The sequence below is a fragment of the Rhinolophus ferrumequinum genome, chromosome 2 (genome assembly GCF_004115265.2).
Source record: "Rhinolophus ferrumequinum isolate MPI-CBG mRhiFer1 chromosome 2, mRhiFer1_v1.p, whole genome shotgun sequence".
Lineage (NCBI taxonomy): Eukaryota > Metazoa > Chordata > Mammalia > Chiroptera > Rhinolophidae > Rhinolophus > Rhinolophus ferrumequinum.
This window is the reverse complement of record NC_046285.1, coordinates 55160566-55232654: the sequence shown is the minus strand read 5'-3', so window position 1 is coordinate 55232654 and position 72089 is coordinate 55160566. Positions and strand designations below refer to the sequence as shown.

The window sequence follows — 72089 nt, the reverse complement described above, 5'->3', positions numbered from 1 at the left end:
CCTTCCTGGATCTTATCTTTAATAATACTTTATACCAGTAATATATATGCATTTCATTATGCTTCAGGCACAGTGGAATATTTACCATATTAAAACCTTTCACATTTTTGTTACAATAGTTTTTTTTTAAGAGTTGTATCAGTCTGCATGGCCCATCGCTGGGCTGAGACGGAAAACTTTCATAGATGTACAATATAGTAGACCTGTTCTCTGCTGTATTTTTGAGGGACTCCTGAGAACTGCTTCATCTGTCAGAACCTCTGCCATCAGAACATCTTCATAAATATCACACAGCCCAGCCCTATTTTAACTTCCAAATACTTCTGAGACAGATCAACCTTTAATTTCTCTGCACTTTCCAATGTGCAAATTATCTGAGAGGGAAAGAACAATTTGCTCACGGTTCAAGACAATATCTACACTTTATTGATATATGGTTTGGAGCCCGCCACTTAACTTCACTTTGTCTCACGTCCTCAACTGAAAAATGATAATGATAATCACCTCAAAATGTTGCTATCTATTTTATAAAATTCAATTGAATGTGAACCCATGATGATAGTATTGAACACATATCAAGCATTTATATTTGTTTACATATATTACTAAATTTAATTATCCCTACAGCATTACAGAATAAGTATTGGAATCCACTTTCTACAGAAAATTTGCCCAAAAACGTGTGTGTGTGTGTGTGTTAAGGAGAATGTATCTAGTATAGTAATCTGGTCAGAGTTAATTGAAATATGACAAGTGAACAACTGGAATAGGGAGATAAGACAACTCAGTTAAAATGGATTTTTATCAAATGTAATAAAAAGGTTGTTAAGACAATAAACCAGCAATGAGCTTTCAAATAGTAGCTGATATTTTTAACAAAATAATTTTAAAAATCTAAGAATATTTTAGCAGATAACTAAAAAGGGCTCATGAAATGAAACTTCAGAAGAGACCAGATAATCCTGGCAAAGCTAAAACCAATTGTTGGCTCAGTTAAGGGAAAAATTACCATTACCTAACACAAGGCAGGTGTCAAGCTAGACTTGGTGACGGAAACAAAGATGGTTAGATGTTGCTTTTACTGTGAAGAATGTTATAATCAAGTGGAAGAATCAGAGATGTAATAGAAGTTTTAAGTTAATAATGACAAGAAATAAAAGTACTGGTATTATAGTATGTCAGAGAAAGAAAGAACGAATCAAACTGGAAAGTTTAGGAAAGAATTCACAGAAGAGATGACATTTATGTGGTCTTTGGGAACTGAGTAATAGTTGATAGTTGGAAAATAAGGGATATTAAACATAAGGTTATAATTTATTATTTTGAGATATCACCTGAGAATCTAGTCTATTTGGAAAATATTGAGATTGTTATACTCTAGTTAATGGGTATCAAAAAGACATGTCCCAAAAATGGAATCTAAATTCTAGGCAAACTTGAGTTTTTGTTATCATGTAGCCAAAACATATTAATCATCAGAATTTATGCAATAAGATAAAATACCATTTGATAGTTTATCTAAAAACTATATCCCTGGACAGCACTGAAATCTGTAAAGATATAAATTTAGCTCATGTTTTGCATTTTTTTCTGAAATTCAACCAAACTTGGAATGTAAAACAACCATAGCTAGTTTATTTTTCAGTAGGATCTATGCAATAGGAAATGAGAATAGTGTCTTTGAAGATAAAGTAATTATGGAATTAAATAAAATTCCATAATTCTGATGACTAAATTACTAATTCTAATTTGATATTTAGTTAATAAACTAGGTTTCTAATACCAAATTTATGGATACTTCTCCATCCAACCACCTCCCTCTACTTTTCCCACGTATCTTACTCCATCTTGGTAAAGGGTAATAATAATAATTCCTATGACCTTGTCAGATGGAGTACGAAGAGTAAAAGGCGATTCTAGTTAGAATATTTTTCATAGGGCTGAAATAGAGCTCAGGAGTGAGAACATTTTACTTTGATAACTTGAAAATGGAGAACAAATGCCAGGAGCCATATACCAAAGATTAAAATCCAATGGCAATTAAAAAAATCAAACAGTCAAATCAAATAGTGAAGTGACCAACTGTTGATTTGAGAAACCAGAAAAACTAAGGATAAACAGTTGTGAAATGGGCAAAAAGGAAGTGATCTGAAAAATGTTCTCAAAATGGAATAGCAGTATAGGTGGCTCCAGTAGCCACATGCAAGACAGGTAAGGATTTTATAGGTCAGAAGTATTTGAAGAGCCTGAGAAGAACGGAAAGAGTACTCATCCCTTTATACCAGAAGCTATGAACAGTGTATGCCATAAATGAAGCCACCTTTTTATTTTTAGTTTCCATGTATTAGTTTAAGTCCACCTGGTCTGTCTACAGGGTCCCTACAAGCAAATATCTTCTTGTGATAGATACAAACATTTGGAGAATCTGAGTTTCCTCTGTGACTCAATAAAGGTGAGTTAATATAGAAGAGGAAACAAGGCTTTTGAGAAAGTAAAATCTAATTCTGGTCTAAATCAGATGAGGTAATAACAAAAGAAGTGCACTACTTTTTAAACTCTCTTTTAATGCTCTGAAATTTAAGCATAACATGTTATATTTTACACCCAGAATCAATATTTTTAAATCAACGAAAACAACAACAACAACAACAAAAAAAAAAAAAACTACTGAATTAAATCAATTTTTGCTTGTGTTTATAAATAGATAAAACTTTAATTTTAAGAAGTTAAATGTAGAACATTTCCAGCAGACCCTTATTTCAGAGTAGTTGGATATGTTAGTAGCCCTTGTATTCTAAATTCTCAGTTCTATAGACAGCTTTCTCCATGGGATCTTAAATTCTTTAGTCTAACGGGACAGATACAGAGCCAGATTCTATAGCCCTACCTCCCATTTTTTTCTTCCTTAACCTGGCCAGGCCCGCTTCTAAAAGGAGATATTTTTATATTTATGTATGTGGTCAGAATATCTTTTTTCATAGGCTTTCTTTGAATTATTTTTAAATACTTTCTTCAAACTTACAGAAGTTTTCTGTAAAAAAAATAAAATATAGGTGTGTAATTCTTGATAACTTGTTATCATTAAAAAGAATAAGTAGAAACTACTTATACGAGTATTTAGGAGGCTTACAATATGTAGTTAGAAATGTGGGCAGTGAGTACATGAGGTTAGAATCTCACCTCCACCACCTCTACCACTGGGTGACCTCTGATAAGTCATCTAAGCACTTCACACCGAAGTTACTTCTTTTCACACTTATGGCTAATAGTAATACCCACCCTTAGAATTCCTTTGGGGATTCAACTACAAAATGAATATAACACTATTAGCACAGTACTGGCTCTGAGTCAGCACTGAATAAATGTTAACAGTTATTGTTATTGTTACTGAACTTCGTGTTTTGGTAATATGGAAATTAGTCAGTCATTCTTTGTTTCAGTTTCCTTTACCTTAACCTAAGTGTCACCCTTTCTTCAAAGGAACAGAGGCTCATAAAGTTGTTTAGATCAGATCATCATAATCAAATAATTCAATAGATAATTTTTCCTCGATGAGACAAAGGTCAATAAATCATGGATATTTAATTTTGTTGTACCAAAGGATTCATGGATAAAACAGATAAGGGGAACATTTTATCAGGAGTTTTGCTGCTAAATGAACTCAGATTCTTTGAAAAGTGTTTTAAAACTTTAAAAAAATGGAAAACTAGCTGGATCCATTTTTTTAAATTGTTAGTTCGATAATTTTTAATATAGTTGTACTTAAACTTCAGTGCTTATCATTTTGAGTGATTTTTCGTTCATTCTGCTTGTTTTATATCAACAATGAAATTAATTTTTCTTCCAATAAATTAACTTATTTTGTTGTTATTTCATGCTAGACTTTAAGCATGAGTGAAAAATAAAAACAAGATGAATAGCACTCCAGTGCTGATCAGACAGGACTGGATGACACTGGAAAGTGTTGTGGGACAGACTGGGAAGAAGAGAGTTTTGCCGACATGCACATGTGTTCATTTATCAACTCTGCACAAAGTTAAACTCTAGGTTTACATTCAACATCATATTACCATATCCACATTTATAATTAGATTTATGACTAACATATACATTTTCATGAGAGGTATGTAGTTTTGCTTCACTTTGGCAGGTCAGTGATTTCTAGTAACATGGCAGAGGAGTGAGAGGTTATTGCTGGTAACGAGCAAGATAAGTACAAATGCTGAAACGAAGGCCCAATGTGAAGAGTAAGAAACAGTATTCTTTTATATACTAAGAAACAGAGAGAATATGATTAAGCACGTGTGATTTCTATTCAGGGAAATAATTCATGGTGATAATTGTAGACAAGATAATTTTAAGCTTGGACTTTGATTTATAGCTTCATTCTTTTTTTTTTTTTTTTTTTTAATTTACATCTCTGGAAACTGAAAGAGAATGTGAATCTTGGATGTGGAAAAAAAAAGTTACTTTTGTTCATTTATGGTTTCAATAGTGTGTACCTTCGAGGCTTCTTCTAGTCTTGGTCTGTGGTTAGTAAGATACACCCTTATTCATAAAACATGCACAGATACTTAATGTTAGGGTAAGATCTGTCAGCCACTCTTTAGGCACCCTGGCAAATAAAATACTAGGACAGAAGGTAAATCTCTCAAATTATGTTTAAATATGCTTCTATAAAACTCTTTTTAAGCTACTTGTTTATTGAAATGTCATTTTGCTATTTGTATATTGAAATGTCAAATTAACCGGCTCCTCTGTAAGACCTTAAATTACTTCAGATGACAAGCTATCACTTGCAGACTATCCTATTCCTTAACTTTCTCAGGACCTGGGGAACAAAAGACTCTAAGGATGGCCACGGGGTTTGAAAATTAATCTGGGGAACGTAATTTGGTGGTTACCAGAGCGTAAGGGGGTTGGGGGGTGGGGGATGAGGGTGAGGGGGATCAAATGCACGGTGATGGAAGGGGAGCTGACTCTGGGTGGTGAACACACAGTGTGATTTATGGATGATGTGATTCAGAATTGCACAACTGAAATCTATGTAATTCTACTAACAATTGTCACCCCAATAAATTTAAAAAAAAAAAAAAAAAGAAAATGACAGCAGGACTTGGAGTTGAGCTGTGCCCTCCACAACTAGACTGAAGGACAACGACTTGGAGCTGATGGGCCCTGGAGAGGCATACTGTTCCCCAATATTCCCCAATAAAAAAATAAAATAAATAAAAAATAAAAAAATTTCTTAAAAAAAAAAAAAAAAAAGACTCTAAGGAAATGAAACACACAATAGTACAGTCAATGTAGACACATTCTCAAATAAGCCGTTACCCAAATTAGTAAGTCAAAGATATTTGAACACTAGGAAAGGCCTTAGGGGCCGCCTGAATAAGCACCTTATTTCACAGATAAAGAATCAGAAGCCCAGAAAATGTAAGCACAGGACGGGAGCTCCAGCCTCACTTCTGGATCCCAGGTACTCTAGTTCATGGAGGAGCAAATGACGCCAGGAGGGGTCATCGTTTCAATGAGTATCTGACTTCTAAACTGAAAGGGGAAAACTGTGGGATATTTCTCCATTAAATCATGGATGGCAGCCAGAAGTCAAGTTTAGCAAAAGGCTGTGGGATGTGAGGATTTTTCATAAAGGCAAATCACTTGCCTCTGTTAAACATCTCTTCACTTCTAGTGCACAGAGAGATAAAAACATTAAACATGCTAGTGTGTGTTTGTGTACTTGGAAGAGAGAGGGAGAGAGAGAGAGAGAGAGAGAGAGAGAGAGAGAGAGAGAGAGAGAGAGAGAGAGAGAGAGAGAGGGAGAGGAAGGGAAAGGAGAGAGAATGCAAGAAAAGAAGTTTTGGATAAGAAAATATTCCCAAGGAAATTATATTAATTATATGAAAGTATAAAAATAAATATAACATTTAGATATAAATATTGACTTTAACAAATAGAAAGGAAAATATTACCTTTACTAATTCCTGACTATTTTTATGACTCAAACCTGTTGCTATTCCAGCTAAAATTGACACTTGTCACTGCCTTTGAACAATGTACTTTATCAATAAAGAAAGAGTAATAGGCATTTGGCCACTGAATCTGTTGACTAACCTCTGTATATCTCAGTTTCCCTATTTTGAAAATAAATATAATAAAAGAACTCACCTCACAGGATTATTGTGGTGATTAAGTAAACTGGCACATATAAAATACCTTAGAGCAAGCAGCGTGTGGTTCATAGTGAATGCTCAATAAATGTTAAATATTTATTTAAAAATGTATTTCAATTCCTGAATATTGAGTTATGAATCCTGTAATATGCCTTCTAACCTGAAATTTGGAAGGAAATTCAAAGTCTAAAGAGCTTCCAAATCATGTGTAAGTTATTTCCTCCTTCCTTCACCAATTAAAATTCACTATTAAAACAGAGACAGGCAAAAAACTAAGTTTAAACGCTTTCTTTTGAGTGTCAAACACTTTGCTTGAGAAAACAATGAATTATAATGCAAAAAGCTTGTAACTATTGAACTGTTTGCCTGTGGTTCAAGTAAATTACTATTATTTAATATATGGAGATAAAAATCAGAGAGTGAAATCTTATGAGGGATATCGCTGACCAGGACTTTCGTTTATACGTAACCTACATACCCCTATTTGGAATGAGAATATATATAACTTTGGGAGCAAGTGCAGTATAATAAAATAACTAATTCTGAAGAGAAAAAAGATTAATGATACTATCACATATTACATGTATGTTTTATTCAACCAGTGTATTTGTTTAGGTAACAGGATGTAAACTGACTATATAGAAAAGATGAGCATTATCAAATGAAAACTTATTTTGATTTGCCCAACGTGTTTGACTATCACACTAGGACATACGTTTTATATTTTAAATTTTTCCTATGATAATATATAGAGAATTGTTTAAATAAACAATTATATTTGAATATAAGTATATATCTACTTTTCATTTTTGTTTGTAGAATCACAAAGCTTAGAAACACCTTACAATTCCCTAATCAAACTTCCCTCTTGATGTGAAAATCCCTTCTTCAGTACCCCTAACAGATTCACTTTTTTGTAAGTACCTTTTGATGTAGAGGCTAACTGTTATTTGCACTTAATCTTAGCCAAAAAGCCGAGAGGCGATACGCTAACTGTTCTTTGAAAGAAAGAATTCTATTATCAAAATGTACTAAATAAAAATGTTGTTGATGAAGTCTTTTTGTTCCTATTGAATTCTCTCTTCCTGTACTTTATAACCCAAGATAATTATTAAAATTCTCTATAATTTTTTTTTCTTTAAATTAAACATGCCCATACTTCTACATGGTCCTTAGATTAACAACCTTCCAGACTCTATCCTATCCTGGGCCTCCATTTTGGGACATTCTAGTTTGTATTTCTTTTAAAGTGTGATATAATCTGACCAGCACAGAGTAAGACTATTACCTTCAAGCTTTGCATATCATGTCTTTGTTAAAAAGTTCCGTTATTAATTTAGGCATCCATGTTACAGTTGGTTTGTTCTGGTTATATTTACTTAGGGTAAAGCCTTGTTTCACTAGATGGCTAAAGAATTTCATAATGTTGTTCGTGGCATTTCGTACTTACTTGAGAGGTTCCTGTTTACTTACCTTAGTTACAATGGCATATTTATTTACTTTTGTTTATTTTGTGATGCCTAAGGATCCTTCCCAGTGTGAATTCATAGAAATGAATTTAAGGGATGTATAATTCACAGAGATATTACTTCTCCACAATGATGGAAGTTGATGATCTGAATGGGTGCATATCAGGAATGTTAGGGATACCCAGAGCTGTCACAGTGCTTTCTCAGTGTCACTGGTGTAGCAGTGGAAAGCGGTGGTCAGGAAGGTTTAGAGAAAAGGTTTTGGGTAGTCTTTTATGCACATAAATCCCAGCTCTTGCGTTTATATCCGCTTGACCTTGAACATATCCCAAACCTACTTTCCATGAGTTGATTTTGGAAACTACCTACATTGTAAGAGGTTTCTAGGATTAGTTAGAGAGACAATAGAGTGTTGTTAAAAATATCAACTTTAAGATAAAAAAAATTGATTGAAATCTTGACTTTACCACTAACTGGTTTATAAGTTTTGATTTCTGCTTCTGTAAAATGAGGATAGTAACTATAATTTCTCCTTTACTTTATAGAAATGAGGATTTAATAATAAGGCTATCACATGGTAAATTCTCAATGAATTATGTTGATTATTACAATGACTGTCAAAAAACATAATATAGTATCTGTCTCTAGAAGATAATCAATAAATGATTATTCTTTTTATCTAGTGTCCACCCCTATAAAGTTCTATAACTTTAACTTAAAACAAATAGTTCCTGATTCAACATGAGAGAAAACCATACTTGATACAGTAATTTGTAGAGAAGTTTCCAGAGTATCAGGTGATCCATTAGGAAAAGAAACCCTATAAAAAATCATGCAAATAAGAGCAAAAAAAAAAAAAAAAGTGTTGAATTCCTTACAGGATAATGTAGTTATTTGCATTTCAATTTTGCCTTCCCTGTTGGAATATAAGTTCCTAGCAAACAGAACCATGACTCCACAGACCCAGCGAAATTCCTTGTACACCAAATGAGACGGGTAAATATAATTCTTTAAACATCAGTTTTTTTCATCTGCATAATGGTGTTCATAATAATCACCTATGAGTCTTGTATCAATAAGAGAACAGTAACTATAGCAGTACTATGAATTATAAAGAGATTTGTAAATTCTGAAGTAGTATATGTCGATAGATTATTGTTATTATGTTAGTACCTCATGGTAGGCAAGTAATAATTAATTTTGATGTCCTTAAACTGAGTCAGTAATTTAAGCTGTTATAATTTAGCAGATAGATTCTGTAGTCAATGTAACCCGTAGGGCTGATCTCAGCGGGGGAAGGGTTTAAAGTGTGGAGGTATCAAATGGCAAAGGCATTCTATCAGGGTTAGTAAATAGTGTGGCTGTAAAAACAGTTCTTGAAATAAGTCCAACAAGACTCATTTAAGCTCTAGCCCTATAAAATAAAGATGAAAGCTTTGGCTCACCGGTGATCTGGAAACCACCAACCTGTTGTAAAAGACCCCCACCACAGCAACTACCTAGGCTGTGTGCCCTAAACATTGAACACATCAAAAACAAACGCAAAGCCAAAGCAACATGCGGAGTTTACTATAGAGTCCAGAGGTAGAAATCGGTCTTCTGACCAGGAAGATCATGAAAATGAGAATGTGGTCTCCTGGAGTTCATTTCCGGATAAATACAAGGAGATACATGAAAAGGCTTATGAATGCAGTTCTCACATCTCCTAATTCCATTATTAGGGGTGTAATTTGCTCAGATGAGAAATGCAATGGGAATGTAGGACTTAGCTAAAAGACGTGCTTGACATCTTATTTCTACAATATGCGTGCTTTTAAATCTGTTTTCACATCTACAAAATTTAAATGATAATTAAAAACAACATATTCAGAAAACAATACATGGAAAGGGATTATTGAAATATTTTTATTCTACAAGACAAGCATAAAAACATAAGATTTGTGTTTCCATGTAGCATATAGGAAGGTGCAAGACAATGTCAGTTTCACAAAGGCATGTAAAACCATAGCTTATCTTTGAGCCAGCAGGGAGTTGAGTCAGTAGATAACCAGGAATAGTAAATTTCAAATGGTTACAGCAATTCTTAGGGGATAGAGGGCACACAAATTGTTTCACCTTTAGTATTAGTTTGCTGGAAAGGTAATTGCGTTTAAAAGGTTAATAATTGCAAAAAAACAGCAATTATTAGGCTGGTGCAAAAGTAATTGCGGTTTTTCAATACTTTCTAACCTTTTAAACCGCAATTACTTTTGCACCAACCTAATAGACTATTTAAGGAAGCAGAGGCCACCATAATAGTGATTAAGAAAAGAAAAGGTTGACATTTTAATAAATTTCTAAAGTAAATATGTAAACTGTATGGGAGTTTAGAATTCCTGGAAGCTCCGGGCATAAGTAAAATCCACATTCATTAGCCTGGCCCATAATATGCTAAAAATAAAAGTAAAATAAAATAAATACACAATATCAGTGACTGGGTTCAACATAGGAAACAGTAAATGAATTTGAATCTAGGTCAATAGAAACTATTCTAACTAAAATACAGAGAGGATAAAGAGTGTAAAGAAAATCAGAACTTCCAAGAGGTGTGGGACAATATCCAATGATCTAACACATATGTAGTTGGAGTAACAGAAAGAAAAAAAGGGAGAGAATGGGACAAAAAAAAAATGAAGAGATAATGGCCAATTCCGCACACCCAAAAGCAATGAAAAAAAAATAGCCAAGAAACTCGGAGACCCTCAGAATAAATGTAAAGAAAACTACAACTAAGCACATCACAGAGAAACAGATGATAGTTGACTTCTCATTAGATACTCTGCAATACAAAAGAAAATAGAGCATTAACTTTAAAATACTTAAAGAAGAAAAGCTGGCATCTCAGAATTTTATCATAAGGAAAAATAACATTCAGAAATAAAGGTTAATTAAACACTTGTTTAGACAAAACACTAAAAGAAATATAAAAGGAAGTTTTTTTATGCAAAAGGACAATGGTACTACATAGAAATATAAATCTAAACACATACACACAAGGAGCAGCATTCGCAATGGTAAATGTAGGTAACTATACATTTTTCAAACATTTATATCATTGAAAATAAATCACTAAATCAAAAATAGAAAAAAATAGTGGGGTTTATAACAGGTAAAATTTAAATGTATTACAATAATAGATAAAGGATGAGAGGGGTACAACGAAATTATGCTGCTGAAACATTGTTACATTATATGTGAAGTGGGAAAATATGGTTTGAAAGAAGATTGGCAACAAAACGATGCATACTGTAAACCTGTAGAAACATCTTAAAAAAATAAAACAGAGGTATAAATAATAATCCAAAATAAGGCAGAATGAGAGGAAACGGAACAGAGAACAGATGAAGCAAAAAGAAAATAATGCTTAAGATGGTAATTTTGAATATATCAATAATTGCATTAAATGCAAAAAGAATACACCACTTGAAATTTAGAGATTGTTAGATTGGAAATGAAAAAAGCAAGAACCAATTCTATGTTCTCTATAGTTACCCATTTTAATATAATGGCATCGATTGATTAAACTGTGGGGAAAAGATATACTATGCCAACAATATTCAAAAGAAAGCTATGGTAAACATATTAATATTAGACAAAGTAAACTTCAAAACAAAGAGTTTTATTAGAGATAAAAATATGAATTATTTAGTGATAAAGAGATGTGAACTTTAAATGAAAAGTTTACACATTCATAAAGCAAATGCTAATAGAACTCTAAGCAGAAATGAAGAAATTTACAATTGTACTTGGAGACATCAGCAATCCTTCCTCAGTAATTGGGAGTACAAGTAAACAAATATCATTAAAAATATACATTTGAACATTATCAGCCAATTTAAATTCTTTGAGATATATAGAACACCCAATAACAATAGAATGCACATTCTTTTTAAAGTCCACATGAAACTTCACCAAAGTAAACAACTGTATTGTCAGCTATAAAACAAATTTTGACAGATTTAATATAACTGAAATAACACAAAGTATGTTTCCTGACTGCAAAACAATTAAATTAGAAATCAATAACAGAAACATATGTGGAAAATTACCAAAAATGTGGAAATTAAATAACAAACTTATAGACAAAAAATTTAAAGAAAATTATATAAAACATGAAAACAGAGCACATCAAAATGTATAGGATACAGCTACAGCAGTGATTAAAGGAAAATATATAGCACTGAATGTCTACATTAAAAGAAAATAAATATCTATAATCAATAATCTAAACATCCATGTTAAAAAAAATTAAATATGAGCAAATACAAACCAGAAAAAAACAGGAGGAAACAATACAAAGTAAAAATCAGTGAAATAAAATGATGAAAATAGTAGAGAAAATCAATGAAACCAAATGCTGATTCTTTGAGTAGATAAATAAAATTGATAAAATTCTAGAACGACTTATCAAACAGGTTGAAGAAAAAGAATATCAGAATTAGGAATGAAATAGGGAACATCACCACAGATAGTACAAATATCAAAAGGAAAAGAGAGAGTAATATAAATTACTTTAATTCAATAATTTAATTCAATAGTTTGTTATTTGAAATATGCAAGCTATGAAAATTCACTCAGGAAAAATAGCTAAAATAATTAACCCTAGATCTGTTAAAGAATTTGAAGTTTTAGTTATAAAGCTTCCCACTAAGGCAACTAATGGCACAGATGACTTTACTGGCAAATTTTACCAAACATTTCAGGAGGAAATAATACAAAGTCCAAATAAACTCTTCCAAAAAACAAAACAGAAAGAAAGAAGAGAAAAAATGAGGGTTATTATAGACTGAATGTTTTTGCCCCCCTGCCAAATAAATATGTTGAAATCCTCAGCACAATGTGATGGTTAGAAGGTAGGACCTTTGGGAGGTGATTAGGCCATGAATGTGGAGCTCATGACTGAGATTAGTGCCCCTGTAAAAGTGACCCCAGAGAGCTCTCACTTTTCCTGTCACATGACGTGACTTGCCACCACAATGAGAAACCCACCATCTCTGAACTAGAAAGTAAACCCCCCACCAGACACTAAATCTGCAGGTGTTTTGATCTTGGACTTCCCAGCCTCCAGAACTGTGAGAAATAAATGTTTGTTGTTTAAGCCACTTAGTCTATGGTATTTTTGTTTGAGCAGCCTGAATGGACTAAGGCAAGGGTGTATTTCTTCCCAATCATTTTATGAGACCAGCATAACCCTGATACCAAAACCTAAAAAATATGTTAAAGAAATAAAAAGCCTGCCCTTCCTAAATAAAGATCCTTAAAAAGTATTAGCACTTCAAAGCAATATAGAAAATGACAATATGTCATAATCAAGTGGAGTTTATCTTAGCAGGCAAGGTTATAATTTATCATATCAATAGACTAAAAATAAAATCATCTCACAAAATGCAGAAAAAATATTTTTTTTGAAATTTGACAAATTCAAAATTCATGATTTAAAATAAAAGTAAAAAAACTTGGAGAAAACTAACTATAGGAGGGAACTTCCTCAACCTGATAAAAGAATTTATAAAAACCTTGCATTATTGTATTTTACGTGAAAAAATTAGTGCACTCCCCACTCCCAGATCAAGAACAAGGTAAGGATGTTCACTTTCCACTTCTATCAAAACTGCACTGGAGGAGCTGGCTGGGGCACTAGGCAATTACAATGAAATAAGAGACATAGAGATTGAAACAGAAAATACATAACAGTTTTTATTCCCAAATAAGAGGATTTCATACTTATAGAAAATCCTGTATAATCTACAAAAACCAACTAAAGCTAATAAATGAGTTTACCAATATCACAGAATATAAGATCGGTATACAATAATCAATTGTATTTTATCTACTCAGAATATCCACTTAGAAATTTAAATTTTTCAAACTATCATGTATAATAGCATCAAAAAACAAAATAATTAGGAATAAATTTAACAAAATATATGCAAAATTTGTATGCTTTTGGAAACAAAATTATTGTTAAGAGAAATCAAAGATCTAAATAAAGAGAAATATTAGTATGTGTGCAGATCAGAAGACTTAGTACTGTGAAGATGTCAATTTTCCCTAAATTGATCTTTAGATTTAATTAAATCCCAATAAAATCCCAGCATGCTCTTTTGTATACACTGACAAGCTGATCCTAAAATGTATCTGGAAATGTAAAGGACTTAGAATAGCCAAAATAATTTTGAAAAACTTCTAGAAGGAAACATAGAACATATTTGCAAACTTGAGTAAGGGAATGATTTCTTAGGACACAAAAATCATGATCCGTTTAAAAAAAAATGGCCAATTGGATTTGATCAAAATTTAAAATGCCTACTCTGTGAAAGAAACTGTTAATGACGATGAAAAGGCAAGGCACAGAGTGGAAAACATTTGCAAAACACAAGCTTTAGAAATCAATAACAGAAATATATATGGAATATCTAGAATATATAAAGAACTTATATCTAGCTCTTATATCTAGAAAACTGAAGAACTCTTACAATTGAATATTAAGCAAAAGATTTGAACAGACACTTCACCAAAGACTTAGGAATGGGAAATAAATACATGAAAAGACTCTCAACATCATTAGTCATTAGGAAAACACAAAGTAAAACACAGTGAGATACCAGTATACATTTATTAAAGTGGCTGAATTTTTGAAAATGGCAGTGAATGTCAAATCTAGCAGAGATGCTCAGCAACTGGAATTCTCACAGATTTCTAGTGGGAATAAAAAATGGTATAGCCATTTTAGAAAGCAATTTTATTATTTCCTATTAAGTTAAATATACTCTTACCACATGATCTAGGAGTCCCAAATCTATGTATTTTGCCCAGGCAAAATGCAAACACATCCACTCAAAGACTTCTACATTAATGTTTATAGCAGCTTTATTCATAATAACCAAAACTGGAAACAACCCAAATTTTCAACAACTGATGAACGAGTAAACAAATTATGGTACATCTATCCAATAGAACACTCTCATTAAAAAGAAACAAGATCCTGATACATTTAGCAACATGGATAAATTAAAAAGAAACAATTACTGATACATTTAGCAACATGGATAAATCGCAGGAGCATTATACTAAGTAAAAGAAGCAAGACACCAAACACTACATACTATATAATTTCCTACAGCCCTCTGAAAAGGAAAAAATTATAAGGACTGAAATCAGATCAGTGGTTACCAGGACCTGGGGTTAAGGGGCAGAAGGAATTGGGGGTGCACAGTTGTTATAGTCCTGTTCTATACCTTCATTGTAGTGCAGACTACATACTTTCCACATTTGTCATAACTTAGACTGTATACTTTAAAAGAGTGAATTTTGTGTACATAAATTATACCTCAGTAAACCTGACTTGAAAAAAAAATGTTAAGAAATCTGGGATACTAATGCAGGCAATGGCACTTGAAGTCATGTTGGTCTATTTGTGTGTCTCCTAGCACTGTTTTGAGGTTAAACATTATCTACCCACCCTCAATCCCTTTGTCAGTTGGATTTGACCAAAGGTAAACACAACAGGAGATTTTGTCAAGGAAACAGAGTGAAATCTCGGTGTGTATTTCATAGGTTCTCTCCCCTGTACATTGCTCTTGACTGGCTTATCCCTTGATGGAAGAGCAACTTCTGCCCGGCAACTTTCTCTGTCTACCCAGACCGCTCTATCTCTGGGTCTCTGTAATCACATTTAACCCTTCGGGATTAGGGATAACTGGCTATTATTGGTTCAGTGGACTGCACTATCTTTTCTGTTTCCTCTACATGCTGCCCTCGTTAAATTCAAATTACTCAATTTGAATGTGAATGTGCCTTTTCTTTTCTGCCAGAGTCCTGACTGATACAGAGAGCAGCATTCAACTCCTGGTCCCATCACTTTAAAGCTATGAGCGCTTAGGCTATCCATTTCACATTCAACCTTAGTTTTCTCATCTGATGTATATGAATAATAATAGCTGTTTGGCAAGGTTATTAGAGGAATGAAGTAATGCTATACTAATTGAAAAAGTTTTCATTAATATTTTCTCCCCTGCTCATCTCAGTCTCTCCCTTCTATCACTAATTGTTTCTCTTTCTATTTCTTCATATACTCCCATTTGTACTCTTTTTTTTAAGATAACAGAATTTCTCTACTATGTGTAAATGCCTAAGTAATTTACAAAGGGGTATATAATGTGCAGAAGCCTGTATAAATGGCTTAAATGTACCATGGTTATGTTCCTGGAATAAACTGTTGCTATTTCTACTGCTGCAGAACAGTTAAGTCAAATTTTTGAATTAGGTCAACAAAATCCACAAATAGGGTGGAATCTTTGGACTGCCTAAGCAGGGACAGATCTGGAATAAATCAGCCACAGATATCACTTGTCAGCATGCTGAGGGAAGCATTTCAAAAAGGGTAGAAGGTACGTCAAGAATATTGGCTTCTGCTAGCATTATGATGCATCCGTTAAATCTATATTGAGAGTTTTCCATCATGTGGATTCAAGCTAACATAATCGTTTTATGGCAGTAATGTCTAAACAAGAGTCCACAATTAGGCTGTATTTTTATCTTGACTTGTGAACTATCGCTGCCAACTACTCAAATTTCAAGCTTGTTGAGACATATGTTATCCCTGGAAACCCTTCATAAAAATGAAGCATTTTACTGTCCCACCAATTCAAGTGTGCTCTGGTCGATTCCCCATCTAGATCCAAATTAACCATGTAATAGTTCCTACACTAGTGAGTAGTATTTTAAATGGCTTTTTAAGCAAAACCAAAAAGAACAAATTTATTTCTATTTGTGCAAAAAACATAATATGGTTTGGATTCTCTTTTCTAGCTTTTTAAATAGTGAGATGGAATGAAGTCGTGGGAAAATAACTGGATATGAAATTAAGAACTATATTTGAAATCTGGCTCTGCTACTACTTCTAGCTGTGTAATCTCAAAGTCACTTAATTTATCTAGCCTCAGTTTCTTTATCTGTCAAATGGGGATCTACTGGTGAATCAAAGGAGCTCATAATGATCTAACAGACTACCGTTAGGACTTAATAACGTTATTTGACAATTTGTGTACGTAAGGTTACAAATATAATTAGTAGGAAATGGGAATGGAGGAAACTTTCAGACAGAGGCAGAAATCTTTTGGTTAAAAGGAAATTAAAATACTGGAGGACAAGAGCAAGATAAGAATGATTACAACGTCTGCATTTATAGCCCACATGTCACAGTTCAGTATTTATAGTTTTGTCAGTGACTGCCTTCCCAGGATAGCAATGTTAATTACGAAGTAGCTGTCGGTTTCACTGACAGAACGCTGTTCACCTGACTGAGGCTGAAACTACTCACCATTTCCATAGATAATCATTTAATTTAAGGGTCCGAAATATACACCAATAAATCAGTGTGGGGTTCTGATAATAATTTCCCTAAGTCTTACTTTGAAATACCCTAATGATTTTTTAAAACAAATCTTGGTGCATTTTATTTCCCAAATATGATTTGTAAATATCAGAGCTGGAGTAAAACCTCAGGAAGAGGTGATGACTCTAAGAGTAAACACAATACTAAATGTATACTTAAATTTTCCAGAGCCCAAACTCCCGTTGCCACTTAAATGCCATGATCAATGCAATAGATATAATAAACATGAAGAGGAAAAAGAGGAGAGAGAGAGAGAGAGAGAAAGAAAGAGAGAGGCTTGGGGGAACGTTCAGTGGAAAATCTGTAGAAATGATGTAAGAGAAAGGAAAGGCAGGGATTGGAGTAAGGGGTGTATAACTGAGACTATAAAAACTCAGAGAGAAAATTTACCATCAGGGCTGAGTTTGGGAGAAACTGTGAGACAGGACTCTAAAGTTGGAATCTCCTGACTTTTCCACAAGGTAAGTTAAATATAAAAGCTGATAAAGATTTAGTTTTGTTTTTTCCTTTTAACTATTTTTAAATCTTCACATACTTTTTAAGTGTTTTGATTATATCTTGATTTTGTTAAAATTAGAAATTTTGTTTGTGAGGGGTAATATTTTCATCTCTAAAATGAGTAGAAAATCTAAGAAGATAATTTTGTAATGAAAAATTAGGGTGGAGCTAATTGTTTGCCCAGACATTTCGTATTTATTACATTTTTTTTTTGCTTTTATTTTCCGTTTCAAAACAAAGAGAAAAGGAGCTCAAGATAATGATTTTATATGTATTTTAATAGCATTCATTTTGCTTCCATCAAAGATGTTCCAGGTTAGGAAATTTTTAATGCACAAAAGAGACTTGCTTTTAAAAACCTAGGTAGAAAAAAAATTTTTTTTCAATATAAAAAACTATGTAGGAAAGAAAGTTTTTAATCTTATCTTTATTTCTATCGAAATTGGAGCCAAAGAAACATCCTAAATAAGTCAAATTCTATATTCTTTAAATCTGAAGTATCCTCTGTTTTCCTTCTTATAAAACTCAAATATGCAAGTATGATATTAATAACAGCTTAGAGTAGACTTATATCATGTCTGTTCTTCAGTATTTGGAGTGCTTTTGCTGTTAGATGATTGAATTGAAAGTTAATCTGAAACATATATTTGAGTTCTCTTTAAGAACAAATTTAAAATTTTGTTTCAGGTTTTGTTCTGTGGAAATAGTGTACACTCAGTAAATTCAGTTCTAGCAATGCAAACAATTGCTCCTTCAAATTACAATAATAGATTCTATAGATTTAGAAATATGATTGTTTGTTTCTGAGTTATCCTTCTAGAAATTAATTTTAACAATGATTTGTGATGGTTTTAATAAACTATAGAATTGATAATATTATATTTAGTGGTCTCCTCAAAAACATCAGACACATTTTGTGTTTTCTCTTTACTTTGGTACTATCCTTCAGCAATCATAGAACTTTTCTAAGGAGAGCTTCCCGTAGATAAGAATTCAAGTCTCCTCTTTGTAAGTAAATTGCACTATGGCTTCATTCAATAAGTTATTTAAGGTATTTAAGGTTGGCATTTGCTTTCTCCCCCTTATTTCATAGAGTTTTGAGTTGATTCTTCTACCATATAATGAATCATGGGCAATAGAGAAGCTGATATGTTTAGTAGAGTAGGTTTGGGGACCTCAGGGATGTGACTTTAACTTATTGTTCAAATACCTTCAATGATTTAAATGTCTGTATAATAAAATTAGATTAATTGAGCATGTTTAAAGGAATAGAATTCAAAGAAAGCAATCCCAAAATATTGCCCCAACTCTGTCACTACATAGTTGTGCCACTTCAGGCAGGGCTTAAATACACAGTAGGGCTAAATAATATTCTATTATTGAAAGAGAAAAAAGAACTAGAAATGCCAGGATACTGCATGTCTGAATGACCTGACGAAGCTCCTATATCAGCAGTTCTCCCTGTATTAGAGAATGAACACCCAGTATAAGAAAATCTTGAGGCTAATCTTTAGACATCATCTAAATTAACCTCCATGCCAATATTTCATCTTCTGTGATCCCTACCCACCAGACCACTTTTGCTTAGATTCAGTGGTGTCATTGGAGGAACACAAGCTTTGGAGTCAGAAAACCAGTCTTCTAATCTCAGTCCTGACTTGAGCAGCTTTCACTCAGCCTCCTGGGCATTCCTTCTCCCCTCAGTAACACTGGAGTAAGTGGGGATACAAAAAGTGAGCACAGCTTCTCCCCTAGCCCTAGACACGTCTCTAGCCAGGTCACCTCCCTTGTGCCCGGAGATCTCTCTTACTAGAGAGATCTAATTTAACTGAGTTCGCCTCTCCTCTAACCCATTCTCAGGGTACCTCTCTGCAGCAGTGGAGAGCACCGCCTGCCAGGAATTGCCTGCTGCCTTGGGTGGTTTGAGCTAGCTGTGGCCCAGCGTTGCCCCTTCTCCCTTATTGATGCCCCATCAGCTCAGACCTCAGCACCGAGCACCTGCTCCCTCCAGGAAAAGCTCCTCTGCCATGCCTCACCCTCTTCATCCGTTTTATATCTCCCCTTCATCTCCTCTCCCTTGGGCAAGTGAATTGTCTCTGAGCCTCACTCTCTTCATCTATCGAGGGTTTCGATTTGATGATTTCTAAAGAGCATCCCTTTCCTTTCTAAGATTCTATATTCCTATGACACATAAATCTCTAAACATGTAAAAAAAATGCATTTTTAAAATATCATCCAGCCCACCACCAGCAACTTAGCTGCTAACCCACAAAGTCATAGCTGTGGTCCCCCGTGGTCCTCTCCATGGTCATCCCTGTGGCCCCACGGTGACGGTCACATTTCCCTCAAGCTCTGAGCTGTCCATCCACACCAGGACTCCAAAAGGGTAGACAGTGATGTCCTCTCTCCCTCTTCACAGCCCATCCCCTTCCAGCTGCTCCCTTGCTTGAGTAAAGTCTAATTCCTGTAACAAAGTCCTTAATTCCCATAAAACCTATGGCAGCTCTGCTTCCATGACACAAATCTAACTATGCTATATTGTCAATATTACAAAAACTATGTGAAAATCATGATTCCAACAACATAATCCATGACTTTTTAAAAATTGAAATCAATAAAGATAGCTTATGAACTATAAAATAAAACATACATTTTACATATAATTATATTAAAATGCAACTAAAAATTCACTCTTGTTAATAAAATTAGAGCTTGAAGAATAATTATGTTTTGAGTATTACTGAGATACCTTCCCTTGTTTTCTTCCCTTGTTTTCTTCCCATTAGGATATTCCCTATAGTTGTATGCTAATATTTTCATAGAAATATTATGGCTGAAATTAATGATAATGTGTAATATATTGTAACACCAAATGTTAGAGTGATTGACACTTGTAACTCTTTTTGGTGTAATTTCCTTCCCCCACTCAATATTACTTTATTATATTTTATTGTGTATCACTGTCATAATTCTAGATTTTAAGGACTAATTTTGTTCTTAAAATGAATGAGGACAAAAACAAGGTTTTGGTTTTTTCCATAACAATAAAAAAGTAGAAACCTTTTGAAAAGTTGTCATATTTAGAAGGCAATATCAGGATGATAGCTATTATTTATGGAATAACTACTTTGTGCCAATCGCTTTACCTGTTTTATTTCTAATCCATGTAATAGACCTATAGACTAAGTCTTTGCCACATTTTCCTGATAAAGATATTAAACCAAAGAAGCTAAGTAACATGCCTAGTCAAGGGTCATACTAGGTCTCCATAACTTAAGGGCCAACCAACCTCTTTCTACTAAATTACTTTGTTGTATTAGAAAGTATCGACACATTACCAGGAGTTAGGAGACCAGGATTTTAAAGTAACCCAGGTTGTGTCAGTTCATCTATTAAAAAAAATTGAATTATATTTTCCATATAGATCTAACGTGACTATTATGAGGATGGAAGGAGGTAAACGGATTTCAGAATACTAAAGGACTTGTAAAAAAAAAAAAGGTTATTTACAAAAATTGTACTTAAAGGAAACGGAAGCGTTTTAGAAGAGTCTGCTGTTGCAGGAGGACATCCCTGGCAGAGCGATGGTTGAGGGGCTTCTAGGCTATGAGCAACTGGAGGACAGGGAGAGTGTCTATTCACTTTTACGTCCTTGATAGCTGATATACAGTGTATACCTAATAAATGTGTCCTGTTAGTATAAAATTTATATTTTGGTCTTTCATTTACAGTTTAAAAAATATTGTTTCATTGATTAGATTGGCTATTTGAGTATAATTAAAATGTAAATAGATATTTTATTAAATATTATATATAAGAACAAAGTGGGATAAAGGGTGAAGGAGGTGGTGATAGTCCATATTATGTATGCTGAGGCATATATATGTGTATATATATATATGCCTTATTTATCTGCATTTATCCAACTTTACCCTTTGAAAACAGCCTTATAACACATAAAAATTGCCTGTGTATCAAATGACCAAGCAGCACGTCATGGGCATGTCTGCCATAGTTTTAAAGATACGTGTTTTCCCCTTTATTAAACATTAGAATTAAACAACTAATAGCCTTAACAGAGTTGTATCCAATCATACACAAAGTTCTCTTCTATTTCTAGGTGACACAGTTTTATATCAAGAAACTTGTAATAATTCAAGGATCTAAGCACAAATTAATGTTTGGTAAGGAGAAATCTTGAACTCTACTGAGACAATTATTGGGGAATATTGATGCATGTCCCTTTCATTAGAATGAGAATTTGTGATGTGAAACATTAATAGACGTACTGGGATTCTGGCATGAACTTTATCACATATTACTGTAGGTATAAAACTTGGGCAAATCTCTCTCCTTGTCTAAGACTGGTTTTCATGCCAATAAAACTGGAATGTTAATATCTGACCTGTATTTGTGTTTACGACCACATCAGGCTGCTTCATGCATTCATTCAACATTCAACACAATGCATTCATTCATCCAAAGTGTGGACTCCATACAAGACATTCTGTTGGGTGCTCAGATACAATGGTGAACATGACATAGTTTCTATCCTCAATGAGATTACGCTGACAACTAAATACTTTCTTAAACGTACATACCTGGGCTTTTTAATAATGGGATCTTCCTTTAAAGTGTCATTGTAGATTACTTCCTTCTTAAATTTTTGCAAGGAAGATGCCAGCAGTATGATTGAAAATTCCAAATAGAATAAAAATAGAGATATTTAACAACAAGATTTTACGATTTTGGAAGGCAATCGTGTCTGAAAAAAGAATGAAAATGGTGCCAAATAGAATAAAATCAGTTAACACATGTATACTAGTAAATTATGGTTTTTCCCGATTTGTAGCATTCAGGGAAAGTCATTTTCAAATGCAGGTGTCTTCCACATTAAGAACACCTCATCCATAAACATTTCACTTTATAAGCAATTTGTTTTGGAGATGGAAAAATGTTTTATACTTCCACAAATAGGTTGTGCTTGAAGGAGTATGAAACTGAGTGTCTGAAAATGTTAAGTTGTTGTTCTGGCTTTTCTTCTAACTGGTTTAGTGACTTTGGAAAATTTCCTGCTGCTGATTGAAGAGCAATGAGAATGGGAAAAGAACACATTCCTGATATTTTAATTAAAAAAATAAACGGGAAATACTAAATTCGTCTGTCTCAATTTGCACCTTCCTTTCAGGACCATACCCAAAACTTAAAGCAAAATGCCCATCACACAATTTACTGAAAGTAACAAATTTCGCAAAGAGAATTTTAAACAAATGGCGACACACCATGAGTATAGCTCACATGTAGTCGTAATTCAATTGTTCTCGGATGAAATCTTCAGTGATTTTAAATTTCTCATTTGAGTTTATAAGGATTGGAAACTAATTCCCTACTTCTAAAGTTCTGAGTGCCATAGTCTCACTCAGTTCTCTTGTTTGTGGAGCCGATTTCACCAAAGCTGTGGAATCACAGCATCAATATAGAAGAGAGCGCAAAATCCTTGCCTCTGCTTTCCAGCCGCAAGTGTCTCAAGTACCTGGTTGCTTCAGTCATCAAAGAAAATGAGAAAAACTTTAAATACCCTGTTTAAATGTCATTCATTGAAATATAATATCAAGATTATAATGTCAAACTGTAAGGTATCCTCTCAGTTTTTTAACATAAGTTTTGCACATTGTCTCTATAAGTGGCCTGAAATTCCCTAGGTGGTTGTTGAGTATAAGCTTTATTTGTCCTGGAAGAACTTGGCTTCAGAGACTTGCCTTCAGCTCAGCAATAATTACTTTTATACCATGTCATTAATCTTTCCACGTACTTTATAGTTTACAAAATGTTTTCATGCGCAATTTAGAGTTCCCACTGAAAAATTTTTACCTATGATATAATAATAAGAAAAATGATGCAATGTTTTTATACAGATGAATGTATATCTTTATATATTGTTAGTAAATAATATGAAATAAAAAATTAAATACTTTTATTGCTCTTAATTAACAAACCTAGGCCAAATCCATAATGATTTGTGCTATTGGTAAATTAATCACATAATTTTAAATGAACTAAAGTTAATTATTAAAATTTTGTGAATTCATAACGTGAGTTTTATTAGATAATTTTGACAGTTTATGCATCTCGCTCAAGGTCACCAGGCCAATAAATAGTACAGCAAGGACACTTATCTCTATGCTTCTGCTCAATTCTGAGTTTTTCCTCACCATCACAGAAATGATCTTCTTATGCTGAATACCTATTCATTGACAAAACGACTTTCATTTTTAAGTATTTATTAGTTCATCTAAAGAAGATTTTTGTAGTAACATTATGTGTAAATTATATGTATATATGTGAGTGTATGTGATATTTGGTGGTAATTTCAGATATCTTAAAATTCCTATTACCAAAAATTCTTATTTTTGTATCCACTAATTTTTTTTGTATCTACTGATACTAACATTTGTGATTTATTTAAATAATTATTTTACCTTGTGAAAATGTTTAAATGATGATTTTACCTTGACAGACAAATTGTTAACTCTAAATGCAGGGGAATAGGAACTCAATCAAATCTTTAAAATTTTCCATATTAATTATGTAATTTTTAAATTTTTTTATCTGGTAATACGTTAAATATTGTACCATCCTTTCTTTCTCTGAGAGTTATAATTGCCTGCTATGACATTGGAATTTCAGCTCCAACAAATTTTGTTTTGAAAGTGTGGGGGAATTGAGCAAAGTGACTTAAACATGATGAGGGAAAAAAATTGCAAATAAATAGATATGCCATATTTCATCCATTCTGATGCACATTTAACATTTCTGAAATTAGAATCAGTCTTACACTTGAGCATGTCATAATTTAGTTGGTAGTGTTTTTTCTTTCTTAAAATACCATTTACAAAATGGGATCTCTTACCCGAAATAATATCTTACAATTAAAAATGTGGGGTCCTCTCCTTTCAGCTAGAAAATTCAAGATGAGCACATTTATGTCAAAACCTAGATTCAATCTTACACGTAGACTCCAATGATTTTGAGGGACAGCAAAAAGCATTTCCTACCTAAATATTCACCAGTTATTGTCATCTCCTACGGTGTCTGCACTTCCAACAGAAAAGAACCATCTTCACCAACAGACTTTTTAGAAGCTAGAAGCAACTTAGAAATCAGTTGGACCAGCCCCATTTTATTTTGCCTACAGAGAGAAGTTTTGCCTAAGGTCCAACAGTGAAATAGCCACAGAGCCAAGGCAGAACCTTAGTCTCACATTTTCTATATCAGGTCTTTTTCTATTACAGTGAGCCACACAGACTTTGTGTTAAGCATTGTCTCTTTTAGGCTCTCTTTTAAAATAAAATTAAAAAATTATAGTTACTCTGGAGTTAAAACAAAAAGCATTTTGTTCCTAATGCTTTTCTCTATTATGAAAAGGGCCTTGGGTGACAATAACTTATGGGGCAGGGTAAAGGGTATGCTGAAGAACTTGCTCTGTTTTATAGATTTACTGAGAAGCCAAGCTGCCTCATCTCTTGCCTAGAAGACATCGTTTTCAGAGAAAGAAGATTCTTGGCAGGTGCACATGGTCGTTTCATAGTGTCAGAACTAGGGGCCCTTTACAACACAATGTGCTATACAATGTGCTAATATATCTCACTTAAATGTCTGCTCTGTCAAAGTGTGAAGAGAGGATTAAAAAAAAAATTGAACTACGTTTTAAGTCCTTTATCTTTAATGAATCCCTTTATTTTTGATTTTTGTTGTAAATAGGGGTAGGTAGAGTCTATTTTGAATTATTTCCAGTTAAGAAATTAGAGTAAATAAATATTTTCAGAAGTTGTCAATATTCACCCCAAACTCAGTCTTCTTATGAGTGTCTAATGGTTAGATCTAGTACCCATAAGTCAGTACTTATTGTTCAAGAGACATTTCCTCAATCATCTGAGTACTTTGTTTTTCTTCCATACCAGTCCTCAAAGGCAGATGGTTTAAAAGTTGAACTAGTTATAAAGTACATTAGATCAAATACTGACTAATATTGCTTCTCTTTTTTAGCTTAATCCTCTCTTACTCTAACACTTCCCCTTATTTTTTTTTTCCCAGATCAATGATTCTCAATCCTTTTGTCCAACCCACTTAATAGATTTTTTTCACAGTAACAATGCCTCATTGCAGCACTGATTCTCAAATAACGCAATCATCTTTCTTCATTTTAACAGATTTGTCATTTAATTCTGGTTTAAATATAGTGAAATCAGTTACTTTACTACAGAACTTTCAGAGCCTTTATTATGTCAATATGACCTGTCACTGTTCTAAAGGAATATATAATATATGTTGTTTCCCCAACTTAAATGACAAAACTTCACACCTCCCCACCTTGCTCCCTCTACCACCACTCCAGCCACAGAATGGAAGATCCATTCCAGATATAATGAGTTCTTAAATATGAAGTCTTTTATACAAAGATTAAGATGTTACACAATAGAAGGGGTTTATTTATTCAATAGTATTACTTAAAAAGTGAAAGTGCATACACATAGTAGACCAACTGGCTAAAAATGAAATACATTCCGACTCTTTTAAGGCAGGTCTCATGCCCACTGTCTCTTTTAAAGTTCCTCACTACCCAAAGGAATATTATTCAAAAAATTACTCAATAAAAATTACTGGTGTACTGAAAAAATTGCAAACACATCCACTTTGTTGTATTCACACAATGAACATCCTTTGAGTGTTCTTTCTGTGATCTGGAGTGTACATAGGGCTGAGCAGATTTTTAAATCATGGGCTATATTTATCCACTATCAACAAAATAGGGAAATGGAGCTGAACCTAGTCTTTTCCTTCCCTCCCCTATAATTTCCTCTGTTTCTAATTTTGTAGCAATCAGTTTCAACTAGTTAATCAAATGTCTTTTGTGTGGCAGGTGCCAGGGTGTTTGTTTTCATTAGTGTACCAAATGCCATATTTAGGAACTTGGCCTTTGGTTAACTCACTACAAGCATGGCTTTAAACCATTAAATGTGTGTATTTAAACTCAGCATTTATTTTTACATCTCCCTATCCAAATAATCAGGATGTGGTTATCTGTAAGATGATACATTATGACTTTTTTCCTACATACACCCAAGCATAAAAATATAGGCTTCAGCCATAATCATCAATATTATAAACACCCATCATCCTGTGCCATTCATAAGATCGGCAGAGATGAAGAGAAACCTGGTTAGTAAAATGTGCATAAAAATAGTTAAAGGAAATCCACATGGAAAGACTTATAAGACTGGGCAATTTCATACTTTGTAAACTGTTTTTAACGTGATAAAAAATGAGGAAGAAAAACATCACAATTGTAGTTTACCTTTGAATGGGAGAGCTATTTTTTTTAAAGAGAGATATGCCAGCAATATGAGATAATTTTTAAAATACAGTTATGACTTTAATATAGCTTCCTTTTTGTTAAGGAAAGTGAAAGAAGCATCAGCAAAATCAGAAGGAAAATATATGATTCAGTGGCTGACATTCTAAAGGAATAGGCAATACAGTTCTGGGTTCGTCTTTTTACCGGATAATGTTGCATTCCTTTTCGTTATTTTTCTACTGTCTCAATTTAGAGATACAATCATGACTTATTGGGTGGGTTTTTTTTTATATTTACCAAAACACTGAGCTCAAAGATGAATTTGTCAGGATTAGAACACAGAAAGGATGAAATACAGAAAGGATGCCCTCTTCCAGAAAGGATGAAATACAGAGAAGCAGCTAGTGACTGACATTATGTGACAAAATTCCAAAATAGATCAACTGCAGGCATCATGAAGAACTAGTTGAGACTACATTATATGCAAATTAAGATTATATTTCACAAGTAAATGTAATAGACAAGGGTAAAATATTCTATTTCCATTTTAAGTCTTAATATACATGGCTAATACAGATGCTGCTCTGTTTATATAACACATGTATTTGTCTATATTCTAGCACTGAAATATTTAGTACTGAAATCTATACTGAGGTTTCACAGTAACAATATTTTTAGAAAGTGTCATAAAGAAAATCTTGGATCACACCAAAGAGAATGTAGTTACTAACGAAATATTTAGTACTCCCTTATATATGTTCTTTTCACTTACACATTATAAACACTATATGAGATTTTAAAAAAGGGTATACATGAATCAGTTATACCATCTCAAAGCTCCTCTGAAGTAAGAATTACTCCTCACTTCACAAATATGGAAAATAAAGCTCAAGTAAGTTGAATGATACATACCCAAGGTCACACTAATACTAAAGCAAAAACAAGACAAAAATCCGATTCTTCAGATCCATCCTAGCATCCCTTTTTTTTTTTGCTCCCAGCAGGTTTCCAAATGATTTGTTAAAAAGGAAATAGAAGTTTACTGAGATTTCTCATTCGTAAAAGATAGACTGGAGGATTTCCCAGTCCATACTACGCAGAAGGCAAAGGCAAGCCCATTCTGTTGTAACTCACAGCCTGTGACCGTCTCTCTGTCGGACAGGGCTTCCCCCCCCTTACGAGAGGCCACACTGGCAGCCAGCAGGCCTGATATAGACCATAAATAAGCTTTAATTGGATGTATAGTGGTATGTAATATTTTTTTTAAATGTGTAAATGACATCTTTGTAGTTACCACAAATGTTAATATTTTGACATATTTCCTTATAATATATATAGATAAAAATTCGATCCCTTAAGTTTCCTCATATTCTTATTTACTTCCCACTCGCCCCAGAGGCAATCACAGTCATAAATCTAGTTCCATTCATGTACATGTATAGATTTCAAAATATTTCCAATTTAGATAAATGGTAGCACATCGTATGTATTTTTCTAGAAATTCTAATTTCCCTCAAAACTGTCTTTTTGAAATCTATGCATGTAAATTCACATAACATTTAGGTCATTTGTTTTAAGAGTAGATCCATATATATTTAAGTCATTTGTTTTAAGTCCATGGCATGACTATACCTTAAACAATAAATCCATTTCTCTTGAGAAGGGTACTTGGGTTGATTCCAGTTTTTTACTATTATAAATAATGAGGCTATGAACTTTCAGATACATATATCCTTATCCAGGTGGGCCCATTTTTACTTGTGTGTCTATTTTTAGAATTTTATGTGTCAGAGTTATTTAAATTTTCAAAATGCTAATCTTTCTATATATCTGTTGTAAGTATAGTCCATTTTGTAGTTTGTCTTTTATTTTGTTTACTGTAGCTTATCATACAGAACTTTTCAATTTTGACATAATGAAATTTGACAGCATTTTCTACAAAGAATATACCTTTTGAATCTTGCTTAAGAAATCCTTACATATCACAAATCATAAAGATATTTTCCTATTGGGTCTGTGGTATTTTCGATATTTTGAATTTAAATCCTTTTAGACATAGCACATTCTCTCTGGTTCACCACAGACCTCACCAGGCCTTATTCTGTCATACCTGACCAATTTTATGCATTTCCCCTTAAGTATGTGAGTCTGTAATCCCTAAATTAGACAGTCAAACAATAAACTCAAATTTTTCTCAGACTTGGGTTACTCTGAATGAAATTATGATGATAGCTGTATAACACCAATCTATTTTTCCATGGAAATGAAACCTTGATAGAATTCATTCTGGGAGATTGACAGATTGTATTAACTAGTAGTTAAGTTTTGAAAAGGTGCGTTGCAGCATATAGAAGCTGAATAATATGGTTTATCATCGGCATATAACAAGCTGTATTGGAGTTTTGTTTTCTATCTTTATGTGCCAAGCTAATAAAGGTTAACCATGATGTGTGTGCCCCTTAGATGCTGGACTGGAGATTAGCAAGTGCACATTTGATCCTGGCTGTGACGTTGATGTTGTGGAGCTCAGGCAAAGTGCTCTCAGTGGATGCAGCCACAGAGGTAATGGAAACCCACGTAAGGGACCCTATATGCTCTGTATGAACATAAGTCATTTCTACTAATGTCAGAAGCAGGTGCTGCTACAAATGGGGAGATGGCTTGATAATACAAAATCAGGGAAGTCAGCTTTTTTTTTTTTTTTGTCATGTCCTCACTGTGGAATCAGAGAAAAACAGGAAATAAAAAAAAAAAAATTAAAAAAAAATGGAAAACTGGAAGTAAAAACAAAGATATGCATTCCTTGAACAAAAATAAAAAAAATCATAAGAAAGAATTTATTTTTATTTCAGCCAAATTTATAATTAAACCAATCACATAAAGTTAAAGTGCTTTATGTGAAATTTGAAATTATTTACATGTCAAATTTGAGTAGTTTTGGCCAAAATTCTTGTTGCTGTACAAATGTTTTCCTCCTGCCATGACTAAAGTACAAAGGAAATGTGAAGACATCTTCACAGAAAGACTAATTTGGTTTATTTGATCTTCTTAGAAATACATTTTCTTTGTACTTCTTAAATAACATAAAGTAAGAGTTTGAAATGCATTTACCAAAGAACAAGTTTTGTATGAGTTCTATAATGTTTTTTGAGATTTACTAATATCTTTAAAGAAAAACAAAACTCTGTTTTGTACGAATGACATGTTTTGGAGGACGTTCTGAGAGATAATAAAAGATCTATCTTTGCCCTTTGAATGTTTGTCTCCTGCTCTTTAGAGTTTCTTTTCATGATCATAGCATTCTTCCCTTCTCCAGTTTCGGTTGTCAGTCTTATATAAGGAAGTGATAGAAGTTGAGGTTTTAAGAGCAGTTTGGAACCATATTGTGTAATTTGCACTGTAAGTAACAAAGAGCTGTAAGTAAGAGAGTCTTAATTTTCTTTTTATATGAAAGTGGTGTTGAGGGATAATTAACTTTGTGGCAATATTCAGGTTAGGATAGAAAAGAGAGGGATAGAGAAGATAGAAAAACAAGTTATTAGGTGATTAAGAGTGTACACTAAGCAGTGAAGAAGACCTGATAAAAGTCACTGCTGATGGGAATCAGAAAGAGCAGAAACAAGAGATTTCCCAGGAAGAACTGAGCAGACTTATTGCAGATTTGATTGGTTTGGAAAACAGGGGCCTCGATAGTTTTGAGTCTATGTGTCAGACTATAAGTATTTCAAAAGAGAGTTGCTGGAGTCAATGCTGAAAAGGCTTGGAAACCGCTACTCTTTTGTTTTATTGGAGAAAATAAGAAAATGGAAAAAATAATTCAAGAAGAAAGGCAGGAAGTGAAGAAAAAGAGACCAAAAACCTGGCACGTGGAGAATTTAATTAAAGGGGAAAAGCAAAGAGATCCCTGGAGCTAAATTTCTTCCCATAGGGGATATTCTAAGGTTCTTAAAAAAGAAGCACTTCCTGGCCTGCACAATAACTCAAAGTTGTTAGTAGGAGCATTTAAAAAAATACTGTGATTGAGTCTAGGAAACGAGAAGACAAACTTCACAAACTGGACACCCATACTTTTACGATGTAGACAAAGTGGTAATATGTGTAACAGACAAATAAACAGGTAAGAAATTTTACATGGGACAATAAAGTCATCGGGATAGCTCTGATTCATTGCAGACACTTGGTAATGCCTGTTAATAAATCATGAATGGAGATGGTAAGCTCCCTGAGGGCAAAGACTGGATTTTGTTCATTTTTCTATCCCTTAGGCCTAATGCAGAACCTGGTACATAGTGGATGCTTAGTGGCTTCAATCAATAAGGAATGAATAAGTGGTGAAAAACATCATGAAGTTTAGTTTAATTCAGAATTAATTCAATAAATATTTATGACACATTTATTGAGTACCAACTCTGAGCAAAATACTGGGATAGGCACTGAATAGAGCAAATAAAAGACTACTTAGACATAGTCATTGCTTTCAAGTTACTGACAAAATAATATATATTTTACAGTACAAATATATTGTCACCATTCTAATACAAAGGAACATATAGCGAACGCAGTGATTAAAGACATATAGCTAAACTGCTACGGCAATGAGAAGGAAAGATGCAAACTGGAAAAGAATCTGAAAGAATGACCAGTTAATGTACTAAATTTTAGAGGCAGTCTTGGAATTTTGGTAAATGTGTGTTTATGTTTGGCTTGGTTTTCCTTTAATTTCCCGTGGGTATACCTACCTCTATGTGTTTTTGCCCCCACAGTCTTTCTCTCTGGATGTTAACTCCACAAGAGATCAAGTTTCCTGACAGGCATGTCAGCTAAGGATAGCAAAAGCCAAGTGCAAATGATTGCACATACTTGAGATTTCTTTTTCTTAATGAATGGAATCACCTTGCTTGCCCAACAGGTTTTTGATTCTGAAGTCAGAGATGTGCAGTCACCACCCACAGCCAGGGAAGAAAAATCAGCCACTGATCTGGCAGCAAAACTCATGCTTCTTGATGAACTTGTATCTCTGGAGAATGATGTGATTGAAACAAAGAAGAAAAGGAGCTTCTCTGGTTTTGGTTCTCCCCTAGACAGACTCTCCGCTGGCTCTGTAGATCACAAAGGTAAACAGAGGTAAGTGAGCATTTGGAGAAGAAATATTTTCATTTTCTAATTCTTCCATTTGGGGTTCAGAAACAGAGAATTCCACATAAAAAATTACAAAACAAAATCTTGTCGGAAAGCAGATCTGACAATGTGTTAGCTAACTTATAAGTTTAATAGATTGATTTTGGATATAACTTTTTAGGGAGCAAAATGATTGCTAGAGTATGCATGAATTCATACTTTTGTCATAATGTTTCCTGAGAAAGCTTCTGTTGCATGCATATATAAAATACTTATTGTAAGACATTACATCATTTAGGAAGTGAGCTATGGGATACCCGTTCTGGTGAATTGAGTTTTCTGTTTATTAGAGGTAACAGGAACACCATTTTATTTTTTACCCACGATACAAAGCTTTCCAATTATGTGAATGATTGAATTTTCCTATACCAAGACGTAGTGATTTCTTAGAACTTAGAGTCAGAACAAGTGTGTTTAAGTCCACGTTCTGATGCTTTCTAGTCATGTAACTTGTACAGAATCTTATCCTTTGTGATCTTCAACGCATTTATCTGTAAAATGGGGAAAATTACCTACCTTCATAAAAAATCAAATGAGTACTTTATAAGCTTCTAATTACAATAATAGAATTAAAGTAAATCTCCAGTGAGCCATTGATGTACTTTAAAACACTCATTCCAAGCGCTTCATTTTTCTACCCCCTCCATATCTGTTCCTCACGCTATAAATTTCATATTAGCAATGGCAAAAGAGGCCATTCAGTTACCAAAGTCTAGAATTTGGGGAATTTACTAAGATTCCTTTTGCTCAATAGGATTTCTTCTGCTCACTATGAACATTCTATTTTTCACTAAATTCTCTAAATTCTATTTGTTTTATATGTTAAATATTTCCAGAATATTCTTTCCTCTTAAGGCTTTCTTAATTCTGGCCTAAATTATCTTTTCTGCCTGTTTTATTTCTCTAGTCTTTCCTCATCTCCACTTCCACCACTATCACCATCCCTTTATCATGAATGTATCCTATATTCTTCTACCACAGAGATCATCTAACACAAAAATCTTTCTGTGAAAATGTCCCATTGCTTACAAAATAAAAGCAAACTTCTTAAGGAAACCCTATGAAGGACTTCATAATCTGGCACTCCATTTCTTTGTTCATTCATCTCCACATCCTTTGCTTCAGTCTTGGCCTGGTTATCTGGAGTTCTAGGATTTGTGCTTGCGCATGACTTTGTATGCTCAGTGAGTCTCAGCATACAAGATGCAATTTGCTAGACTTCTGTTCTGCAAGATTCTCAAAGCGACACTAGAAAATAAAATCATCACTTTGTGACTATAATTTATTCTACTTAAAAAATAATCTCACACCTGTATTTTGAAATTCGGACCCTATTTTAATTAAAGAAATACAAATGAGTTGCATTTATGTTCTAGGCACTGCATTAGACTATGGTGAAAGAAAAGGAAAAGGAGGAAACTATAGTCTCTGTCCCTCAAAGAAACCACATCTAATAAGAAACATAGAAATATTTATAATAAATTATAACGTAAAGCAAGATGAGATATGTTTAAAGAGCAATTTATAAAGAAAGCCATGGAAATCCAAGAGATAAGTGGAGAAAATATTGTACCTTTTAATAAATATTATTTCTTTGAATTCTGGTTCTTGCAACTACTAAATAATTTGAAAATCAATATGTAAATGTTACATATAAATATATGTGAATTCATAATAGCATAGAAGCACATATGCCAAATATGTATTACATAAATATAACATGTCTTAACCAGTGGGTTTTTTCCAGGAAAGTGTGATTCAATATACGAAATGCCTTCAATATGATCTATCATAGTAATAGAGTAAAGAGAAAAAGCATGTGATCATATCCATAGATGGCAAAAAAAGGTATTTGACAGAGTGTAACATTTATTCATATTTTTAAAAAAGTGAACAAAATAAGAATTGACAGATACTTTCTTAACATGCTGTGTGTGTGTGTGTGTGTGTGTGTGTGTGTGTGTGTGTGTGAGTGTGTGTTCCTCAGCCCAAAAGTCACTATTTTGCTTCATAGTGAAATATACTGGAAACTTTACTAAAATGATGAACAACAAAAACAACAAAAAACCAGAACCATATTTCCAATACAATTTTGACATAAGTTTAGACAACAGGAAACGTTTAAAGGCATAAGAATTGAAAAGGAAGAAATAAAACTATGTTTATTTACAAATGACAAGTTGGAAAACCAAGATAATCAATGGAAAAACTAAGATGACAAAACTCTTTGGATAAAAATATGAAAAACATAACCATGTAAAGCTAATAGCCCTTCTATATACAAACAGAAATCAGATAGAAGACCTCATTTGTAATCATCTAAAGATAGGAAAATGTGTAGACATAAAGCTCACAAAGACTGTTCAAAGAACATAAGAGAAAAACTATAAAAAATAATGCTAAAATACAAAAAGTAGATTTGCACAAATGGAGTCACATACTATGATCTTGCATTAAAAGATTCAAAAGCAGAAAAACATCAGCTGTTCCTAAGTTAAATTACAAACAACACAATTCCAACAAAAGGTACCATCAGCTTCTTTGGAGCTTACGACGTATTGTAAAGATGATTTGAAAGAATTGAAAACTAGCATAGCCGGGAAAATCCTGAAAAGAAGAAGAAAGATGAGCCCTACCAAATATTTTTAAATATTTTATTTTCCCTTCTTTCAAAAGCACAATGACAGCCATGGGTGAACCAAAAAAAAAAACAAACAAAAAAAAAAAACCAGAACAGAAGTTCAACAAATAAACTCAATTATATATGTAATTTTAAGATTTTTTTTTAAATGAGCATCTCATATTAGTGATTAAAAAGATTCAAAATACCTTTTGAAGAAGTGATTTTGGGATGTGGAAAGAAAGATGATAAAATTTATCCATTCTCAAACTATACATTATGGTTAATTCAAAATGAATCAGAAATTTAAGTGGAAGACAGATGAACCCATATAGGTACAAAAGAAACATTGGTGAAATTCTTTCTGTACAGACAGAAAATAGGTAAAGTCTTCCAAATCCTGATGTAAATTTCAAAAAAAAAAATAATAAGGTAAAAAAATAAATAAATTTGATTACATGTTTTAAAGTTTTCGATGGCAAAAGATACTATAAAGGAAAGTAAAAAGAAAAAAGAATAAATTAGAAAAATCTTTGCAACTCATATCAAAGACAAAGTGTTAATATCTTTAGTATATGAAGAATTTTTGAAAATTAAGAAAAAGAACAAAACTATAAAGATGGAGTAAAAAATAGTTTATGGGAAAAAAATTGCAAATGACTCTTAGCCATGTAAAACGATGCTAACCATTCTCATAATGAGAAAAAATGCATACTAAACTTTACTGATATGTTGTTTTTTACATGTTAAAATGACAAAACTCCATAAAAAAGAAAAAAATAATTAGTGAGACTGAGAGGAAAAGGTATTCCCATATGTTGCTGATTAGAACGAAAAATGGAACCCATGTGGAGGTGAACGTGGCAATACAATATCCAGCAATGTTACATATGTACATATCATTTAGCTCAGAATTCCTGCTTTTAAAATTCTCACTAGCAAAAGCATGTTTTAAAAAAGTGTGTATAAGGCTATTCACTGTAGAACTATTTGTAACAGCAAAATACACAAATGTTGATCAAAAGGGGTATGGTTGAATAAACAATTACACTCACACAATGGAGTACTATATACAGCTATAAAAAAGAATGAGGGATATCTCTATGTACTACTACAGAGTGAGATTTATGATGTTAATTAGTGATAGAAAGACGGATAAATGTGAGTATGGTATGCTACTGTTTAAAAATGTTAATACAAATACAAAAATGCTTGTATTTTAAAAGTAAGGAAATGAATAAATATGAAATATTTCTAAGTAGTTACCTATAATGAAAGATTAAAAACAGAGTAAAGGGATCAAAAGTAAAAACTAGACTTATTTGAATATATCTTGTATTGTCTTTGGAACCATTTAAATATTTTATAAGTGATATAACAACAAAAAAACATTTTATACCTAAGTATTAAAAATAATGAAACAAAATCACTTAAACATATATATTCCAGTTGATGGCATTACTGTACCACGAAGATTTACCCCAAGTGATGATATAAAATAATTTGACTGTGTATACCTAGTGAAATATATGAAAAATATAAGAAACAAATCTTAAAATTATTTTGAGAAATTATACTGTTGGTATTGCTATTCTGAGATTGTTGATTGTGTTCTGTGGAGAAAGCAAATAAGTATTTATTTGATATTCTAGTTCTGCCATTCTTGGTGCTAATAAGAACTGGGATTCAGAACATGGATTAAAAATGTGATAAAGTTTTAAGTTGGACATGTTAAAATAAAAACTCCTGATACTTAAATATCCCATGATTTTTAAATGTCCATGGAACATTTATATTAATATGAACTCATGTTTCTGAATTGCTATTAGTATGAGGTCATAATTCAGTCTGTATATTGAAAATTCTGCAAAACCATCACCTATTCAAGGGTAATTTAGTGCCCAAATTGACATCTCTAAATATCATTTCTCACTTAAAGGAACTAGAGTTTCTCCAAAAAGAGTTGGGGCAGAAAATGTACAAATTGAGCTTGAATATCCTGTCATGCCTGAGAAGAGGAAAGGTTGCTATAATTAAGGTCAGGTCAAAAGGACTCAAGAACCAGTTAGAAGAGGTTCCCACTGGCCAAAGTACAACAATCTAAGAATCAATACGCACTTTAACTACAACTCATCAAATGTGTTTAAAACTCTGAATTTTAAGTGATATTTTTTTTAAAGACTGATTAGTCATCTTTGGAGAATGCTAGTTATCAATTCATTATTTGAAATACTTGTAAATAAACAGAACATTAAGCCTACTTTTCTTTGGCAGACTGCACCACTAAATAACTAATAATAGATGAGGTGATATTTTCTCTTTATAGAAATGTAACAGCTAATGCAATGAAGAAATGATAGAATTAGTAGATGAGGTAGAACTATTCAAGTAGATAAATGATAGAATTAGCATACCTTTATTTGGCAAATCCTAATGAAACGATGGATCTGCACAATGATCGCCAATTACTGCCAACAACACAAGAGGAAAAACAGCATTATATGTCTATTGAAGGAAGAACCCAACATTACCTGTAAAACAGAATTGCAAATATAATCAACTTTTTCTCTACCTTTCCCTTCGCCTCCAAGTACTTCCAGAAGGCTGGAGGTATTAAGGACAGTTGATGCATTTGCACAGTTTACCCACGAACTTGACAAATTGAAGATTTTCCCTAATCTAGATTCTTTATCTCACTTCATGACTGCAATTAGAAAACAGAGACTGCTTCTTTGTACTTTGTGACTTAACAAAGGTGACGTTCAATGTCAGGATTGTGTTAGTTAGGATTTATTTAGAAAGATGTATACAAATTAATAATTTTCTTATTTGTATGTAATTTCTTTATCTTTTTTTATTTTTATTTTTTGATAGTTGACATTTTACTCCTTCAAATTACATTCCAAGGGTTTTCCTGTGAGATTTTTTTTAACATTCATTTTTTTATATAGAAATTCCTATTCTTGGTCGTAAAGCAAATATTAAATTTGCTTGTATATTGGAAAACAATGGGAATAAGTGATAGCTATTGCATAAAATATTTCTATACTTATTCTTGAATTTTAGCATAAAAATAATTTTAGATTTTTTTTTCAAAGTATAATGGTAACTCAAATGAGACTTAAGATTAAATTTTTCTATCATCCGTTACAAAGATGTTTCAATATTATTTAAATATATATATAATAAAATCACAGGATTGAAATGAAAATTTTCATGTATTTAGTAACATCTATTTTGTAAAAAGAAGTTCATAAAAAATTATAGGAATTTTGCTTGGCAGAGCTGTACCCAAGGTTATTTGCTGCTCTTTTAACACATTACATGAAATAATAGCTTTGATCCTTTAATCCGGATAGCTTTAGTCTTTCCTTATTTGTTTCTGAATTTTTTACAAAATCAGGAATTATCTTGTTACCTTAACAAGCATGAATGTACACAAACTCTTTGTTGCTTATAATAAATACCTGTGGTTTTCATGTACATTCCATCAAGTTTTCTCGTTCTCAGGCATGCATTTTCTATTTTCTCATACTCAGCAAGAAGTTATAAGTCTGAGATCCAGTTTCCTTATTGTAGCCCTAAAGATCTTATCTATCACTTCATCCCATGATTCATAAGCTTGTTTTGTGTCACAGAACACTTTGGCAATTGGTGAAACCTGTGGATCCCTTCTCAGAATATTATTATTTTTTTTTTTATTGGGGAATATTGGGGAACGGTGTGTTTTTCCATGGTGTCAAGTTGTTGTTTTTCAATCTAGCTGTGGGGGGCCGCAGCTCAGTTCCAAGTCAAGCTGTTGTTTTCAATCTAGTTGTGGAGGGTGCAGTTCACTGACCAATGTGGGAATCGAGCTGGCAACCTTGTTCTTAAGAACTCACGTTCTAACCAACTGAGCCCTCTAGCCACCCCTCAGAATATTATTTTTAAATGGATAAAATTCATGACTGTTCAAAGGTTAGCAATATATAAAAACAAAATTATCAAAGTAACAATTAATTTGTAATATGACAATATATATGCTCCTTTATTAATACATAAAATAAGATCTAAGAGATGGGTGTAAAAACAATTTCAAATAGTACTGAACATAAAAACAATTTCAAAGTATCTGAAATGATGAAAATGTGATCTGAAAGTATCTGTGGTTTTTATTTGTCACAGAGGTCTAGGTATTACTAATACTATTTTGATGTATTCTCTACCTTCATAATTAAAGCAAATGCTGTATTTCAATTAGAGTGCAATGAAACAAAAGATACAACATTTTCCCATCCACAATCATGGATTCCTGAATTACAATGGTACATGACTCCAAATTTTAAAACTCTGAGACTCAAGCATATGAAATGCATTGTTTTGTTTTCAATTACTATAAAATATTCAGAAAAGAAAAATTTTAAACTCTGCTTTTGAAAAGGTCCATAAGAGATGAAAATGGAAGAAGGAATGAACAGCTGGGGAAAATAAAAATGAAAACAAACATAAACAGTTAAACAAGGCAAAGTCTATGTCAGATACATTAAAATTAGCAAAGTACCATCTACTGTTTTCCATTTTATATTATAAATATATTTTTAATTATTAATATATATTTTTTCATCTGAATATGACACTTGCTTCAGTTTGAGATGGATGTGCAAATTACTTCAACTCTCAGGGTAAAGTTAACTCAACTGTGCTTCAAAGTCCCAAATATTTTCTTCATTCCATTCACTTGATTATAGCCTGAAGTTAATGAATGGTTGTCCTATTTACACAAATACAAGGAAACAGATATGATGATATTCCTGACAAAATACTATCTACTAGCCATTAATATTAGAAGATGTTGATAATTTGCCTGGAATTTTTCTAAAGCATGTCTTCTTACCTCCTTCCTTCACATAAGACGGAAAATACCTTGCAAAAGCAATAACAACAATAAAAATACTTTATATTTGCATTTAATTAACAGAAACATTTTCACAACTGGTACAGTTTTAATTATCCTATTAATACTTTGAGATTGGCAAAGCAGGTAATGTCACCGTGTCAGTCACGGTGCCCAGGATACAGGCAGTACATTTGAAATAGGAAAATTTAAGAAGGGTTTATTCACAGCAAGACTGTTTGCAGAAAACTGGATATAGGCAAATCATAATGGATGGCACAACAGCTTGGGGCCCGGGTCTGAGAAGTCGGATGCCTTGAGTGGAGTAGTGACTTTGGGTCAGAGGACAGTCATCTCATAAGGAAGGAGTCAGGGGAAAATTATTCTGACCTCACTTCTTGTCATCTTTTTAGTTTTTCCTGCCAAGGCCACCCATTGCCTGTCCCAAACCAAAGGCAGGGTGCACAGGAAATTTTCTGTGATCCAGAGAAGTTAGCTTCCCAGACTGAAAGTGGGGTGAGAAAAGGCGGAGAGAGGATCTGGGGAGCTGATGGAAGATACCTAACACAAATACACACATTCTATAGATTCAGGTCAATAAACACTTTGTTCCATAACATTGATATTATAACCACTAAACTGAAAGAAAAGGATATAATCAGAAAATAATTTTATCTTCACCCACATGCTGTCAAACCCATTCAGTAGGAGTTGTTTCCTATTTCTTGGATAAAAACAAAGGCAGGTGCTTCAAAGGTGCTTCTCCTTCACCCAATTGACATCAATCCTTTTATTGGATTAAAATAGGAAAAACCATTTTGTAGCAACCTCTTTCGCAAATATCGTATAAGTCTACCACCTCACTTTGGAAAACAAGAGGAAATCCCACTCTTTCTTCCCCCCTCAGCTTTTTGGATACCACAACCAAAAGTGAGCTAGAATCCCATTTTAACATTCTGTTGTAATTTTTTAACTTCCTATAATACCCTAAAAAGATATTATCTCATTTTATTGGTATATTTTCAGAGAGAGAAAATGATTTCCCTGAGATCACCTAGCTAGAACATCAGATTGCTTAACTGCAAGTCCAGTGACTTTCACTTTACTAAGCTGCTTCTGATAAAGAAATTAATGTTGTGTGTGAATAAGACACTTGTCCAAGTCAAGGAACAGTGAGATTCATCAGAATTAATGCACTGAATAAATAGTTTTGGAAAAAACTGTACCAATGATATATATGTTTCTATCCTAAGCCAGACATGAAGTTCAGACTAACATTGAGAATAGTAGGCCTAGCTTCACTCTGTCAGATATTATTGCCCTTCTTGATGACAGCCCCAAAGGTTAAAGGTGAAAATCCTAGCATGACATTTTCCTTTCTAATTCACTGTGAAGCAATGCCACGGACCGTGGCCAACCTGAGTGTCTCATGATTTTTGCTGTTTCTTTCCAGCTATTTGATAATGGTCAAAGAAGGTAAGGTAGTTCAATATGGGCCCCATTTCTGAGTGAGAAACGCAGAAAAATGATTCAGAATATGATGCCGTATTTCCATGCTTCCTTCCTCCTAACTGAAAAGCCTGGCTATACCATAGGAAGGAAATTCCCTTGAGGAAAATGATCTTGGGCCATTTTTCATAGTAATAGCTCTTTATTGCTTGCCTCTCCCCACCCTACCTCAGCATCACAAAATGAGATAGTTCCTTTGCTTCTTCTCCCTACCCTCCCTATTCCTACATGAAGGTTTAAAACTTTTCCCGCAGAAGGATAATGCTTGATTCCGTATATATGCTTTGATATGTGCATGACCCACTCCCCCCAAAAGAAAATACTAGAGGACATTTTTGTGTAAATCCATTTCGTAGATAGAAGTTTAAAAGTTTCATTAGATTCTCAAAGAGGATCATGAGCCAAACAAAGGAAGATTTTCTCTTTCCTATCCAACATCTACGGCAGTTTTTAAATTAAACATGCCTGGGCTACTTGACACTAAACCCTTTAAATTTCATTATTTCATTCTAGCGCTAATGGCTTGTTTCTCAATGATTGTTCATATGGCTCATTCCTACGGATAATACTTTAGAAGCTGACAACATGCCTAGTCAGAACCATCATCATAAATTTAATGGAATTTGTTTAAAATTGAATTATTACTTTTGAAATAGAATTCCCAGGCATAAGTCCACTTTCTCCTTGTGAAACAGTACTTCCTTTCATCATTCTAAATGTATCCCATTTATTAAGCCTTATATTTCCCAGTCTCATATCCCCATGTAAAGGAGCTCCAGTTAGGGGAAGCCTGGTGTCTTGCCCCACCTTCTTATTCGCTCCTTCCCAGGGAGGAACAACTGAGCATGTTAAGCTCATCCCCTTTCTTCCTGTTTTTATTGGATAGCTATGACTATTCGTGTAAGTCTATCCTATCACAGGAGGAAATGTAAGGAAGTCCTTTTAAACGAGGATTAAAGTCATATTCTACATTCAGCTTGATCAAAATAACAGGTTGATTTCTATGCATTGATCACTCACATCTTATTTCTCTGTTGTTTCTGAATGTGGAGTTGAGATAAAAAGACATTGTATATTGGCTTCTAAAAACGACATCATCACTCAAACTTAATGTGGTCCTTCATTCTAACATTCTGGAATTTGAATATGGAAGCTTAATTGTCTCTTTTAAATGTAAACATGACTCTGTGGACTTGGATGATTTCCCTTGACATTTTTTACAGGGCCTTGTTGAATCCTTCTGTTTAGTCTGTCCTCACATATCAGTCCTTCCAAGTTCATACAGTTCTATCTGTCTTCCTAAAGCCATTTCTTAATTCTATACTTTTTTAAATACGATATCCAAGATTGCAGGATTCAGGGGTCACCATTTGTTTTATTGTTTCTACATGCTCTGTAGATTCTTCCTGGAACCCCCAAATTGGGTGTGATCTCTTCTCTTATGGAATCCCAGAGCACTTCAAATTTCACTGTATTAAATATGTATTATTATGCAAATAAGTTGCCCAAAATTTACCAGCATAATATAAAAATAAACGTTTGTGTTCTCACACAGTTTCTGTGCATCAGAAAGCCATAAAAAACTTGCTGAGTGCTCCTGGCTCAGGGTCTCTCCAAGGATACGGTGAAAAAGTTGGCTACGGCTTCCGTCAACTGAAGGCTATACCAGGGCAGAGGCTATCCATTTCCAAAATGGCCTACTGCATGGCTGACAGCAGGAAGTCTCAGTTCCTCACTCACTGCTGGCAGGAGGCCTGAGTTCATTGCCATATAAACTTCTCTATAGGGCTGTGAAAGTGTTTTTAGGAAATGGAAGCTTACTTCCCCTAGAGTGAGTGAGTGATCCAACAAAGCAAGGCAGCAGTTGCAATATTTTTTATTACTTAGGCTTGGAAGTCACACATCATCAGTCATTTCCACAATATGCTGTTGGTTACAGAGATCAATTCTGTTTAAATCCAAAAGTAGACTGCGTTATGGTAGAACTACTCGAGCCTCACTACTACACTCATCTAAGCTTTATTGTATTTATAAATTGTATAAATTAATAAATTAATTGCATATTTTAATCTAAATTATGGAACTATTTAAAAGAACATCTTCCATTAACCATTACCGTATTCTCCCTTTTTTTCATATTACTCAATGTCAGTAAAGCTATATTTTGGCCCCTTCTTGAAAGGGACCAATCGTTTTATTCCCCCTTTAAGATGTAACAACAATACAGACTATATTTTTAGGGAATATTCTCCATGCCCTAATTCCCAGGTTTCTTTCCTTGGAACTCAAAACCATAAGCAGGATCAAGAAGAGTTATGGTGTATCAATAATTATGGGGAAAAATAAGTTCACATGAAACAGTTATTAAAATTAATGAAATGCCTGTCAACACAATAAGCTTTAAAATTTGTAAAGGCTTATCATACAGAATATGTTCTCAGACCATGATATAATTAAATAAATACAAAAGGATAACCAAAAAAGAAGGTGCAATCCTCACGTCATTTCATGAGAATAGCATTATCTGGACACCAAAACCATATACAGAGAGACTGAAAAAGAAAATTACAGGACAACTTTATTAATGACTACAGATTCTAATTCCTACCAAAATAATTAGCTAAACAATTTCAGTAATGTATAAAAAGATTATACTCCATTATCACGTTGGGTTTATCAAAAAATACAGTATAAGGATGACTTGCTTTAGAAAGTCAATAGAGTTAAGCAGTTGAAGAAATAAAGCCATATCATCTGAATAGATGCAGAAAAAGCATTGAATAAAATTAAGCATCTATTCATGATTGAAATCACCAGTAAACTAATAACAGAAAGAAACTTTTTTAAAACCTAGTAAGGGACACGTATTAAAAAACTTATAGCACATATTCTTAAATGAGATCACTAACAACAACAAACCCAATAAACCATGGGAGGTATTTATGGAGAAAATTATAAAATTGTATGAGAAAGCATTACAGATAACTTAAATAAATGATCTTGGATAGTAAGATTCAATATTATAAAGATATCAGTTCTCTCCAAGTTGATTTATACCTTAGATTTAATTAAAAATCCAAGTAAAACTGCCAAAGGATTTCCCATTAAACTTGACAAGCTAAATCTAAATTTTATAAATAACTATGTATGGATATAGGAAAAAAAAAAAAAAAACATGACTCTTGTCTTACCCCCTAAATAAAAAAATAATTTCAAAAGGGTTAAAAATGTAAATGTGAAAGGCAAACCTCAAAAAGATTTTAGGGTGACATAGGAGAGTATTTTCATAACATTGGAATAGTTAAAATGTAAAAATAAATAAATAATTTAATAATTTAATAAATAAAATGTAAAATTATTGATAAATTTAAGAACAGTAAAGATCTTTGTAAAAGTCACAATAACAAAGAGTAACCAGAAATAGGAAAGGATGTTTGCCTATAACTGACAGTCTAATATTCACAGTATGTAAAACCCTCCACAAATCAATAATTAAAAGAAAAACCTGTAGAAAAACTAGATAACACACCTGAACAGGCATTTCCAAAGGAAGAAATCCAAGTGACCAATAAACAAATGAAAAAGTGAGCAACTCCATTACTATTCATGGAAAGTAAATTAAATCCATAAGGAGATATGATTAGATTACCAAAGCATGAGATTGACAAAATTAAAAATCCAGAGTACAAGAGTTGGAATAGATTTGAAACAATAGGAACTCTTATACTCTGCTGTTGGATGTGTAAATTGGCACAATTTGGAAAACAGTCTGGCACTATATAATAAAATTAAGTACAGGCATAGCTAGTAATTCTACTCCAAAAAATACACTGTAATGAAATTCTTAAGTGTGTATTATAGATATGTGTAACAACAAGCTCAGCTGAACAGTACATAACAATAATAATAAAAAAATAAATATCTCAAATTTTCATCCACCATAGAATGTATAAACTGGTGTATATTCATACAATGAAATAATTATAGAACAATGAAAATAAAGCAACATCAGCTATGCAAGTCAAACATAAACAAATCTCAAAATACATAATATTTGCTAAAAGAAATCAAGAAAATTTCATACGTGATACCTTTTAAATAAAATTCTAGGACCATCTAAACCAGGGGTGTCCAAACTTTTTTCAACGTTTTTCACCAAGGGCCATATGCAGTAAAATACACAAAGAGCCGGGCCACTCACTCGAGGTGAAGTACGTATTGCCTCACCTGGTTTATTGAAGTAAACTAAATATATTTTTGGAATTTGCTGCGGGCCAATTAACAATGGATCATAGGCCGCTGTTGGCCCGCGGGCCGCAGTTTGGACACCCCTGATCTAAACTAAACAAGAGAGTTTTGAAGAATACATATTGGTCATCTGGAAATCAAAGGAATTATTAGACCAAAATTCAGTCTACATATTACTTCTGGGACTGAGCCATGAATGGGGTGCATGCAGTTTGGGAGAGGGAACACGGGGGCTTCTAAAGTACTGGTAATAATCTCTCTTAATTTCATGTTGCCAATAGGAATGTTCATTTTATTTTTCTTTAAACTGAACATGGATAACTTTATACACTCTTTATATGTGTGAAGTGATTCTCCAAAGTTTAAATACAATTTTTCTAACTGTTGTTTTAGGACGTAAAACATTTTCAGAAATTGAATTATCAAAGAATATAAATTTTAAAGAAAATCCTCTTCGGCACAGGAAATCTATATTTTAGTGTGAAGTTCAAAGTTATATTTAAAATAAGCAATCCATTTTCTTTATATTAGTTTGGCATACAGTCTGTATCCTTAAACTACTTTCAGAATATTTTAGAATGGAAAAGGTGGATTGGGTTAAATAGATATATAATATAAGACATGTCATACCATTATTTTGTCACAAGAGGGACTAGATAGTCAGAAAGTACAGTTTTCCTTTTCGGTCTGAAGAATATTTCTCTATCTTAACATTTATGTTTTATACACTGTGTATTCTTGTCAGTGTATGTGTTATTCAGTGTAGTACTGTTATATATATTTCATAGCAGCAAAAATGCTAAGATAGATATTAGTTTGCCATTTTACATCTGAATGGATACTGACTGTACAGAATTTATTTAACTTACTAAGCTATGATCACTTTTTGGTTTCTTTACGTTAATAAATAATTGTTTTTCATTTTTCTATTAGTGCTAAATACTGAGTGTATTTTTCCATAGATAGTTGTTCTGTTTTTCTTATTTGATTTCAATATAACTCTGAGCATTTGCAACCAATCCAAAATTTGATAAAATGAATCAAAGTAATTATGGATCTATTGCTAGAACAAAAGCATTCATGACCTAGCACTCTGTCCAGTGACCAGCGGTTTTCAAACTCTGCTCTAAGGATCTTTAAGTGTTCCTGAAAGCTCTTTCAGGGGCCACCATATTTGGGAAAGGTGGGGTACTCCTCTACTGAGACAATTCTTCGCTTAACTTTTTAGATATTGGTCTCTGTTATAAAACTTTTATTTGTGGAAATAGTAAGCCACAAATATTCATAGTTTGAAAACCACTGCACTAGACTGATAGGAAAGAATAAAATAAAATCAGTTAAAATGTTTTCAGGTGTTACTTCATAGCTTGTTTCATGTAAAATGTGGTTTTTATAAACTAACATATGTCTTCTTGACCACTGTATCTTCAGTGCAGAGAACAAATTACATACGTTATGCATAAAACAATTAAATATTACATAACAAATAAGTGTGTTAAATGAATGAACAGCTACAGAAGAGAGGCAGAGTGGGTGTTATCTGAATTTTATTTAAAAGGAAAGAGAAGCTCAGAATGATAACAGACTTGCACACTATCTTAAGTAGAAGAATCATAGAATCCAAGTGTACCAACTCTTGTCTCCTAATACTTTTTGGATAAAATCTTGGGGAAAGAAAAGGAGGAAAGAACAGGGAACAAGGGGATAAGGACAGAAAAAGAGAGTTTACTTTGCTTTCCACCATACCACAACTGCCTCTCATTCACTTGAGCAGGCAAAGAACTGTAGTAAAGAAACAAAAATGCTATTTTCACTTATTTTGCCTTCATTTTTGAAAAAAAAAAATACATTGGTAGCATGGATCAATAAATGCTATGTTTAAATTTAAAATGATGCATGAGGCTATCATACTTCTCTTTTAAAAAGTAAAAAGATTGCTTTTCATGACACCACCCATTCTACAGGAGCTTTGGGAGGTCAGTACACATATGTGGCACTACTTTTTCTCCCAGGTGCCATTGCCTTTCTCTTCTCACCAGTCCTTTAAACATCTGGAAGGGGCTGGTTTCCTACTTCCTTTTTGCATTTGTCTGGGACTTCCCTGAGCCCTCTTCTCTATCCTGTGGTGGCTTCTAACTTACCCTCTCCTGGAGTTATAATGGTGGTAATCAGTGAAGGAATTCTAAGAGTTGAAGAAATAAAAATCACTTTTTTTCTTCTTCTTTTTTTTTTTTTTTTACATATTAACCACATTACACATAGCAGCCCTAAATCTTAAAGACACCGAATTCATTTTTTATTGCTATGGTAATAAATTACCACAAACCTCTGGACTTAAAACAGCATAAATGTATTATCTTACAAATGTGTAGGTCAGAAGTCCAGTATATCCTCTCTTGTCAACATATATCATTCTAGAAAACTTTTTCCAGTCTCCTTTTCAATTAGAGGCATTGATTGATTACTAGCCAAAGGGTGGCCTCTAAAATTCCTTCTGTGTGCAGTTCTGTGCTCTCTCTTTTGCTTGGTCTGCCAGCAGAACACAGAGGACGTCAAGAGGTTGGCAGCCCTTCTTAGAGGCTCTAGGGAAGAATTTATTTCCTGCTCATTCAAGTCGTTGGCAGAATTCAGTTTCTTTCAGTTGTAGGACTGAGGTCCCCATTTTCTCTTGAGAACTTATAGAGACCACAGCATTCCTTGATTCCTGACTGTTTCCTCCATCTTCCAGGGCAGCAATGGTGGCTTAAGTCCTCCTCAGATAGTAACAGCTGCCTGACCCACACTTCTTCAGTCAGCTTCCACTTTCAAGGACTCCCGGGACTAGCTTGGGCCCACTGAAAGAATTAGGACAATCATTTTATCTCAAGGTCTTTATTAATATTCTCTGCAATGTCCCTTTTGCTATGTAAAGGGACATATTTAAAGATTCTGTGAATTATAACATGGATATCCATTGGACAAGAGGTATTATTCAGACTGCCACAAGGAAAATAACTGTTTAAGAGTCTATAAATTTACATAAGAATAAAAATAATAAATAATATAAAGAAGACTTTTTTCTCATTATTTCTAATTATATCAGTAGATCTAAAGCACAACTGATATGTGTAGCTCCATGTCACTCTTGACCACTAATTTTATGTTAATTTTACTGATAACGTTTCCCAATTGGTTATCAAGTTGAAAAATACAGTTAATTTAATATCAAGAAATCCAAAAGTGCAATTAACAGGTACCACTTAATAGAGTGTGTTTTTCAAAAATCTAAAGACGAGAGGCAGAGTTATGGATAAGTGAAGTATAAGCACTAAATATTTTTTCCAGATTTTTCCCAATGAATTAAGCTGGTGTCTAGGAGACAGTCTTATAGGATCATACATACAATGCTATCTGCATTGGCTAGCAAAACTAAAAGCTAACCTAAGTAGGAAGATGCACATGAATCAGCAGAAAAGAAGATTGGATTTGGAAAACAAAAACATAAAATGGCCCTATTTTTATAATATCATTTGAAAGTAAGCTCTATATCAGGTTCAATGCCTACTTTTATCAGTGTTGTATACACAGCACTAAGTATAGTGCCTGGCATATAGAAAGCGTTAAGTAATAATTATTACCTTCAAATTAGTTGCCTTAATTAGAATTAAGCAATGTTTATAGAATTTTCTACGTGCAAGATACAGAAAAAAAGGTTTCTATTGTTTTCTATACTTTTCAGAGCTTTTAAAATGAATTACTTACCTGTTAGTCATATGTGGAACATTGATAAGACCTAGTAGTTAAGGTAAAAAAACTTGACATCAAGAAAAATGAGAGAATTTTTTTCTCTACTATTTGCATTAAGTCATTACCAATTACTTAATTATAGGGTTTTGAAAGTAAAGACTTATTTCTGATGTATTGATCCCAAGACAGCAACACACACATACACACACACACACACACACACACACGCATGTCTTTATACACAGTAGGTATTTAGTAATTGATAATAGGGAAAAAAATTGTAGATACTGTGGTTTTCATTCATTTTTAGTGTGTGTGTATAAATTGTGTGATGTATATTGACAATATAATGAAATTAGAAAATAACTAAAGAAGCTGTTGAAAATGTTGTGAAACAAATATTGTTTAACACTTGAAGCTGTTGAAAATTGATCAAGTTGTCTTCTGATTTGTCCTCTTTCACTGAGATGTTCAAGTGATGACCTGCATCATTGCTGGTCAAAAAATTGAAGCAGAAATTCTGACATTTGGTAGGAGAATAACCTTTAAAACTGTGTTCCATTCCAAAAGTGTTTGACTGCTGATAATGTTCTGTTTCTTGAGCTGGGTACTTATTGTATTTGTAATCAGCATATGTCTAATGTCGTTCACTTATGTCCTCTTTTCTGCATGTCTATGATGTCAATGAAAAGCCTAACAAATCTATAAGTCAATTATCTTTAACTGAGACGAATCACTTATTTGCATAGGCTTCTTAGCTTCTCCCACCAATCTCTATCTTCATTAAGAAGACTCGAAACTTCTCTTAGCTCCAAGCCAGTGAACATTATGCATTCAAAGTTCTGAGACCTCTCCTGTTAAAATTTTGATTTGATAGCACTAAGTAATTGGCAATAACAAATCAAATTCAAATGTCTCTTCTTTTAAAAGGAATAATTTATATAGTGCATACAAGCTATAGCCTTCCTGTAGGATTTTTTTAACTTCATTTTAATAATAAAGTGTTGTTTTCCAAAACAATATTTGACACAGAGAATATATAACAAATAGCCCATCACACACAAAGCTTCTCTAGGTGAAATCTGAGTGAGGACATGAAAGGCACACTTATTCCACAATCAGTCTTGGCGTCAGCACCCTTTCCTCTCTCACCACCATCCTTTCCCAATAGAACCATTCTGAGGCAGAGGTTGGGGAAAACCACTGATCTAGTGCAGTCTTCCACAATTACCAGAAAATACACCAAAATCTGAAGAGGGAAAGGGACTTACCACTTAGTAGATTAGTATGCTGCTAAGAGCTGGCTTTTCGTCTAGACGACTTGATTTTGGATAAGTTATTTAATTTCTCTAAGACTCACTTTCCTCAGAGGTAAAATGGAGGTAGCAATACCTACTTGGGCAGCAGATGTGGAAGGGTTGAGAGACAATGTCTGGAACATAGTGGGTGCTGATGACTGATAACTATCATGGTCACTCCAACTCCCAAAGAAAGTCCCAGATCTGCATGAAATAAAAGAGCAAAAGAAATGATGGATAACTTGGACTTTAGCTTAAAAATGTTCTCCTCGGTTTGTTTCAGGAAAGCTGCAGATCATCCAAAAAGGCGATTTGGTACCCCTGTGGATCGGATTGGTGGCAACCGGTTTTCAAATTCCAGAGGCTAATTGATTCCAATTGTGAGTACCATTTGAATAAATAACAATACATGTAGGCTTTTGATTAGCATTTCACAGTGTGTTAATTGATCCATCTTGGATTATAAATCCCCCTTTGATTTCCTAGCTTATAAGTTTATAGTTTTAAACATTACTGTACTCAATTAGTATATTGATGCTAAATAATTTAGATGACATTAAAGAAGCAACATCTACTTCACAGTGAAAAGCAATTTAGTTGTTCTCTCAGACTCTTATATAATTATTAATATTAATATGCAAATAAAGCTTAAAATTCTAATTAACATAATAAATCACCTTCACAGATATACATAAATGTGTAGTAATCCCTCTATTATGAAGAAGACACATTTAAATGGCACACAGCATTTTGTTGCCAATAACATTACCAATTTATGATAACGTGGAACATAAAAGAGAGAATGGTGTAACAGAGAGAGTATTAGCCATGGAGTCAGAGCGCCTACTCCAAATCCTGGTTCTGTCATTCATTATCTTGTTTCCATCAAGATACCTTATTTCTCTACAGCTTGTACATTTAAGTAACAACATAGTGTTATTGTGAAGATCAAATTAGATGCTTATACTAGTCCTAGAATGTTTTGGACACACAATACATACAAGTGATATCAGCTTATATTACAGTTGTGAAAATTTACTCTGTGCTGGGCCCTATGTTTACTGCTATATATGCATTGCTTCATTTAATCATTCTGTTCTATAAAGTAGGTACTATTACTATCTCCAATTACTGTTACTGTCTTCAATTACTATCACATTTACCACCCTTGATTATCACCCCGTTAAGTGTTTCTGAATTCAACCAAAACTCGTTATAATAAGAAAATATCATACAGGAAACTAATTTTTTGTATGTATTTTCATGGGAAATTTTAAGCTAAGTAGTATAGTAAAAGCAGTGAAAGTGACACTTGGGAGATCAGGCTTTATGGATCAAGTACCAGGTCATCTAAAACTCAGATCATTGGTTAGCCATGGGACCTTGCTTAAATTCTGAAATCTCCCTCCATAAAAATGAGAATAATAATAATTTTTACCACAATTACATTGTCGTGAGGACTAATTGAATTGATAGACATTAAGCACTTAGAATAGTACTGGACATGTGTTAAGCACTCAATAATCATTAGTTATTTTTATACTAATACGTGGAAGCCCTGGAGTTATTAACTTACAATGCCACACAGCTAGTAAGTAATGCAAGTAGAATTCAAATCCAGAAAGCTTAAATTCTGAGCCTTATTCTAAACAATTTACTTAATCATACATATTATATGTTTTAAACACTAAATGGTTTGTTGAATATAAAATTTAAGCTATTTATTTTCTACCAATAGAGCTTAGAGGGGGTACATCTTCCCTTCCAAACAGATAAGATAAATTGAAACTACTTTGACCACTTCAGACCGTAAAAGAGAGAACTCCAAGAAGCATCATGTTACCCTGACCCTCTTCTAATTTATTTTAAATCATGCCATTTTTTTTCTCCTCATCAAATGCTCTCAACTGTAATGAGAAGTCAGTTTTTACCTCAACTTTCTTTTTCTCTGGAGTCATTGATCAATGAAGTTATGCAGTTACTGTGTGTTCCCATAAATATAGGAGGACTTACTGAATACTGTCAAGAACATTGCCTTTTGAGCAGCACCATCTTCAAATCGCATATTGAACTTTCTTTATATCTAGCAAATTACCAAGAATGGTCACTCTTCAAGGTTGTTAAAAAAAAAATCACCATATTATATTTGAGTAAGAACTGTTATTAAAAATCAAGTAACTCCTTCAAATCAGAGACACAATCCTCCAGTTTCTTGATGTACTGAGAAAGTATGACACTGAGATTAAAATAATTGTCTGATTGGTTTCCACATACACCCTATCACCTTTACCATCCTTGATCATCACTCCTTTTAGTGTTTTTGAATTCAACCAAAACAGGTTATGATAAGAAAATATCATACGGAAAACTAATTTTTCATATAAAATTTCATATGAAGTTTTAGGCTTAAACAACTCCAGATAGCTACTAAACTATGAAAGGAACTTGAATTAATATAATGTTTACAGACTCACTGTTGGGTAAAATCCAAATTCGTATTATGTCCTTCACGTAACAGACTTTGTTTAGTATCATGGCAATCACTGCCCTTATTATTAAAATCTGCAGATAGTAATACTGTGAAAAAATAAGTTTAGAAAAGAATTAAAATCGTGTGTTTTCTCTTTCCCTTTTGTCAGTCATTGTGGGTTTACTTACTCAACTATTGTGTTTCTATTCTTTTTTTCCTGCCACCATCACCAAGATTTCTCAGATATTTTCACTTCCTCATGTGAAGCTTCATGTTTTACAGTTTATGAATAATAAAAGCCCTAAAAATATATTTCTGTTTTCCATTCAAGTTTTCAATATTATTTTTTTGGTATATTATATTTTAGTGTCACAATGTTCCTTTAGATTAAATTGATGTAATATGTACATCATTTAATAGATAAGAGCTGTTAAGTGATGTACACACAGTCATGCAACTAAGTCATTACAGATTCAAAACATAAAGTGTCATTTAATTCAATCCCCCCTTTTTTAAAACAAATGAGAACACAGGGACTATAAGAGGAAATTGATTTGTCCCAAATTTTACAGACTCAGACAGAGCAAGATCCAGAACCAAGTCTGTGGACTTCTAGTCCAGCATTCTCTTTATGACCTACGAGGTCTTCTGGCTGCTCATCTGTCATTGCTATGCTAACATCACTGGTTATACATTTTTAAAACAAATAAAAGCAGTATCTCAGACCTTATGAAAATCTTTGTTTCACTTCTGTGAAAGAAGATGTATATTCTTTTCGAGCAGGTTTCTCTGTGGGTTTTCACCTTCTGGGTTTCACTGTAAGTTTTCACACTAAAAGTGAAACCAGTACTAATTGTGGGAGTTTTGCTTGGTTTGAGGTCAAGCCTAGAAACAGCTGATGTGTGTTATCTAATTTCCAGAAAAAAAAATGTTAATTTTTTCCCTGATACGTATTTCAGAAAGGACGATAATTTGATATTTATACAATGTCCTCCTCAAATCATTAATATGTTGGACCAATGCTTTGAGTTAATAGGCCTCAGTTCTAAGCAACTCAAATTCAGAGAGGTATTTTGTCTAGGTTTCATAGATTCTGTAAATGCATGTAATGAGTCTCTGCCATTGAAATCAGGATGACAACTTGATGAAATTTAATAGAAATGTGACCATTAATTGTGCTACCCTTTGCTGCCATATGCATTAAGATTTTCCATAATGTGAGGCATATGCTACTGTATTATACTGACAATTTTTTATTTTAGAACAATATTGACATACCTTCATTCTAATAAATTAACGTAACGATCAAATAGCAGAAGTATCATGTTTAAATGCCACTGTATGGTTGCATCCTTTAAACAGGGCAAAGTATACAATAAATATCAACATGTTATCATAACAATAAATAAAAAAGTAGTAGTCAGATTTTTTTGTTTGTTTTTCATGGCAACATCCTTTGAATCAAGATTGAAATCTCAAAAGAAATAGATTATAGCAGGTACCCAAAGAAAGGAAGTGTGGCTTGAGCACAAGCACCTAGCTTATACATTAAAAATGCTCTTTTTAGTGCACTTTGATCAGAAATTATCATTTTGCATATTGTCTTTGCAATAAAGATATGCCACATAAATAAAAGCTATCATGAAACATCCAGTAATTAGAGTTTTCTCTCTTCTCAACTGAACTTGGTGGATTTCCCCTCATCTACAAAGTTCTCCTTAGCTTTAACAATTTCAACTTTCGTTTTTGCAGACGTGAGTTCCTTGGGTGAAATGTCACAGAAACACGGACGATGCTTCAGTGAAGTTCTTCACACTCCTTAATGATTAAACTTTTAAGGAACTGGCCTTCTGTAAATCCTTTCCAAAGCTTGAACTTTGGTCCATCATCACAGTATTGTTACAGCTTCAAGTAAATTATGCAGATCATTTCAGTGCGTGGATATTTTGTAAATATATAGTTTAGATATTTAGGAATGTGGTTCCTTGGCCCCAAACCTTACTTTTCTAAGAAACAATCAAAAAACACAGCGTAGTGAAATGCCTTCTTTATGAATTTACCATTTGCATTTATGCAGTTGAAGTATAACTGAAGACTGATTCATTTCTTTAAAACTTAGTTACCATCTGTTTATTCATTATTGGGGAACAAGGAAGACAATGCTGTGTATTTTCTCCTGAATGCTTTCACTTCTCTCTTATCCTTTGTGGGCCTCTTGGGTAATGATTATGAAATTAGACTTCTCTTATTAGATTCAAATTTCAGTCAGTTTCAACGAAATGAAACACAGCCCCAGTTTTAGAAATAAGAGGGTAAAAAAGATCTCTGAGCAAGGAAAAATGTAATTAAGTCTATAAATTTTAGTCTCCCAAAGAACTGAGATAATACCAGGAGTTAAGAGAATATTGACTTAGAATTAAGAAGTGAAGGATACTACTCATTTGTCAAGCTTGGATATCCCATGTTCCCTAATAACTTTCCATTTCTCTAAGTTACAACTGATAGTTAATTCAGAGCAGCACTGGCTGGTTATGAGAAGAACAACTCCTTATAACAATACACAGAAGTAAAATGAAAGTGCGTATAGGGAAGTAAAAAAATCATCAAGTAGTAGACCATGACAGCAGTCTGGGCCAGTTAAATACACATAGTTTTAGCACAGTAAATTTCAACATAGTACAATAAGCAGACATTTAGATAATACTGACTCACCTAAGAAACTGTTTAATCTGTTTCATATACTGTGTTTAATGAGACATTAAAGAGTGTAATGTGTTTGAGAATGATTTCTTTAAAATGATTCGAATCACTTTTAGTTGATCTATCAAAGCATAAGTTTTGATATTCTGGAAGACTCAGTTCTTAGCAATAATTGTGATGTTACTGTAATTGAAGCATTGTGTATTAAATATGGGTTTCAAAACACAAAGATAACTTATTCCTCGGACCAGAAATTTAACATAAGTTAGAAGTTTATAAATTCTCTGGGGAACATTTCATTAAACACTAATCACTGTCAAATAGACCTGATAGTTGGGAGGAAAAAAGTTTGGCCAGGAGAACAGAGTTTTATTTTAGCATAAAAATGAAGAGTGTTAAACGAAGATATATTCATGTTAGAAGAACTGGAGAGAAAAGGATAGTTGTTAATCTTAACTAAGAATGAATAAATGTACAATTGAAAAAATAAAATAAACTCAGAGAAACATAAAAATGAACATACGAGTATGTATGTACTCAGAATACAGAGTAGTTTTATATATAACTTCTTAGTTTAAACTTAGTTTAAACTTATATATAACTTTTAGTTTAAAAATTTTCCAACTACTGGAAATCTTTAAATTTAAGTTTAGGAAAAAACAGTAAATGAATGATTCTTTTCATTGTGATAGAGAAAAATGAATTTTGAGAAAGCTTGCTAATTTTGTTTTTTATAAACTTAACATTAGAAAGTTAGCAGTGATACATGGGCAAAGATGCTGCAAGACTCACTATTTGAAAGAATTATTTAAAAAGAAGTTATAATTTCTTTTGCCCACATTCCCCTAACCTCCTGATGAATTATAGAAATGTGTCCTGTTATTTGGAAGTGCTTTTTTCCTGTTTCTCCCATTTGAATATTTGTAAGCTTCTAATCCAACTAGGGGCTGCTGCTTCACACTTGGACAAAAGGTATTCAAACTTACTTTATCCTAAAATTTTCTCATGGTGAAGATTTGAGTTGGATTGAACAAATTGATTTCCTATCTGCTTTATTTTTTTAATTCATAATTATGCTTATGGCAACCAATTTAATTAAAGAGGTCACAATGTATTGATTTATACTCTAGTGTGTAATGCATTTGTCTCATAATATAATATATACACAAGACTTCTATGAAGAAAAAAAGTGTTTTCTCCATTTGTAACTATTTTATTTCATATTTTAATTTTTACCACTTTACACAGAGTAGAAAATAAGTCAGCAGTATACTAGTTTAAAATAGGGCATTCTTTTAACATAGCAGGAAATTAAGATATAATTTCTGTTAAGAATATGATGAGTCATCTCATTTATTTGTCCGATGTACTGTATATTAAGAATCCAGCTATATTTCATTGAGATATGAATGGGACCTTGAAGGGACCTTTCATTTAGTTTCACAGAAATACATCACTTCTCCCGTCACTCCCCCACCCCCATCCCCGCCCTTTCGTTCCTGTGTGAAACTTCACAGAACAAATTGTGAATATGGATTTCTGGGTTCTGGCATCAATTACATAACCAATTTTTTAAAGACAGGATGTTAATTCCTGGTTTACATTGACTTAAGATTTACTCACACTATAAAAAGTCTAGCAAATTCTACCTTTAATCTACAGATTGCTTTAGGGAATTAAATTTCTTAAAGCAATTTATTAAGAGATAATTTAATGAGTTCTAAAAGGAAGAAGTGTCAAAAGCTTTTTAAAGTGACAGTACCCCTGCAGGTTCAAAGTGCTTGAATATTGTTCAATTGCTCTGAAGTTAATAAACATGAGATGATGAAAGCAGAAGTTTTTGTCTTTCTTTATGATACTATTATGTTTGTGTTTTCAAGTGGTGTAAATACATGGGAACATTCAGGCACTATTGAGCAACCAATCCTATGTACATTTGAGTAGCTCCTAACAAGTACATATGTAGCACTCCAAGCATGTTACTCAACTTGGTCTGTTTTATGTATTCTTTTTTTCATTTTAAGCAGTTCATTTTATCTTATGAGATCATTTTATTTTTAGGCACCCCACAGTTAATATTATGTAGATAAAATGCATTTCCCCCATGTTGTGAAGTAAGGGAATGAGTATAGGCTCATCTGGCCAGCTATTCTTGTCGTTAATATTCTTTATTTGTAAAGTTACTTTGACAATGTTTCTGTGCCGAGCAAAGGTAACAGACAAAATTGAAGTGGAATATCCAGCCTTGAATTGATGAAATAAGCTTGTTCAGATGTAAGCAAGAGCGGTTTGATGTATAGATGTGGGGGAAAAAAACAATAGAGGAAAAGCCAGTGAGTGTTTGTTTTGTTTTGTTTGTTGTTTTTTAGCACACTGAGTCTAGTCTCTTACAGACATGCTGAGAGTCTCAAACAGTTTCTGATGTTGTGGCCGAGGCAGAGATGAGCATTAAGAAACCAAAAGGTGAATTGTTCTGTAAGAAAGTTTTCTTAATACCTATTTCTGAAATATCTAGTACTACTTTCTCCAGAGTCCAATAAATGATGTATTTCTGCTCCCTAGTAATGTATTTATTTGGTTATAGTGGCTTCAGTGATAATTATCCAAATTCACAGAAAATAGATAATAGCCAGCAGCATCGTAAAAAGACAAAGAACAAGGATGCATATTTTCCACATAATTTGAGACAGCATAATTTATTTTAATTTTACAAGATGCTTTTTAACATATTTTAATTGATAGCTTAACAGTATAGTCATCACTGGACAAAACTATATGTAGTCAATGAATTTCCAGAAAGCATACAGTGGACACAGCACTCTCAGCTTCAGCTCTGCAAAGCCATTTTGATAGTCACATGCCATTCAAAACGCAACTGATTTGTCATTATTCACAACAATATGCAAAATAAATGCCACAGTTTCTTTATGCTTGAAATAGCTACAAACTTTAAGCAGTAGAATGAGGAGATGTATGTGTTTTTCTAATGTCTTATCTTTTTGTATCCAGAGGAAAAACTTTAGACACAGTATTTCCAAAAACAAGCTGAAAAAGAAAACAAAACAAACTCTTTATTAAGATACATGATAAAATATTGATTTTAATAAAATATGTGCCTTTGCATACAAATAAAAAGGGAACAGAGTTCAGAAATACAAAGTCTTGAACTGTTGAAAACGCTAACTGCTTCTAGATCCCAAACACTATAAAATGGGATTTAAAATGACTCTAAGTGACAGAGGCTCAGTAAATATCAGTTGGAATAAAGAACTGAGGGCAAAAATCAGATTAAGTATTAGTCTTTAAGGTATGTTCTAGATACCTTCAAAGTAACTGCTGCTAAGTTGGAAGTGAGAATGCAAAATAAATAAAATTGATTTTTTAAAATATCTTTATGTAAATAGTTCAGAAGCTTTCTAAATTTGAGAAATTACATCATTGCCAAAGAAACCATAGATAAAAAATGTCTTTGACACTTTGAGACAAAATAAACCTTGGACCTCCAACTTTGCGAGAGTAGGATGAGAACTGAGAAAACTGTGCAATCCTCAAGAAGGAAATATTAGCGAAATACCATGTAAGTTGTGTCCAGGAATAATAATAAAAAGAGCAAAAACCTCAGAAAGGGTGCAGCCAGTGGAAACAATAATAATGGGCAAAAGACTCCCCAGACACAAGCAGCTTAATCAAGAAATCTTTCTCCATCCCAGGGTAGGAGACCTTTACGGTATCTGCCCAGTGGGATTTCAGAATTGCTGGAGGCCTTCTAGATATGAATGCTGGAGCATTCTAGATATTGTGTGTCTCTTGTTCTTTCCATTTATGAATGGGATTATGATTGTGGTTATCCTGTGCCTATTACTCTGTCAGTTATTAGATTTGTGTGGGGAGAATAATTTGTTCTTTTAACTAACAGGTCTGTGAATGAAAAGGACTCACATTACAGCTGATGAAGACTACTAGTCAGTATCTTTGGATAGCCTGTTCTTCATTCTGAGTGCAGTCAGTAAAAGGGATTTGGAGTTATCTCTAATGGGAATGGCTTGAGTAGAATTTATGTGTTTAAGAAGCAATCAAAAGATTGTGATAGAAGGAGTGCTCCCCAAGTATTATCCGTACTTCTTAACATTTAGACATCTAGCCTGTCTTGCCAATATTTGGGTGGCAGCCCACGTGATTAATTCTGGCCAAAGGACTTGTTACTTGTAGAAGTGACTTGTTACTTCTTGTGAACTGAGGCAGTTGAGAGCTGGGATATTTCCTCTATCCCTCTGCTCTGTTGTGGCAATCGTGGAGGCAGGCAAAATATAGCAAACTGCTAGATGATATAGCCACAAAATATAAGAGGGTTATACTACGTGAAGTGGACTTTATGTTTGGACTTTATTTTATATTAGGCCTCGGAGATTTGGATTAAAATTGGTAATACATCATAGCCTACGCTACACTACTATGGAAAGATCCAACAAATCTCTATTCTAACCCTTCTCTACCACTAAACTTTTTCCCCCTCCTTCTATCCCAGGCTCAATAATTAGAAATTGCTCTTTTTTCTTAGTTGCTCAGAACGATAACCCTGGAGTCATTTTTGAAAACTGCCTATTGTTTTTTTTTCACTCTGTGTAATACTAAAGAACATTTTGTTGACTTTTTGTTCAAAAATATATCCAGAATCAGACCCCTACTTATCAATTCACTACTGCCACTCTAATCCAATCTACCACCACTTATCATCTGGATTATTAAAGTAGCTTCATTGAAGGTCTCTCTAATTCCATCTTTGTCTCTATTTTGCAGTGTGTTCTACACAAAGCATCAAGAATGATTCTATTAAAACTTATTTCATATTACTCACTTGTTCGTAACTTTCCAATAATTTTCCATATGATACCCAGTAAAAGCTAAAGTCCTTAAAAATCCTGAAGTTTCTCTCCCTTCCACCTCCCGGATTGTCTTCTTCTACTCTCCTTCAAGCTCACTAGTTAATTCACTTAGCAGTTGGATTATTTTCAGTATATAATTTAACCACTCTAAGATGTAATTTTCTCATATATAAAATAGACCTAGTAATACTATCTTACGGTGTTTATGATGAGAATAAAGTAATAATTATAGTAATAATGATCAAAATGATTAAAAAACAAGTTAAGCTTACATAGTACTTACTATGTGCCAGCCGTTAGTCTAAATGTCTTTCATATATAACTCATCAAATCCTCCCAGCAATGTCATAAAGATTATTATCATTCAAATGTGGGGGCAAAGAAAATGAGGCACATGAAGGTAAATATATGCCCAAGGTCACATTGGATGGGACATGCCAAAGTTAAGATTTGAACCTAGGCTGTCTTGCTGAGCTCTAGAATCTGTGCTTAGTCATAACATTTTGAAATATTAAAATGTCTGGCATATGCTAAGCCTTTAAATATTACCAGCTCATCCTCTTTTAGTAACATTGTAAAAATAGGTTTTTACAGAAGTTAAAGACAAATCTGGGAGGAGAGGGACAAGTAAAAATAAAATAGAGAATCTGACTTCATTACATGAATAGAGAAACATATACAAATTTTTTCCAAATATAAGTAATTCAGCAAGAAACATGAATTTCCAAGGAAATGTTATGAAAATATAAAAGGACCCAAAAGATGAGTCTTTATAAAATTAAATGTTATAAATCAAACCTTGGGCCACGTGTGACAGCAATGAGTGTTCTCCTTATTTTAATGAAGATGTTCTAAAATTCTGAGTTGACTTATAACTTTGAGCTCCAATGTTTAAGCTAAAATAGCAAGGGTAGGCCACAATTTTAAACAATAAGGGCCTATTTCACTTTATCCTAGAATATGTGACAGTGCTACCCACTGTTGTAAATATGACAAAGCTCAGATACATTCATAGGGGAACACCTTCACTGGACTCTTTTTTAAAAAAAATATGAGCCTTTATCTTGATCACCATTACAGGATTAAGAAATATCAACTTCATTTCTTCCCTTTTGGAAATAATTGCAAAAGTAATATTTTAAAAGTCAATTTTAAACTTTGAAATGAAACCTTACCTCGCTTATTAGAATGGGAGGAGGATAGACTATCTATAGCATAGGACTTCTCAGCCTCCTTTGCCTCCATGAGCTGCACTTTTAGCATTTCCAGCTGTTAAAAATCAAACATGATAATTATTGGTATTTAATAACAAGCATGCTGTTTTCTATTGAAGAAGAGGAAGGATAAAAACAAGAAAGGAAAAAGAGAAACTAAGATGGAAGACAGGAAGAAAGGAGAAAATAGGAACAGACAAGGAAAGAAAAATAATAAAAATAATAAAAAAGGAAAGAAAAAAAAAAGAATTTGATAGAAAAAGAAAATATGTATTTAGAGACCAGCTGTGAAATGTACATGACTCAATAGGAAATCAGAAGAAACAGGGTTAGGGTGAAAGAAGTCAACTCTGGATGTGAATTAATGGGGAGCCTGTGAACACAGCTTATGTAGCTGGACTTGATTTTATGTCGCCTATCATGAGCAGTCATTGTCAAGGAGCTCTAAAGACTTACGTGAATACGTGGATTTCCAGCAATGCTTGTCCTTTCTAACAGGAAAGGAGAAGTATTTTGAGGCCCTAGGGTTTCTGCCCAGAATCCAACTCATGCTAACTTTTGTTAAACTCTCTGATGGCCTAAGGCCTGCAGGCCGAACTGTACTACTAAGGGAGAGCCCAGTACTGCGTTGTGTCCTAGCCCTAGCTGCTCAGAAGGGAACGATGGGCTAGAATTTTTCTCCCACACAGCCTCACAGTTTGTAACTTAATGGATTTGCATGCAGTTGTATTTGAAAGAGTTTAGAAATCATCTATTCCAATGATTCTCAAACTTTCTTCTTAGTGTATCTAGAAGTAGGAGATTCTATCAAGAATAAGGGGCTCCCTGTCAGGGGGCCAAGTGCAGGTTAAGAAGGCAGCACTTCAGGCCCCCAAACCAGATGCTTCACACAGACCAGCTTCACTTTAATATGTTTCATATACTGGGACCATATAAAATTTGGGGGGTACAAAGTGTTTCCATTTTTAAAAAGAATAACTTTTGAAAACCACCAGTCTAGTTTTAGACTCCTATGTTCAACTGAGGATATTTAGTTCTAGAAAATTTTAGTTTGGCTACAGTCTCATAGTTAAGTCATTAAGAGCTCAGCCTCGTATTCAGATTTCTAGACATTTTATCCCATGATCGCTTCAGCTATAAGCTTTACATTATAGTATTCATAATGTAAAAGTTATTACATTAATATCAATTGTCTTATAATTATTAAAATTACATGCATAAGTATTTCACATTCTCACCTGGTTAAGTTCTTCCAATTTGTTAGCCAGTTCTATATCTGCAAGACACATTTGTCGTGTGAAAAATGTACATTGCAAGTAATATTTAGTTCATTTCGGAACACACAGTCAGGATCTTACGTGGAAGGCAAAGGTCTTTTTCATACAATTTGAGATCACCCATCCATCCCTAAATATAAAGCCCCAAATATTATTTTAATGCCTATAATATTAAAATGTAATCAGGTCATGAGAAAATAATTTCCAACAAATAACACAGAGTTTTCTAAACTAGATCATAGTACTAATAGGAACTACTAATTATAAACTATTTTTTTGACATAGGAAAATCCTCATGAAACAATATTAAGCGGAAAAAAAAAAAGCAGTACACAATTCTTATTTATAAAATTTAATCAAGAAAGGAAATTCCCCAAAATACTAGTAGAAACTCCCTCTGTGTTTTACAATTTGAGTATAATATTTTTCTTTTTTATAATTTCATTCATTTTTTTCCAGTGGGAATTATCTTACTTCTAATTTTAAAACCCTATATTTTTGAAGTATTTATTAAGGTATTTTGACCAGTACATTGTCCCATGAATAGCCTTTTTTTTTAGAAGATTTCAGATATTTTCTGAGAGAGTACCACATTGTCATAATGCCACATTTTCTCTTAGGCTAAACTTGCTAAGTTTCTGACAATGTCTGTCATTTCTTCAAGGGCAGTCTGATGCATAATTGACATCACAGTCTAATGTTGCCCAAAGAAAACAAATCTCAGTTGGTGTAGCCTTTATTTCCTAATGGTCTCTACTCCAGTCAAATTAAAAGAATTTGATTTAAAAAGGTGCAAGCTTAGCTATCACAAAACTGGAGTTAATTTGTGAAACTTGCAGTGGGAAACTGTGAATAGATTTCAACCATTTTGTAATACTCGAAGCACTTAGTAGAAGAAAGTTAACGGTACCAGCGGGGAGTTGTATAGATGAGAGGAAAATATGAGTAAAGATAACTATTTTGTAACTGGATGGTTACTGATCCCATTAGAACCCTCTAACTGAATAAAATAAGATATTATTATTTTTTAATAAGTGCGTTGCTTTTAGTGTGAATGTGAAACAAGAAAACTACTTAAGCTTTCAATTAAACGTAAAAGGGGGTATTTTATTTGAGATAAATTAACATTTTTAAATGAGCAAGTCAGAAAGGACAGATTTTATTATTTTTTAATAAATAAAGCTTGACTTTATTCTTAACCACCAATGTTGGATGGTCTTTGAAAATCAAAAATTTTATTCAATAGAGACAGCAATATTTCCTCGTGATTTGTATCTTCTTTATCTGAAAACAATTCATTTCCTGTAATGATTACCTTCATGTAATGAAACCTCCATTTCCTTTTTTTTAAATTATATTTATTGGGATGACAATGGTTAGTAAAGTTACAATAGGTCTCAAGTGTACAATTCTGTAATTCATCATCTATATTGTTTGTTTACCACCCAGAATCAATTCTCCTTCCATCACCATACATTTGATTCCATTTATCCTCATCTACTATCCCTCTCTCCCCTTACCCTCTGGTAACCACTAAATTCTTGTCTATTTCTATCACTTTTTGATTGTTTGTCTTGTTCCCTTGTTGCTTTCAGTTTTATGAACACAGTGGAATACTATTCTGCTGTAAGATGAAATAGTGCCATTTGTGACAACATGGATGGATCTTGAGATTATTATGCTAAGCAAGATATGTCAGACAGGAAAAAGTCAAGAACCATATTATTTCACTGATTTGTGGGATACAAAACTGCATCCTCCATTTTCAATCTGTGTCACTAAAAGTGTTTCTAATTAAATGGGGTTTACATGTAACTATCAATGTGTATATGCACCAATAAAAGGGGTATAGAGAGAGGTGTGTAATCCAAAGAGAGGAGCTGTTTTAGAATCATTGAATGTATATGAACACTCAAAGAGGGTATGTATGTGTGTGTAAGACAGAGAGAGAGAGAGAGAGAGAGAGAGAGAGAGAGAGAGAGAGAGAGAGAGATAGGCTGAGACAGAGAATATGGTGCCTGGAAGGTTACACTTTCAAGTTTTACCTGTGATTATTTCTGGGTAGTAAATTGCACGTAAATTTACTTTCTTTTACTTCATCCATGGTTTTGAAATTTTCTTTTATTGCATTTAACATAAAATATAAATAAATCAAGTTGTTTTTAAAAGAAAAAATAACATATGATTTTGAGATTTTATTTGATATACATATTTAAATATGAGCCACTTTGTGTTCAGGGTATGGCCTTTAAACCATCCAAGGAAATCTTGTGGAAGAGGTGGGATATCTACTTTTTCCATATTGGCATCTTTCCATCTTCGTCAATTTACCTCATAGTTCATTCATTGATCAGATACCCAAGTCTTTCAGCACTCTAAAAATAGAAATGTCACTCAAATTTTCCTAAACATTTTTATTCTGGAATAGACATCAGGTCAGTAGACTTTATTCAAGTTATAAAACATGAAGACTCAACAAGGTATCTATTAACAAATAGTGCAATTGAGATAATAATTAGTTTATTAAAAACAAAATAAAGTTTTGTGAGGTGAGCTGAAAAAAAAACAAACCTTTATCATATGATTTGATAGACTCATTTTTACCTCTCCTACCTCCTTGCATCAACTGATACAGTGTGGGCAGAAGCTAGATTAGTAAGTTTGAAGTTTAGGAGTGAGAATATTGTGGATTCAACGAGAGAAAGGCTCATAATTAAACTAGAGTCTTCCTTTAAATCATTTATCTTTGTGTCTACAAAATGTCAACTGATGAACTTAAATAATTAAGTGGCTAATTAAAGGGATGAAAGTGTTGCTAAAGAAGAAAATGGATCACTTGGGGCAGGTGACAGCATTTTTCTACATTGACCAGAAACACTTTAATTGTTGTTCAGTTCTTCCATTTCCTTTACTTCATAGACGTAGAAATTATCTGTGAAATTGTGTTTTCTTTTTTCTGTTGAGTAATTATAATGTTAATAGAATATCAATGGAACTTTTGCTTAAAATCAATTATGTGAAGACCCATAGATTGTTTAGTTTAAGAAAAAGATATGACTATGCAATAATGTAATTTTTATTACAGTTGTACATTAAAATGTTAAATTTATAACCTTTAAAATGTTTTAATTAAAAAATGTATATTTTATAGCCAAATGATAATGACTGTTTCAGAAAGAGAACTTCAATAACAGAAACAGATTCATTGCCCTCATTACAGAATTTATAAGAGAAAGAGGAAGGTAACTAGGAAAGTGTAGATTTGAAGCTTTTATTTACTTAATTCACAGTCCATTTCTCTACATATTTAAGTGGCACATTTTTCAAAAAAGAAAATTAATGTATTTGCCTTTTTTCACCAGTTCTGTTTTCCACTGATTACACTTGCTCAATTGTCCTCAGAAATACTTACACTACCTATTAAGCTAACCACCTTCTATAGCAATCTCTGAAGAAAAATCTTTTCAAGAAATAAAAAAAAAATCTTTTTATTTCTAAATTAAGTAAGATATTAGGCAAGAAAAACAATAGAAAATAAATCTTTTTGTCTTGTTTTCATTTTTAGTTTTAAAACAGATATAGCTGAAAGAAAAGACCTATGTGCTTTTAATGTCTCTATATTTGAGCTAAAGTTAATATTGATAAAGGAAATGGTTGAATAAAAAAAAAGAAAACCTAAGTTAGATGCACCCTTAGCACAAAGGATGGCAACATTATTCAGAAATTAGAGTGAAATGCACAGAAAATATTAATTCATTACTACTTGAGATAGTGAATCTTAAAAGACTTAGTTGTCTACATGCTTGCCATTCAAATGTGAAGCTTTTTATTGGCTATAGACAAGAAGTTTTGCCAGAAAGAAACCTGGAAACCCCCAAAACAATAATATACCCAGAAGTAAAATTCCCATAGTCATCTTGGTCATGATATTTGGTCTTTCACTTTTTGCGGTGGGCAGTTTGCCCATTTTCAGGCTTACCCATTGAAGTGTGCTTTTCTATGGCTCAGCCATTTTTCTTGGATATTGTCTAACACAGAGAGAGAAAGATGGTGACCCCAACTTTGTAGTCTGTCAGTAGAAAAATTCATATTTTTTTTAAAAGTATTTTGAAAGACTGAAATAAATCAAACATTTAGTTGCTTTGAAAAAATGCACACATGGAGAGAGGCTCAGATCAATCATAAATAATTTAGGTCAGAAAATAACCATACTAATAATTCAACATTCCCCCATTTACATATAATGAAACTGAGATCAAAGGGATTCCCTTGTATAAACTCTGACCCTAGAGAGAAATACTTCCAAAATACTGCCAGTGATGTACTCGTGCATATCACTGTATGGTATTCTGGTATCAAAGGTGTTGTTTAATTATAATCTAGCAAAATGCTTCAGAGTTGGATTTTTCTGTGTTTCATATACACATGAAATCAGAATTTACAGTTACCATTAACCAATATCTCAATTTTGCAAAGTCTTCAATATACGGTCACATTTTTCTTTACACAGTTAACACTGTGTCAAGAACATTGAAAAATCTTGTTATTTTACAGGAAGAGCAACAGAGTCCTACGAAATACAAAATGTAAGTGACATGGATAAAATACAAAATATTTTATTGCCAGGCTTGTATTTAGGTCTCTCAGACAATTTGTTTTTCAACAGGAAAATCCCTATAAATAAATAACCAGGATTTATTCAGTTTTATTTCCACTGCCAAAAGAACTGCTCTAATTTATATTGATTTTTAAAACCACATTTGAGGCAACCTGTTCTGATAAAGTTGAATTAGATCCTAAAGGGAAAAAACTATATCCCCTTTCTTAACCCAGTGTCATGTAAACAAGATTACATTCTATTATATTCTATGTAAGACAAGAGTAAAGAATAGCTCCCTCTTCCTGACAAGGAGGTCGGTTAGATGATAGCCCTAGAATTTTAAGCTGGAGGGAATATTAGAAAGCACTATTTTAAGTTACTATTTTAAAAACATATATATATAAAAGTTTCAATGAGGTTGTTTACCTAATAAACCAACATTAAATCTAGCTCCATTGATTTTCAGATTAAGAGTTATTTTCACTACAGAAAGCATTGAAAAAAATTTTTAAAGAAAGATAAATACAAGTTACAGTATTACAAGAGCAGAAATTTATTTTCCCCAACTTTCATGGAATATATGTGTAGATGTCATAGACTAAATTATTTCATTTAGCATAAGTGCCCTAAATATGTTTAAAAAGCCAATAAATACATTCAATGCATAATGTGGGTGTTAACATCATCCTTCTGAAACTATTAGATAGATTTCCCCATGTATTATTACCCTCGAATTTCTATCCTGATATGTTCTTCTCTGAGCCACTCTTCTTTCATAAGTAATTTACTAATAATCTCACTGGATGAAAATCTCATTTTTCTTTCCCCAGGATGTAGTTTGAAATATGCAGAGATTTTGTGATTGATTGTGTTACAGTTTATATATTCTCCATCTTTGGTCATGGAATAGACATGAGAAACAGGTGCTCACTGATTAGAAAAAAATTAAGCGTAGTTGAGATTAATTTAGTACAATGTTGTTAAAATTAATTTACTTGAGAAAAATAGCATCAAGATTACACTTAATTTAAAACAGCAACTACTAAAGGGATGTTTGATGATTAAATTACATGAATGTCTTAAAACATTATTGCAATAATGGCAGAAAAGTCAAATTGATGCAAACAGGAAGATAAGGATTGATTTACTCACCTGTAGGGTTTTACATTCGTATGTACATACCTTGGATAAGATATGGCCGTCCATGCACTGATTCTAAAAAGATCATTACTGATAACAGAGTTAGGAGTCCAAAGCAAAGAGTTGTTGAGAGGATCTTGTTCATGTTTAAAACCTTCTGTGCTAGCAGAGAAGTTGACTATCAAGGGAGAAAGGATTATGTCAATGGCTGAGGAATGCTGCGGAGCTCACTTGTAAATGGTGGCAAGTGTGCTTCAGCTGCAAATGATCTGAGCAAAGAAAAAGACATAAAATGTAATACATCCTGTCAACTTGATTCACTACTTGGAGAAGTGACAGGTTTGCTACTCAGTTAATGACAGGAAGAACCCGATCAATACATGTCATACTTGCCTTTCTCATGATAAGCAGGCCTCCCTATGCACGTTCATGCACCCAGACACATACACAAGCGTAAAGCAAATGCCAGAATGTAGAATCTTTTGGTCGGATTTTCGTAATTTACTGTTTAACTTCCTGATTCCAGGAGTAATTAACCTCCAAACTGTTAATATTAATACTAAGGCTGAATATATGCAAGGCAGGTGAAAATGGGAAGCTTTTTATTTGACTAATTTGGAGCCAGATGGCGGTCCTCCTGAAAGCAAAGTTATTTGAAACCATCACTTCATCTTTAACCAACTAAATAGATTTGAATTGGGAAGAGCTCAAATTTGCAATGAATGATAATGGAAACATTAATGTCCCACTATATGGGAGAAGGATGGTTTCATTTTGCTGCAACCAGCACTTTAAAAAAATTAAGGCTAAATCTAATTAATTCAAAGTTGGCAAATGTCCAGTCAATTACTCTAATACTTGCTTTAATTGTGATGGTTTTCTTTTTAGGTCAATGTCTTTCAGTACACCTCCAATTCAAATTTTATAGCTCTGAAGATAATGACATCTGGCCTTGGCATTTGCTTCTTCTCCCAAGAGACCTTAGCTGCATTACCTCTAAAACTGACTCAATACCAAGTTCAAAAACTGCAGCACATGATGATGTTAAGAGGTGCAGTGACCAAACTTTTCACTAACTCATTTCTTTAATAAATTCCCTGAATAAAATCGAAACTACTTAGTATGAAATTGAGGCTTGTTTTTCCTTCTCAGTCTCATTTCCACTTCATGTCTTCATGCACCAGCCACATTAGACTTCTTTTTTTCTTTAATTTATTTATTTTTGAATTACAATTGATGTACAGTATTGTATTAGTTTCAGGTGTACAACATAGTTATTAGATATTTATGTCACTTACAAAGTGATCACTCCAATAAGTCTAGTACCTATGTGGCACTTTACATAGTTATTACAATATTATTGACTATATTCCCTATGCTATACTTTACATCCCCGTAACTGTTTTTATAACTGCCAATTTGTACTTCTTAATCCCATCACCTCTTTCATCATTTCCCCAAACCCCTCCCATCTGGCAATCATCAAATTGTTCTCTGTATCAATGTGTTTGTTTCTGTTTTATTTGTACCTTTATTTTGCTTTTTATATTCCACATATAAGTGGAATCATATGGTATTTGTCTTTCTTTGTCCTACTTATTCAACTTAGCGTAATTCCCTCTAGATCAGGGGTGTCCAAACTTTTTTCACGTTTTTTCACCAAGGGCCATATGCGGTAAAATACACAAACAGCCGGCCCGCTCACTCGAGGTGAAGTACGTATTGCCTCACCTGGTTTATTTAAGTAAACTAAATATATTTTTGGAATTTGCTGTGGGCCAATTAAAAATGGATTGCAGGCCACAGTTGGCCCACGGGCCGCAGTTTGGACACCCCTGCTCTAGATCCATCCATGTTGTTGCAAATGGCAAGATTTCATTCTTTTTTATGACTGAGTAATATTCCATTGTACATATGTACCACCTCTTTTTTATTCATTTGTCTGCCAATGGACACTTAGGTTGCTTCCATATCTTGGCTATTATAAATAATGCTACAATGAACATAGGGGTGCATATATCTTTTTGAATTAGTGTTTTTGGTTTCTTCAGATAAATGCCAAGAGTGGAATTGCTGGGTCATATGATAGTTCTATTTTTAATATTTTTGAGGAACCTCCAAACCATTTACCATAGGGGGTGCACCAATTTACAATTCTGTATTTCAATTACAGAATATAAATATAAATTGATTTGGTCAGTGAATACAATGTCAAGTTATATTACAATTTATAGATAGCTCTGAGATTAACTTACATCTTAACTATTTCTCATCATGAGTGACAGGAAAAGCACAGCTAATCAGAGTCTATACAGTGACTTAAACATATTTGAATAATTACATCCTGACTCTGTGAATCCTTGGAGCTTTTTTTTTTCCCAGTAAGTAGAAAAATTGAACAATTTCATTTTTACCTCTCTCTGACCCTGTTAATTCTTGGTAGAATTTGTACATGTAGTTACATGAGTGAATGAAAGTAGGAGGCAGAAGAAAGAAGGCAAAAGTACAGCCTCTGGCATCCTCACAAGCCAATACAGAATTATGTTTTTCATTTAAAAGAATTCAAAATGGTCTTTACTTCTCAAAATAAAGTAGAAATATTTATTCAAATACTTTGCATTTTTAAAAATTACGTTATTTTCTTTTTATTGTTGTCAGAGTTCTCTATATTCTGAATACTAGTCCTTTATCAGATACATAATTTGCAAACATATTTTCACATTCTATGGATTGTCTTCATTTTCTTGAAGCACGGAAGCTTTTTATTTGGATAAAGTCCAATTCATCTATTTTTTCTTCAGTTTTGTGTTTTTAGGATTGTTATCTAAGAAACCATTTCCTAATTGAAAATCAGGAAGATTTATGCCTATATTGTCTTTAGAGTTGTATAATTTTAGCTCTAAAATGTAGGCCTTTGATCCATTTTGCATTAATTTTTGTATGTGGTGTGAGGTAGGGATCCAACTTTATTTTTTTTACATGTGGATATTTAGTCTGTTGAAAAGATTATCTGTTGAAAAGACTATTGTTTCCCCCATTGAATAGTCTCAGCATCTTGTATAATCAATTGACCACAGATATATGGTCATATTTCTGGATTCTCAATTTTATTCCATTGATCAATTTGTCTACCCTTTTGCCAGTACCACACTCTTGATTAATGTAACTTTGTAGTAAGCTTTGGAATCAGGAAATATGAGACTTCCACCTTTGTCCATCTTTTTCAAGATTTTTTCAGCTTTTTTGGATCTGTTCCATTTCCGTATAATTTTTAAGATCAGCTTGCTAATTTGTATTAAAAAGGGAAAATGGGATTTAAATTGGAATTGCCCCTACAAATTCAGAATTTGTAGATCAGTTTGAGTAATATTGTCATCTTCAAAATATTATGTCTTCCATTCCATGAATACAGATGTATTTCT

The 72089-nt window shown here is 33.1% G+C and overlaps 2 protein-coding genes across 5 annotated transcripts; one reads left to right on the top strand and one right to left on the bottom strand.

Annotated features, from left to right (window-relative positions):
* Positions 1–17480: 17480 nt before the first annotated feature.
* OSTN (osteocrin) lies at positions 17481–57377 on the top strand. 4 transcript variants are annotated; one of them, XM_033123314.1, is made up of 6 exons: positions 17498–17539; positions 18526–18584; positions 29395–29493; positions 31841–32055; positions 50667–50763; positions 54606–57377. In XM_033123314.1, exons 3-5 carry the CDS (start codon positions 29395–29397, stop codon positions 50749–50751), a joined length of 399 nt encoding a protein of 132 aa, XP_032979205.1. In that variant the 5' UTR covers positions 17498–17539; positions 18526–18584; the 3' UTR covers positions 50752–50763; positions 54606–57377. The 4 variants fall into 4 exon arrangements, with proteins under 4 accessions (XP_032979178.1, XP_032979205.1, XP_032979188.1 ...); XM_033123297.1 differs by lacking the exon at positions 17498–17539 and adding an exon at positions 21697–21760; XM_033123287.1 differs by lacking the exon at positions 18526–18584 and having other exon boundaries at positions 17481–17539.
* A 1195-nt stretch (positions 57378–58572) lies between these two features.
* Positions 58573–68812, bottom strand: UTS2B (urotensin 2B). Its single transcript, XM_033122709.1, has 5 exons — positions 68710–68812; positions 64131–64229; positions 62889–62926; positions 61612–61705; positions 58573–58598 (listed from the first exon to the last, which is right to left on the bottom strand). The coding sequence occupies exons 1-5, from the start codon at positions 68810–68812 to the stop codon at positions 58573–58575; spliced, it is 360 nt and encodes a 119-aa protein (XP_032978600.1).
* Between the last annotated feature and the right edge of the window lie 3277 nt (positions 68813–72089).

Coding starts and splice junctions, on each gene's coding strand:
- OSTN (XM_033123287.1), top strand. CDS start 29,395: ATGCTGGACTGGAGATTAGCAAGTGCACATTTGATCCTGGCTGTGACG. Junction 29,494..31,840: donor CAGTGGATGCAGCCACAGAG/GTAATGGAAACC, acceptor CTTGCCCAACAG/GTTTTTGATTCTGAAGTCAG. Junction 32,056..50,666: donor GATCACAAAGGTAAACAGAG/GTAAGTGAGCAT, acceptor GGTTTGTTTCAG/GAAAGCTGCAGATCATCCAA.
- UTS2B (XM_033122709.1), bottom strand. CDS start 68,812: ATGAACAAGATCCTCTCAACAACTCTTTGCTTTGGACTCCTAACTCTG. Junction 64,230..68,709: donor ACGGCCATATCTTATCCAAG/GTATGTACATAC, acceptor TAATCATTACAG/GAAATGAATTGTTTTCAGAT. Junction 62,927..64,130: donor TCAAAGACCATCCAACATTG/GTGGTTAAGAAT, acceptor TGTGTCTTGCAG/ATATAGAACTGGCTAACAAA.